Raw genomic sequence first — 67521 nt, 5'->3', positions numbered from 1 at the left:
ACACAGAGACAGAGAGACAGAGATGCAGAGAGACAGAGAGAGGGAGGCAGGGAGACAGAGACACAGAGAGATGGAGACGGGGAGACAGAGAGACAGAGATGAAGACAGATGAGGAGACAGAGGCACAGAGACAGGGACACAGAGATGGGGAGACAGAGATGCAGAGAGACAGAAGAGGGATGGAGGCAGGGAGACAGAGACACAGAGATGGAGACAGAGAAGGGGAGACAGAGACACAGAGAGACAAAGACAGGGAGACAGAGACACAGAGAGACAGAGACATGAAGGGGAGACAGAGACACAGAGATGAAGACAGAGATGAGGAGATAGAGATGCAGAGACAGGGACACAGAGACAGGGAGACAGAGATGGAGAGAGACAGAAGAGAGATGGAGGCGGGGAGACAGAGATGCAGAGATGGAGACAGAGACAGGGAGACAGAGACACAGAGAGACAGAGAGATGGAGACAGGGAGACAGAGGCACAGAGATGAAGACAGAGACGAGGAGACAGAGACGCAGAGACAGAGACACAGAGACAGGGAGACAGAGATGGCGAGACAGAGATGCAGAAATGGAGAAAGAGATGGAGATACAAAAACAGAATAAGAGAGAGACAGAGACACAGATAGAGACAGACAGAGATGGGGAGAGAGGCAGATAGAGACAGAGGCAGACAGAGAAACAGAGACTGATGAGGCCACACACCCATCCTTCCGTTCACCTCAAACCCCTACCCCTTTCCCTGCTACAGATGGAGACCCTCAGGACCTGTATGGTCCAGAACCCAGGTCTTCACCTGCACCCACTGTCCCGGGACCCACTGGCTTCTCGGGGATAATGGTGAGCATGGTGGTGGCTGGACCCCAGAGCCAGCTGGGCCACAGCACAGCCCAGGGACAGCCCACCCTCTACCAGGCCAGATTCAGCCCCCTGATGCCAAGAACCCAGATACAGCCCAGGCCCCAGCTGACCCCTGCCACATCTGCCCCTGTGAGTGGTGCCCACGAGATCTGATGCCCTGACTCACGGGCAGGGGTGGGCACCGCCCCTCCATCTTGGCAGGACGCCCTCCTCCCAAGATGTCTCTTCCTCAAGGTGGTGGAAGCAGCCTGGCGCCCCCGATCTGAAGGCCTGGGCCCCGCTGCCACTCACTGTCCGCAGGCTTCCGTTTTCCCACCTGTGGAATGGGGGTGATGGAAATAGAGCCCCAGGGGGTTGTGGCGCTGCACAAATTTGTGAGGCCACCAGTGCCCTGCGAAGCTGCTGGAGTGGGCTGTTGTTCCCACCCCGGGGGTGGGAAGCGGGGAGCAGCCTTGTTCAGGGCTGGGGTCTGAACTTGGAGCCGCATGGCCTCCCAAAACAAACCAGGCGCCTGACTGCATGGCTGGTTTGCTAAGGGTGGGCTGGGGCCAATTCAGAAGGGAGGAAAGAGCCCTCGGTGGGAGTCAGTGAGGCGCAGGGGTCCTCTCAGGCCTTCAGAGACCTTTCGAGAAGCCCCCTGCTCCTACCTGGGTGTCTGGGAGCTGTGTGGAAGCGTCCCTAGAAAATTCTACCCCTGACTGACCATGTCAGCGGCTTGGGGAGTCCAGAGGCATCTGGGAAATTGGGGCCCATGGGCACCCACCTTCAGTGCACCCGATGCCAGCTGGCCCAGGGGCCCTGAGGCGCCCACAAATGCCCCCACAGACTGTCCTGTCAGGTTTGCCTGCCAGGCCCCTCCCCGGGCAGGGAGGCGGCTTTGTGGACCCCCAGCCTCTTTCTGGCACAGGCGGCTGGGAGCGAGGTTATGCCACAGATGGCCACGAGGGGGTGCCAGCCTCAGGGAACACCAGGGAAGGGCTGGGCCTCAGTCTGCAAGGACAGAGATGGCCCAGCGTGCCTGTCACCCGCCACCCACCAGGAAGTGTGCACCCCAGGCAGCAAGAGAGAGGATGGCAGTTGCAAGGAAGAGGAGCACCAGCTGAGCTGGGACATGGGCCTGAGTGTGGCTGCGGCCATCCACGGAGCTAGAGGGCGTGGACAGGCGGGAGTGGGGCAGGCGCTGGAGACCCTGGAAGCAAGCATGCTGGGGGGTTCCTGGGGTGAGCTCAGGGTGCAGGGGACAGGGAAGCTGCAGGCCCCAGGACCCCACCCTATCCATATCCCAGAGCAACATGATCCAGGGAGAAACATACTTGCAACTTCTCAGCCCAGAGATGCACACAGTCACATACAAATGCACACACACACTCAGTCCATCTGCAGCAAACGCACATCCACACCCCACAGAAGCACCTGTGCACACCGTGGAGACCCTTGTGCCCAGGAAGGGCGTGCGGCCTGCTCAGGTTTCTCCCCATCCCTGTGGGTAGATCCCAGATCCAGCTGGGCGGCAGGACCAGGACCCAACGCCTCCCCATCTGCTGTCCCCTCCCTCTCTGTCCCCCTTGCAGCCACCATCACCGCTCTCAGCAGGCTAGGCTGGCCCTCACAGGTGGCCTGGTCTTCCATTGACCCTCGGCATGCACACACATGTGCACACAGGGCCAGGCTCACATGCTCTGACTCTCACGTGTGTGTGCATAGGGCCAGGCCCACATGCTCTGACTCTTACATGTGTGCACACAGGGCTGGGCTTACACGCTCTGACTCGTACATGTGTGCACACAGGGCCAGGCTCACACGCTCTGACTCTTACATGTGTGCACACAGGGCTGGGCTTACACGCTCTGACTCTCACATGTGTGTGCACAAATCACAGCTGTTTCAGCACCAGCACTGCTGTGACGAGTCACTGGCACAGACCCCAGCTCCCCACTCCCTGGGTTTGGAGTCTGGTGTCTTCGGGGAGAAGAACATGGGGCCAAGGGTCCAGATGGTTAGGCCTCGAGTATGGGGTTTCGGGTCTGCCCTCCATGGGGTTCCCAGTAGCACCCAGCTAGGGTGGACCAGACAGTAAACTGGACTTCCCTGTGGGCCTGTAGCTGAGGCCCTTCCAAGAACAGGGGCGGGGCTGGGCCTCTCCTGGGCACTCTGCCGAGCCCCCACCCCGCGCTGCACCCTGTCCTCCCTGCTCCAGGCCGGCCTGATGGCGCCTCCGTTCCTGCCCCTGCTTTTGCCCTCCCTGTGTCCACTTGGGCCCCCACCGCCCTCATGGATGGTCTCTCCTGAACTGACCCCCAGCCCGCATCCCTGTCCTGACAGACCTGTGCCTTCCTCGGTCTCCCGCTGCTGAGGACAGCACACGGCATACCCTGCCCCTGCCCGGAACCTCTGCCTACCTCCCAGTAGAACAGAGCAATGGTGTCACCTGTCACAGTGACACAGACCAGGGCCGCTGTGTTGAGGAGCAGAGCAGCTCAGCGGTGCCCGGAGGCAAGGTCAGGATGTGCACCCCGGGAGAGAACATCTTGTGCCACAGCCGGCAGGACCGTCTGGGGCTGGCACACACACCAGGCCCTGTGACGCCACTGCGGCCGCCTGAGCCATCACTGCACCCCATCACCCCTCTGATTCCCACCGTAGCCCACGGGGTTGGTATGAGGACACACGCCGCCCAGGTGGGGACACTGAGGCCCACCAGAGAGTGGACAAATGAGGCCTTGAGCCTGGGCCCCCTCTTTTTTTTTTTTTTTTTTGAGACAGAGTCTCACTCTGTTGTCCAGGCTGGAGTGCAGTGGTGTGATCTCTGCTCACTGCAAGCTCCAGCTCCCTGGTTCAAGCTATTCTCCTGCCTTAGCCTCCTGAGTGGCTGGGATTACAGGTGCCCACCACCAAGCTGGGCCTCCTCTTTTTACACAGCACCATCCCCAGGGCCAACCCTGTTCTGGCCTCTGAGCTGCCCCCAGACAGCCTCTCCCCTGTTTGCCTAGGCACTATCAGACCCCGCACCAGTGCCTGATGCGCAAGACAACCTTGGTCTCTCAGTGGGCAGGGCTGTAGCCAGCCTTACCCCTGGAAACAGGGAGGGAGGGGGCCCACCTTCAGCGATCGGCCACCATGCACCCCCCTGCAGAGTCAGCTTAGAGACATCAGGCTCTGCCTTCTGGGGTCCCCAAGTCTGCTCCCCTGAAGAAGACTGCTCAGTCCCAACTGCCCCAGACCAGGACCTTGGTGGGGGGGTCCCTGAGCCTCCACTGCCTCTGGGAATGGCTGATCCTTCCTGGAGCCAAGTTCTTGTCCTGTGGGGAGAGCACCCAGCCATGGGGGGCACCCTGGTATCTGACAACACGGACCCCTGCCCACGGGTGTGCCTTTGGCCTGGAGACAGCTGCTCTACTGACTGCCGGGCCAGGAGTGTCCCAGGTTAAGCCAACAAGCACCCCCTTTCTGAGATGAAACTCGCCTCTTTTGGGTGTGCAATATTGGGGGCTGGGGGGCTGGGAGGTCGGGAGCCCTGGCTGGACCACAGGGCCTATGGCTGGGGACTTCTCGCTGCCCAGGCCACCGTGAACGGGGTTGGGTCTCAGCCTGGAGGGGGTGACCCAGGAGGGTGCATTTCCGCTTCACCCTGAGAAGTCACACTACACCCAGCCAGGGCCCCTCCAGGGTACACCCCAGGGGTTAGGGGATGTTAATGATTGACCATCTCAATTCACAAAGACAGTCATCACCAGCGCCTTGGAGTGGCCACTGCCCAGCTCTGTCACACCCGGACTTAGCCTCACGTGCACCTTGATTTAAAGAATGAAAAACCAGCCCTGCCCGTACCCCTTGCTCACTGAGCTTCCCTCCCTTCTTCCCTCCTTCCCCAGACATAGCCACCACTTTAAATTTCATGTCCCATGGGATGTCCGCACAGGGCACCTGATTTATCCAGGCTCGGGGAGGGGTGCGGGGGGTCACAGATTATTCCTTAGGGGCCTTTACCTATTTTGTGTGTTTACTCTAGGAGTTCTAGAAGCTGCTCGGTTTCTTCTTTATGCATTTTTGTATGTTTTACATTTTTCTAGTGAGCATGGGGTTACTATTTTAATCATAAATATGCATACCTATTTTTTCAGTTAAAAAACTGTGGTTTCAGGCCAGGTGTGGTGGCTCAAGCCTGTAATCCCAACGCTTTGGGAGGTCAGGCAGGGGCATCGCTTAAGCCCAGGAGTTTGAGACCAGCCTGGGTGACATAGGGAGGCCCCGTCTCAACAAAAAATTGTTTTAAAATGAGCAGGGCATGGTGGCGTGTCCCTATAGTCCCAGCTACCCAGGAGGCTGAGGTCGGAGGATTGATTGAGGCCATGGAGGTTGCAGTGAGCCGTGATCCTGCAACTGTACTCCAGCCTGGGTGACAGAAAGAGACCCCATCTCAAAACAAAAACAAAAATCTGTGTTTCCTCAATAACGAATATAAAGCCACCAACACCCTCGTCCACTGAAAGGTTAGCATGTGCCTGGTGACAAAGTCAACACACAGAGGGAACCAGGGAACAGTTCTGTTCCTCCTTTGCAGAGTCATAGGCCCCAGGCCCTTCCCTGAGAGCCTCAGGGCCTCCTCCTTCCCCTGCTCATCCTCCCCTCCCTCCCTCTCCTTCCTCCCTCGCTTTCTCCCTCTGCAATCTCAGCCACCGCTTCCTCCACCCCAACCTTCCTGCCAGGCAGGTGCCCAGGGCTTGTTCAGCATGGGCAGCTCCGGCTCTGCCCCCTGCCCACTGGTAGGCTGCTCTACTCGCAAGGGTCTCTGGCTTTCCGTGTCCCTGCAATTAGCCTCCTCCTGCGTGCGAGAAGTCAGCACGCTTTGACTCCACGTGGCCCCAGTGCCGATTGTGGACAGATAAAAGACAAACTAATGTCCTGCCCTGAGGATTAAGATGCAGCTGTTTCCCTGGATACCAGATCAGGGTGTAATTAGACAAAGGAAGTGCTTTCCAAACCCACTCAGCCGAAGGCCCAGGGGCAGGCAGCCCTCACCCCCACGCAGCTGGCACGGGATCAGGCCCTTCCTTCCTCCTTGTTAAAAGCGGATTGATACAGACGCCACGGGAAAGGTTTCTGACACACTGCGGGATGATGGCAGCAAGGCCACCTGCGGTGACAGCAAAACAAGACGCTCAGAGCCCCATGTGCAGGGCGGCCACGTGCGCGTTCGCCTTCACCTCTGCTTCTGTTTCTCCAGTTTTGTTCACTTTGCTGTATCATGGACGATAACACATCTTAATAAGAAATCGATAAATGGTCCCGAGGCTTTCAATGGAGAAGAAATAAGTAGCAACGGCATTTGGCGGTCTGGAGGAACCAGCGCTTTCTGCCTAGGCCCTGAGCCTCAGGCTTCACCGCCAAGATGGCCCTCCCTGTGGGGCGGGAGTAGCCTGGAACGGGAGGGGTCCACCCTTTTTTCCCAGCTTCCTGCAGAGGGCAGGGAGAGGCTCTGTCACCGTGCCCCTCGGAAGCCGGCCTGGGCTGTGTAACTGGGGACTTGTGGACAACAGGCCAGAAGGGGTCCTGCCAGGCTCTAGATGCCCACTCTGCCCATGAGGAGGGCACAGGCAGCGTAGTGCCATGGTGGGTGGGCTGCCGACCTTATGCCCCAGAGGCAGCCTTAGTGCTGTGTAGACCCAGAGGGGACACTCCCCAGGGCTCCCTGAGGTGCTGCCTCAGTGGTTCTGCACTCCCAGTCCCCACGGGGTGTGCCCAGCAGCTGCCGGGGCCTGTGTCCGTCCCCCCTCTGGTCTCTCAGGAGGGGCTGCTTGCTCTGCCCCAGGGTTGCTGAGACAGTCTTGCCACTGACCCGGGCTGTCTCTGCCTCCAGCCCAGCCCTCCGTGCCCGCTGACCGCGGGTGGACACTCCAGGCTGGCAAAGAAAAACACGTGAGACAGCCCCTCATTCTGCAGAAGAGTTCATTCTGGGGTCTCTTTTTCAACGTTCTTTTCTCCCTTTATTTATATTATACTTTTTCCAGTGTTTTGTGGTCAAATACACGTATCATAAAACTTCTCACCTGAACCGCTTTAAGTGCACAGTTCAGCGGCATTAAGCACATTCAGGTTGCTGGGCAGCCATCACCACTGTCATCTCCAGAACTCTGTCATCTTCCCAAACTGAACTCTGTCCCCTGAAACACTCACGCCCCGTCCCCTCCGCCACCCGGACCCCGAACCCGCTGTCCCATTCTCCTCCCCATCCCGACGGATTTGACAGCTTTAGGGACCGCATGGGAGCAGAATCGGGCAGCGTTTGTCCTGTTGTGACTGGCTCCTCTCCCTGGTCGTAAGGTTCTTGAGGTTCATCCATGGCATAGTGGGTGTAAGAACGTCTTTCCTTTTTAAGGCTCAATCGTGCCCCGTTGTACGCGTGGACCACAAGATGTGATCATAGCTGGTGGATGTTGGGTTCACTCCACTTTTCGGCAACAGCAAATAACACTGTTTGAGCCGCCATACACATGTCCCTGTGTGGACATAGGTTCCATTTCTTTTAGGCATCGGCGTAGGAATAGGAGTGCGGCAGCCTCTAGCGCCCCTTTAACCTGCGGGGGAGCTGCCAGGGTGCCGTCCACAGCGGCTGCCCCGCGACACGTCCCCACCACAGGGGCTCTGATTTCTCCACATTCTCGTGAGAACTTGCTGTTTCCTGTCGTGCATTTTTTGGGTTTGCTGATGGTGGCCGCCCTAACAGGTGTGGGGTCCTGTCGCGCTGTGGTTTTCACTGGCATTGTCCTAACGATTCGTGGCGTTGAGCACCTTTCCCTGTGGTTGCTGCTCTTGATACGCCTTCCCTGGAGAGGCACCCGTTTATGTCCTTCGCCTACTTTTGAACCTGGTGTTTGGCGGTTGTGTTTTAGGGGTTCTCCGTGTGTTCTGGGTACTACTCCCCGAGCAGGTGTGTGAGTTGTGGCATTTTCTCCTGTTCTGGAAGTTGCCTTTGTACTGTTGATGATGTCCTCTGATGCACAAAGTTTTGTTTTTTTTTTTAATTTTTGAGTCCAATTTATCTCTTTGTTGCTTGCACCTTTAATGTCACGTCTCGGAAATCACTGCCAGGTCTGAGGCTGTGAAGCTTTTGCCCTGTGCATTCTCTCTACCGTCTCAGACCCTACGTCCAGGCCGTTGACCTGTTTGGGGTTAATTTTTGGATGGGAAGGGAGGGGTCCAGTGTCACACTTCCGCATTTGGGCATCCCGGTTTCCCAGCCCCCTCTGTGGAGGAGCCTGTCCTTTCCCCACTGAGTGGCCTTGGCACCTGTGCCAAAGATCACAGGACTGCATTCACCAGGGGGGCTGCCAGGCTGTCCTCTACGTATTTGTGAATAGGGATCCATACACATTCCACAGAACACACAACGGGGCCACGGGACAGCCCTGTGCCAGGTTCCTACCTCCCCCCCAGAGGCTGTGTGGATAGAGCACTCGCATGTGGCTGTAGCATGTGTAGTGTGTGGTGTGTTCATGTGTGTGACACGTAGAGTGTGTGTGGGGTGTGTGTGCTGTGTGTTTGTGGTGTGCGTGGTATATGGTGTGTGTGGCATGTGTGGAGTGCGTGTGTGGTGTGTGTGTGGTGTGTGGTTGTGTGCGTGGTGTATGTGATGTGTGTGTGGTGTGTAGCGTGTATGATGTGTGGTGTGTATGGGGTGTGTGAAGTGTGCGTGGTGGGTGTGGTATGTGTGGGGTGTGTGTGTGGTGTGTGTGATCTATGTGTGTTGTGTGTGTGGTGTGCATATGTGTGCCTGTATGTGTGTGTAGTGTGTAATATGTGTGTTGCACATGTGTGGTATGTGTATGTGGTGAGTGTGTGTGTGATGTGTATGATGTGTGTGTTATGTGTGCCTGTATCTGTGTGGTGTGTGTGTATGTATGGTATGTGATGTTTGTGTGTGTGGTGTGTATGTGTGTGTGGTGTGTGTATGTGCATCGTGTTTGTAAGTGTGTGTGGTGTGTATGTAGGTGTGTGTGGTATGTGGTGTGTATGTGTGTGTGGTGTGTGTGTAGGGTCTGGTGTGTGTGGTGTGTAGTTTATATGTGTTTTGTGTGGCATGTGGTTTGTGTCTTTGTGATATTTATGTAGGTGTGTGTGGTATGTGTGGTGTGTGTGTGGTTTGTGTGTGTTGTGTATGGCGTGTAGCTTGTGTGTATGTGGTGTGTGGTGTGTATGTGTGTGTGGTGTGTATGTGGTATGTGGCATGTGGTGTTTGTGTGTGGTGTGTGTGTGGTTTGTGTGTGTGGTGTGTTTGTATGTGATGTGGTGTGTGTGTGGTGTGCATGTGTATGGCGTTTATGTGTGTTGTGTGTGTGAGTTTGTGTGTGTTGCATGTGGCATGTGGTGTGTATATGGTGTGGTGTGCATGTGTGTGTGCATGGTGTGTGTGGTGTGTATATGTGTGGTTTGTGTGTGGTGTGTTTGTATGTGATGTGGTGTGGTGTGTGTGGTGTGCATGTGTGTGGTGTGTGTGTGGTTTGTGTGTGTTGTATGTGGCGTGTGGTGTGTATATGGTGTGGTGTGCATGTATGTGTATGGTGTCTGTGGTGTGTGTTTGTGTGTGTGTGTGTCTGTGTGTGTGCACACACTTAGATATCTTGTGTTTACAGCTTGTCGTGGAGAGCAGTCCCTGGCTGCCTGGCACCGCTTCCTTCTCGGGCTGCCGTCCTGGGAAGGGCCCCCTTCACCTGGCTGTGCCTCCTGCTCCTGCCTCTGCTGCCCTTCCAATGCAGCCGCCTGGTTCAGCAGCCTTTCCAGGGAGGCCTGGGTGGGCCGCCCTCATCTTTTGTCTCCTCAGTGGGCGCTGCAGGGGCTTCACCTGGAGGCTCTGAGGGAGTGCACCTGTGTCCTCTGGGTAAACGCTGCTTGCGTCTGGATGTCATCCTCTGGTGCCCACAGGGATATCAAGCTGAGAAGGCCTTTGTGCTGGGGTCCTTTATAAAATAAGTCACGGGGGCATCCAGGACAGGTCAGAGTCAATATTCAAATGTACTGTTGTCTAAAAATGTCTGGAAATTTTACTCCTGGGGTCAAAAGAAGCCCCTCCCGTGGGCTCTGAGACTGGAGGGTGGGGGTTGCGAGCAGAAGGACGCAGGGGAGGGGGGTTGCTAGAGAGTGGAGGGTGCAACCCACCAGAGGGCCTGCATTGGCAAAACCTGAGGTCATGCCATCATTTTCAGGCAGTGGGAGCCATTGAAAGTGCTTGAGTAAGAGAGTGGCTGAGGCAACGTGTGTTTGGTGAAACCACTGAAGTATCTGTGTTGGGAGATGTTTGCTGGGAAGAGAGAGAGTGGGGGTGGCTGGGAAGAACCATGAGACCCGTGTACACATTTCAGGGGTCCACTCAGCCTGGGCGTCTCATGGAGCTGTGGCAGGCTGCATGGACCATGGTGTGTGTTTGGACTCCCAGCTGTCGGTAGGGATGTGGAGAAGGAGAGAGACCCTGGGGCAGAGGGGGCAATAGCCTGGATAGGGGAAGGTGGCAAGCAGAGGTCAGATTGGGAGGGAGTGGAAGGCCCCAAACCACAGACATTTACACCTGGGTACCGGGTGGGAGCCAGGAAGAGGGGCCAGGAGGTTGGACGCCAGCACCACCCTCTGACTGCTCCCTGCCCAGGCCAACAGTGGGGAGGGGGCATACAGCATTCTGAGGACCATGAGGGTGGGGACCCCAGGAGCTGAATCTACAAGGAAAGGGCTCCTTCCGGAGGAGGTCATTTGGAGATCCTGCCATCCCTACCCCCTTCCAAACAGCCAAATCCACTCTGGCACCACCGCCTTGCCTGTGACCCCACCCCAGCTCCAGGTGAACCCCCTCCCCCAGCTTCCTTGGGAGACTGCCAATCTAGGCTGAGTTTCTGCAGCTCCTTCTCTGGAGCGTGAGCCAGGCACAGGCTCTGACACTGTCAGGGCAGCAGTAATGACACTGGCCTCAAGTCTAGGGCCAGCCCAGGCCTCCTGCTGTCCCCAGACGAACCCTCAGAGGATGCGAGCCTGAGGGTCCCCATTCTGGCCCGAATGAGAAGCCACTCTCCTGGAGGTGCACTGGCGCAGGGGGCGGGGATCCCGAGGCGGCCTGGACAGAGTAAGCCTCCTCACGTCGCCCAGCCCTGACACCCAGGCCCTCCCTAGGAAGGTGGGGTGCGTGGCCTGCCTGCTCCCTCCGCAGGGTTCCCTGGGGCAACTCAGTGCTTGTGGACCTGACAGCTCTCTCTGCCTTCCTAACCCTTGATCCCTTTGATAAACATCAAAACCCAGCATCAGCATTGCCTGGAGGCCGTGCCCTCCATGCTGCCTCCTCTGCACAGGCACTCACAGGTACGTTCACCCCAATCCGGAAGATCCTGCCCAGCCCACCATCTGCAGTTTGTAAAAGAGAAACAATAGACCATTGTTTGCTATTTTGTTATCTAAATGCAAAACTGCACTATGACATTACATATGCTTTTCTGGGAACACAGTCCCCTACCCCAGTGTGCACGAGGAGGGGGCTGGTGCTTCCTTTCTTTGGGGGAACATTGCTGTTTCTGGGGTGGGTTGTTGGACAAGATCCAGGCTGTAGAAACCACAAAGGAGAGGGTTGACAAGCCTGGCTCCCCGAGGCCACATCAATGCCAAGCCTTCTTGATGACCACAGTCTCCATAAACACGGTAAAGGGTGGACCAGGCTCTGGGAGAGGATATTTCCTGCCAAAAAGGATTCATGTTGGGAATGCATAAAGAATTCCCACGTCTCATCATGGAAAATGCAAGCCCCCAAAGGGAAGATGAGGGGAAGAAGCGAAAGGATTGTTCGAGAGAGGGAGAAGTAGAGATGCCTGGGAAGCAGGTGGACCTGAGATACCGCTGACGTGTCAGTCAAGCTTCCTAATGTCGGGCATGGGTGATGACCTGGAAGACAGACGCTGCTGGGTAGAGCTGGCGGAGTGTGACGGGAGAGGTGCTGGGGCTTTCCTAAGAACATGAATCTGGGCTCCCAGAGCTCACGATTCCCTCCTCCCCAGAGGGGCTCACCCTCCAGTATCCAGGCAGGGGGGCCAGGAGCACATGTATCTTTTTATATTTGTGTGTGTGCACGTGTGTGAGTATGTGTGTGTTCAAAGGAGAATCTGTTGTTCGTGTAACTAAAATTAAAAATAATATAGATGTAGAGGAATTGGAAGTCTTGTGCTCTGTTGGGGGGAGTGTGTAATGGTCCAGCCACTGTGCAAAACAGTAAACATTAAAACGGAAGCACCATGTGACCCACCAATGCCACCTCTAGGTCTAGCTCCAAAAGAATTGAAAGAAGGCTGAGTGCAGTGACTCACGCCTATAATTCCAACACTTTAGGAGGCCACGTCAGGAGGATCCCCCAGGCCAGGAGTTCAACACCAGCCCGGGCAACATATGGAGATCCCCCATCTCTACAGGAAATTAAAACATTAGCCGGGCGTGGTAGTGCATACCTGCATTCCCAGTTCCTTGGGAGGCTGAGGTGGGAGGATCGCTTGAGCCCAGGAGTTTGAGGCTGCAGTGAGCCATGATGGTGCCACTGCACTCCTGGGTAACAGAGTAAGGCCCCATCTCTTAAAAAAATATATATATGTGTGTGTGTGTGTATGTTTGTATAGAAAGGGGGTGGGGATCTCAGCTGGGCGTGGTGGCTCACGCCTGTAATCCCAGCACTTTGTGAGGCCGAGGCAGGTGGATCATGAGGTCAGAAGTTAGAGACCAGACTGGCCAGTATGGTGAAACCCTGTCTGTACTAAAAATATAAAAATTAGCCAGGCATGGTGGCGCATGCCTGTAATCCCAGCTACTTGGGAGGCTGAGGCAGGAGAATCGTTTGAACCCAGGAGACGGAGTGAGCCGAGATCATGCCACTGCACTCCAGCCTGGGTGACAGAGCAAGATTCTGTATCAAAAAAAAAAAAAAAGGAGGGTCTCAAGGAGATGCTTGTGTGCTCACGTTCATAGGTTCAGAACTTACAAGAGCCAAAAAGCGGGTGCAACCCAAGTGTGTGTTGACAGGTGAATGAATGAACAAAAGATGGCCCATCCACACAATGACGACCATTCCGTCCTAGAAAGGAAGGAAATTCTGACACTGCTGTGTAGGGATGACCCTGAGGGCGTCGTGCTGAGTGCAATAAGCCTCACAAGCGCAGGTCCTGCAGCATCCCACTTAGACACAGTCCCTAAGGCAGTCACTGGCGTGGAGACAGAGAGCCAACAACGGTACCCACTTAGACACAGTGCCTAAGGCAGTCACTGGCGTGGAGACAGAGAGCCAACGACGGTACCCACTTAGACACAGTCCCTAAGGCAGTCACTGGCGTGGAGACAGAGAGCCAACGACGGTACCCACTTAGACACAGTGCCTAAGGCAGTCACTGGCGTGGAGACAGAGAGCCAACGACGGTACCCACTTAGACACAGTCCCTAAGGCAGTCACTGGCGTGGAGACAGAGAGCCAACGACGGTACCCACTTAGACACAGTGCCTAAGGCAGTCACTGGCGTGGAGACAGAGAGCCAACGACGGTACCCACTTAGACGCAGTCCCTAAGGCAGTCACAGACATAGAGACAGAGAGCCAACGATGGTACCCACTTAGACGCGGTCCCTAAGGCAGTCACAGACATAGAGACAGAGAGCCAACGATGGTACCCACTTAGACGCGGTCCCTAAGGCAGTCACAGACATAGAGACAGAGAGCCAACGATGGTACCCACTTAGACGCAGTCCCTAAGGCAGTCACTGGCGTGGAGACAGAGAGCCAACGACGGTACCCACTTAGACGCAGTCCCTAAGGCAGTCACTGGCGTGGAGGCAGAGAGCCAACGACGGTACCCACTTAGACGCAGTGCCTAAGGCAGTCACTGGCGTGGAGACAGAGAGCCAACGACGGTACCCACTTAGACACAGTCCCTAAGGCAGTCACTGGCGTGGAGACAGAGAGCCAACGACGGTACCCACTTAGACACAGTGCCTAAGGCAGTCACTGGCGTGGAGACAGAGAGCCAACGACGGTACCCACTTAGACACAGTGCCTAAGGCAGTCACTGGCGTGGAGACAGAGAGCCAACGACGGTACCCACTTAGACACAGTGCCTAAGGCAGTCACTGGCGTGGAGACAGAGAGCCAACGATGGTACCCACTTAGACGCAGTCCCTAAGGCAGTCACAGACATAGAGACAGAGAGCCAACGATGGTACCCACTTAGACGCGGTCCCTAAGGCAGTCACAGACATAGAGACAGAGAGCCAACGATGGTACCCACTTAGACGTGGTCCCTAAGGCAGTCACAGACATAGAGACAGAGAGCCAACGATGGTACCCACTTAGACGTGGTCCCTAAGGCAGTCACAGACATAGAGACAGAGAGCCAACGATGGTACCCACTTAGACGCGGTCCCTAAGGCAGTCACAGACATAGAGACAGAGAGCCAACGATGGTACCCACTTAGACGCGGTCCCTAAGGCAGTCACAGACATAGAGACAGACAGCCAATGACGGTACCCACTTAGACACGGTCCCTAAGGCAGTCACAGACATAGAGACAGAGAGCCAACGACGGTACCCACTTAGACACAGTCCCTAAGGCAGTCACAGGTGTGGAGACAGAGAGCCAACGACGGTACCCACTTAGACACAGTCCCTAAGGCAGTCACAGACATAGAGACAGAGAGCCAACGACGGTACCCACTTAGATGCGGTCCCTAAGGCAGTCACAGACATAGAGACAGAGAGCCAACGATGGTACCCACTTAGATGCGGTCCCTAAGGCAGTCACAGACATAGAGACAGAGAGCCAATGACGGTACCCACTTAGACGCAGTCCCTAAGGCAGTCACAGGTGTGGAGACAGAGAGCCAACGATGGTACCCACTTAGACACAGTCCCTAAGGCAGTCACAGGTGTGGAGACAGAGAGCCAACGACGGTACCCACTTAGACACAGTCCCTAAGGCAGTCACAGGTGTGGAGACAGACAGCCAACATTGGTACCAGGAGCTGGGGAACAAGTGTTTAATGGGGAACAGAGTTCCAGCTTTAGAAGATGAAAAGAGTCCTGGAGATGATGGTTGTGACGGTCTCACAACCATGTGAATGTACTTAATGCCACTGAACTGGACAATGAACAATGGTTAAAACAGTAAATTTTAGCCAGGCGCAGCGGCTCACTACTGCAAGCATAGCACTCTAGGAGGACGAGGGGCTGGGAGGTGGGAGGATCACTTGAGCCCAGGGGTTCAAGACCAGCCTGGGCAACACAGAGAAACCTCATCTCTTCAAAAAAATAATAAAAAATAAACTGGCTGTGGTGCACCCGCTTATAGTCCCAGCTACTTGGGAGGCTGAGGTGGGAGGATCGCTTGAACTCAGGTGTTCGAGGCTGCGGGAAGCCAAAATTGTGCCACGGCACTCCAGCCTGGGAGACAGAGTGAAACCCTGTCAAAAAAAAAAAAGAAAAGAAAAAAAATCAAAAACGAAAACAAAACAAAAAAGGTAAATCTTATGTACAAACAGGTAAATCTTATGTACATCTTACCACAGCAAAACAATAATTATTTTACAAGCCCAGTAATAGAAAGCAGCCAGAACAGATGGGGGTGGCAACAGCCTCAGAGGTCCTCGGGGCTCCAAGTGCACCCCGGCCTGTGGGGAGTGGGCAGGGGTGGAGACGTGAGTGGGCTTCAGGGAAAGGGCCAGAGGGAAGCAGCCCCTGCTCTGAGCCACCTGGGGCACTTGCTGGAGAACCCGAATCCCAGGTCCACTGGCCGTGGCAGGGGGAGCTGGTCCGTGGCTTTGCCATGTGGCGGCCAATCCGCCCCCTCTTCTCATCTCTGAGCCTGGTGTTCCCAAACTTTTCTGCTTGCCTGTTCATCCAGCAGGCTCTGAGGGCCCGTCCTGCCCAGCAACAGGGGAACCAAGTGGCCAACTTCAGCTTTCCAGAAGCCTCCGTCCAGGGGAGGAGTTGACATGAACGAATTGGTCACACACACGCAGAAAGGTGCTGCTGCTGGGGACCTGCGGGGCGGGGCGGTGGGGGCAGAAGGAAGGTCCCCTGTTTGGGGGACCATTTATTAAAAACAGGTGGCAAGCTGAGGCATCCAATCGAGTTCATCCCGGGCCCCAAATAATCGCGAGGCCAATAAGTCCTGTCTAAGGTGAGGACGGGTGAGTCTGGACCCAGGCCCTGGCAGGACGGAGGGTCCTGGGTGTGCCACCAGCTCTCCGGTTGGAGGCTTCTGCATGGGCCGTGCCCTGCGCTGGGAGACCCCTGCCTGGGCAGCCTTGCTCCAAGGTCAGCTCCATAGAGGGTGCCCGCCCTCTCAGCCCTGGCCCACCATCTGCCCACAGCGCTTTCTTCCCTGGATGCAGGCTTTGCCCCGCTGTGTCCTCCGCTGCACGAGGAGGGGCTTTCTTGCGTTGGCTGCCTGCCTGGCCCAGACTGACCCGGACCAGCTGAGGCTGAGGCTGACAGCACAGGGAAGGAGCCGGACGTCACTGTGGCTGCTGTGCAGAGACCAGGGTGTCTCCCCACACCTGTGGCCCCCAGGCCCCCAGGGACACAGGGTCTGCACACTGCCCCACCTGCTCCGTCTCCAGGACGCCCTCGCTCCCCAGTCTGATTGCACGGGGTGGGGGGCCCAGCAGCCTTGCTGACAGTTCTTCACCCCAAGGGCCTGCCCAGTGTCTCCTGGCTCCTGGGTTTGGGAGTGGCCTGGCGTGGCCCCACTAGCTCTGTGACAGGGACCTGGATGCCTTCCCAGGCCCCAGTTTCCCTGAGACCTGCTGGCCAGGACCACAGGCCTCCTGGTTTCTGGTTACTTTACTGCCCCTCAGAAAGCAGCCTTGGCAGAAGAACAGTGGCCCAGAAGATCCCAGAAGGTTCTCCAGGCCCAGAATCTGGGGATCTTGCAAGGATTTGGAATCCTGGCCGGATGTGGTAGCCGAGCCTTAATCCAGAATTTTGGGAGGCTAAGGCGGGAGGATCACTTGAGGCCAGGAGTTTGAGACCAGCCTGGGCAACACAGTGAGACACCCTCTCTACAAAAAACTTTTAGAAAACAGCCAGGCGAGCTGTTGTGCCCCTACAGCCCCAGCTACTTGGGAGGCTGAAATGGGAGGATGGCTTGAGCCCAGGAGGTCAAGGCTTCAGTGAGCCATGATCAAGCCACTGCATTCCAGCCTGGGTGACAGAGTAAGACCTTGTCTCTCAAAATAAAAATTTAAAAAAAAAAGGAAGTTAAATCCTCTTTTGGAGACTGTGGGGTGAGGGGAGTGTGGCCATACCACAGCCCTTCCACCTCCCCATTCTGTGCCCCGCACTGTGCTGTGCTGGCCACTGGCCTCACACTCCCTGAAGGCCATGCTGGGGTGGGGACAGGGGCCATGTGCTTCCCACTTGGCGGGGGCTGTTCCAGACACCTCCCTGGCCCCCCCGGCGGGGTCTCAGCTGTATTGGATGTGAGGACCATGGGCCTCCCTCCCCTGAGATTACGAAAGCCTCCGAAGTGGGGACCGTGCTGTTTCCCAAAGGGCTCCCAGGACATGCTTGCTGGGTGAATCAGTGAATGAGTGAATTCATTCTCCCGGGGGCTGGACGGGGACGATAGAGCCTCCAGCCTCCTGGGACCTGCCCCCAGTGTGGAAAGTGAGGACCCATATGTCTTCCTGAGGAAAACCTGGGCTTAGTCCTCCCTCTGGCCCAGGCGGGGACTGGACCCCGCAGCTGGAGGGAGCCGGCTTAGCGGACGGCGAGCGTATTAAAAACAAGCTTCGGAGAAAAGCGGACAAGCTCAGGTGTTGGTAGAGTTCATCCCAGGCCCCAAAGTAATCACACGGCAAACAAGCCCTGTCTAAATATCACGGCGGCTAGGGCAGCGGCACGCAGCAGCCTGGAAATGTCAGCTGGGGGTGGGGGCTCCTCCGAGCCCCGGGATTAACGGAGGCACCTGAAGCGAATGTGCCCACCTCCTCCTTCCTGCTCCTGCTCAGGACCTGGGCTGGGCCAGCCCAGGGCACCTGGGGAGGGGCTCAGAGGGTCTCGCTGGGGCCGCGGCCTCTTCTTCCAGCTCCAGCCCGGGCTGGTTCCTGTGGGGTGGCAGGCTGAGGGGAGTAGGAGACTGAGCTTGACTGGAGTGGGGTGAACATAATTCCAGGCCCCAACCAGCAGCCCATGGGTGGGGGCGGAGAAAGCTGCCCCACTGCAGGCCCAGTGAGTCTTCAAGTGAGGCGGCCACCCGGTCACGGGGGTGTGGCGGTGTCGGTTCGGGGACCCGCCCCTGGGCGAGGCGGTCACAGCAGCCACTGCCTGAGCGGACCGTTCCTGAGCAGGCCACCTGCGGGCTTCCCTCCAGGTCTGCCCATCGGCTCAGGGCTTCCAGAGCCCAAGGGAGCAAAACGTTTCTCCTGAGCATGGGTGGAGGGAAAATGAGGATGTGCACGGTCGAGTTGCCCCCGGAAGCATTACCGAGCCCCCTGGAGACTGATCTCGCCGCGGCGGGACCTTTGCGTTCTCTCAGGTGGGTCTCTGCCGTATTGTCCGTAAAGGGTCAGCGTGGGGCCAACTGGGGACCTCAGTAGCCATGTCCGAGCCTCACCTGAAACAAGAACCGGAGGCCTGGGCTGCTCCTCCCTCCCCGCCCTCAGGAGCACGGGCAGCAGCAGGTGAGCTCCATGCAGGCCCCATGCAGGCCCCCAAAGCCAGGCAGGCGCAGGAGGGAAGGACAGGATTCAGGGACATGAGACACACAGGGGGTCCCCTCTGTTCCAGGACGCTCCTAAATCCAAGCCCAGCTGCCCCCAGGGTGGAGGGTGCAGGAGGCTGCGTGGACAGCCGGCCAAGAGGGAAGGCGCTGGCGAGGCCGTGGGGCCAAGCAGAGGAGCCTAGAGTGGCTGCCCAGATGGGTCCTAGGAGACGCAAGGCATCCTCCGCACCCATGTTCTGTTTCCCCGGCTTTGACCCGGTGTGCGGCCTCTCCTTCATGTCTGTATGTGGCTACCTCGAAGGCCCCTCCCCTCAGGCCCTGTATGTCCACGCTGGGCCTCCTTCCTCTGATCGCCCTTGGGAGAGGTGGCATTGAGGTCACCTGCTCCCCTCCCAGAGTCTGTATCTTGTGGGCAAATGCCCCGGTGCCTCCCACCATCCTCCATGCATGCAGCTGCCTGCCCAGGTCCCCTGCGAACGCAGCCCAGGGCCATGCAGGCCATAGCCAGGGCTGATCTCCCCAGGTGGGGCCTCCAAGTCTACACCTGTGGCTGGGAAGGGGCGTCACAGCACAGATGGGATGAAGCATACGAGCCCTGGGTGTGGACCTGCCTCAGCTCAGAGCAGCAGTAGGACCACATCTTCTCCCTGCCACAGGCCAGGTGACTAGCACCCAAGCCTGTGGCACTGGCACTGCTGGGGGACCAGGGCGGGCCGCGGCCTTGCAATTAGATGTGATTTGCTGTCAAAGCACAGCTGCTGCCTCTGTGAGTGACTAACGAGAACTGAATGCCGCTCTTACTGTCTTTCACTCCACTAATTTGTCAGAGGCTGTCAAGAACCAAGGGGAGGGGGCAGGGGGTGGGGACCAGAGGTCTGATTGAGTCACCAGCATGGGGGTGAGGCCGGGTGCTCAGGGGGCTCTGCAAGAAAGCAAGAGCCGTGGCAGGAACCCAGGGCCAGTAGAGGCCTTGGCCATGACGTTGTGTGAGAGTCCGGAGGGACACAGGAGCTGGGTCACCCTGTTTGTTCCATATCCATGGCTGGTCAGTCCTTCTAAGCCCCTACTACAGGCACACGTGCACATGCATGCGTAGGGCACACACACATACACAAGCGCACACATGCATGCGTGTGGACGTCAAATCATACACTCACATGAATAATTTTAGAAGCATGTACACACGTGTGCATGTACACACGGGGAAGCACTCCCACACATGCTCCCTGGCACAAGCATGCACACACACACACGCACACACACACACCCTTGAATGCACACTCTGTCTCCCACACAGACACAGACCAGCGAAAACTCCAGGCCAAGCTCCGGTGCACGGGCTCCCAAGCCTGGCTGCGCACACACCCGGTGTGCTCTCGGCAATCCCAGCATCGCCACAGCCCTGGAGCCTCTTGTCCGGGGGGTGGGGGGCTTCCACGTGATGTGGGCCAGCCAGGTGTGGGTGGAACCGTTCTACTCCCCCTCCAGCCCCAAGCCTGAGCCAACCTGAGTCTGGCAAGGAGCTCCTGGAGCCAGGTGAGCAGTGAGGGGCGCTGGGAGCTTGGCCTCTGGGGGTCCCACAGGCACAAGGGGCTCAAGGCTGACCCCTCCTCCCACAAGGGCCTGCAACCGCCAATCCCTGATGTCCGCACTGTGTGGATGGCAAAACTGAATACAGGGCCCCAGGGGCTGAGTCAGGACCCTCTTTTCGGCCCCCTACATGGTGGGTCTCAACACTGAGGCAGTCCCTACGGGCAACAAGGATGGAAGGACAGCACTGCCTGTCCAGGCTGGAGGGGCTCAGAGAGGAGGTCACTGGGGGACTGCCTGGAGGAGGAGGGCAGCCTGGGCCTGAGGGCCTGGCAGGATTTGGTGGGGAAGGGAAAGCGGAACCCCAGGCGGGCCGCAGCAGGAGCAAATAGGGGGCAGGGAGCCATCTGTGGGGGACAGGGAGGGCCTGGCTGACTGTCCAGGGTGTGGAGGAGGAGAGGCAGCCCACGGGCTCAGAGCCCGAAGGAGGCGCAGTGCCTGCTCTGCCGGCCTCGCTCTGGGCCTGACTTCCAAACGCCCAATTATCCCTAAGTGCATCCGATCGACTGGCAGGGCGGCTGCTCTGGGGCCCGCTTCGTCCATGCGCTCTGCCCGCCCTGCTGCGGGGCCCCATCCGATGGCCTCGTTAGGGCTAATTGCTCTGGCATTTGGGCCTGCCAGGGACGGCGGAGTCTGTCCTGTGTCGGGGCGTCTTGGTTCTTCCAGCTTGGGGGGTGGAGGGGAGCTGCTTCCTTACACGGCAGAGAAAGGCCAGGGCAAGATGCCATGAGGGGAGGATGCAGCCTCACTGTCCCCTGCCTTCTTGGGACAATGGGAACTGAGGGACAGCGCAGGGTGGCATGACACCCCAAATCCTCAGGAGGTCCTCCAATGTCTCCCAAATGTGAGTGGGGGTCTAGGAGGGTGCAGGCCTGTGTCCCTGGGACCCAGGCTCTAGAGGGGGCATCTCTAGGGACCCTGGACTGTAAAGAGAACTGTGGGGTAGACACGGGCAGGGGGACAGAGTGTGCTCCAGCATGTGTGTGCATGTACATGTGTGCACTTGTACCACCTGTGTATATGCATGTGATGTGTATGTGTCATGTATGGGTGCACATGCATAGTGTGTGGTGTGGACATGTGTCACATATGAGTGCACATGTGTAGTGTGTGTTGCATGTGTGGTGTGCCCGTGTCATGTATGAGTGCACTGTGTAGTGTGTGCTCGTGTGTGGTGTGTACATGTATCATGTGTGCACACACGTGTAGTGTGTGCTTGTATGTGATGTGTACGTGCATCATGAATGCACATGTGTGGTGTGTGCTTGTGTGGTGTGTGCATGTGTCATGTATGAGTGTGCTTCCCTGTGTAGTGCATGTGCATCTGTGTGTGTGCTTATGGTGTGTCTGTGGGTCATTATGAGTGCATTGTATGTTTATTGTGTACGTGAGTGCACTTGTATGTGTGGTGTGTACAGCTGTCTTGTGAGTGTGCTTGTACATATAGTGCATGCATGTGTCATATGCATCCATGTGTGTGCATGCATGTGGTGCATGCAGGTGTTATGTATGAGTGTGCTTGTATGTGTGGTATGTACATGTCATGTGTGAGTGTGCTTGCATGTATAGTGTGTGGATGGTGCTTGTACCTATAGTGTGTACATGTGTCATGGGTGCCCACACATGTATTGAGTGTTGTCTGTGTGCATGTGTGTGTGCCTCACACAGATGCCTGCATTTACCCAGGCACTCGCAAGTGGACACAATGCTGGCTCTCAAAGATCACAGGGCCACCTGAGCGCACCACAGCCAGGCCATGGCTGGATGCTGCAGAGCCACAGGGTGATGCCTGTCAGCTGGGGGCCCAGAACACCTCCTCGGCCCCTCCCCAGCACATACATGGCTGGGCTCCTCCAGCAGGCCTGGATTTGGGAAGGCCCCATGGTGGGCAAGGCTGGTGCTGGGGATCAGGCCTGGTGGCCTCAGAGACTCTCCCTGTGGGTGGAGCAGCCTCACAGCCGGGTTGAAGCCAACACTCTGCCCCTGCCCCACACGGGGAGTGGACACCTGTGTCAGGGCACAGACCTGCTGGGTGATTAATCTGGGTGATTAAGCCTCGGTGCTGAGAGGCTGTTGAGCGCCCTGGTGATGGAGCTGGCTCAGCGCTCCTTACAGCCATGGTGGCAGGGGCCATAACCACAGGGATGGCAGGAGGAAGTGGCAGAGGGTGGTGGGGTATGGAGGGGACCCCAGAGGGCTCCATGCAGGAAGGTGGAGCCTGTCGCAATGGAGGGGACAGCAAGGGCTGCTCAGACCCCCGGGGGCCCCCACTCCCCCAGTCACCTGTTTTGTCTCTGATCTGGCCTCGGTCGGCCCTCACTCCTGGCCTCTCCCTCACACCCCACCCTGGTGGGGCTCTGCCCCAGCCCCTCTCCTTCCCAGGGGCCACTATGCTGGCCCCAGGGGTCTCTTGGGGTGTGACCTCAGCCTCCAGAGAACCCTGTCCCAGCTCTGCCCTTCCCTCTGGGGTCTCTGTAGATGGGACGCTGGTCACAGCAGCCTGTCTGATTTGTCCCCTGTGGTCTGGGGTCCTGAGCCCTGCAACGCCAGGGGATAGTGCCACCGGATCTTTGAAAGACCAGTGTCAGGCCGGGCGCGGTGGCTCACACCTGTAATCCCAGCACTTTGGGAGGCTGAGGCGGGCAGATCACGAGGTCAGGAGATCGAGACCATCCTGGCTAACACGGTGAAACCCCGTCTCTACTAAAAACACAAAAAATTAGCTGGGTGAGGTGGTGGACGCCTGCAGTCCCAGCTACTCGGGAGGCTGAGGCAGGAGAATGGCGTGAACCAGGGAGGTGGAGCTTGCAGTGAGCCAAGATCGCACCACTGCACTCCAGCCTGGGCAACAGAACAAGACTCCGTCTCAAAAAAAAAAAAAAAAAGAAAAGACCAGTGTCTTGGGAGTTGGAAAATCTGGGCTGGAGACTCACTGTGTGACCCCTGAGAGGTCGCACCTCAGAACCTCAGTCCTCGCACCTGCGGAATGGATCTGTGGACACCTCAGCTGCCCGAAGGGGGATGCTGTAGGCTGACCCAGCACTGAGCTCCACCAAGGCTAGGGGCAGCCGTGTGCTCCCTCCAGACCTGTGCCTAGCGTGGAGGGGCCTCGTCCCGTGGGCGCTGGAGTGGAGCCTTCCTGGTCTTTGTGGACATCTCTGGAGAGGGTCAGAGGCAGGTGGGTGACGCAGGTCAAGGCTCAATCCCGGGTGGTCCAGACTGGAGAGGTACCCTCGAGCTGGGAGAGGGGAGGCTGGCCAGGGTGGACTTTCGGGGCCTCCATGGGTACCCTCACCATCTGGGATGGGGGAGGGGCATGGCACAAAGGAGGGCGGGACCAGGGCCAGGACTGGAATCAGGGGCACCTCCGTGCCCACAGGGGCCTTGGATCTGGGATACAGCATGGTTCCCTGGCCCTAAAGGGGCTGGCGTGTGGGACAGGCTTCCCAGGAATGGACAGGCAGGCCTGGATGCTGCCTGACTGGGGCGGGAGGCTGGAGGCAGGGCAATTGCAGGGGCCTGAGGGCAGCACTCACCTCCTCAGGGGTCCAGGGGCCTCCCTGGCCTGAGCTCCTGCCTCCAGAGAGCCTGGCCTCAAGGAAGAGTCTAGAAAGCTTGGTTCCCATCGGGCTTCCATGAAAGCACAACTGGCCCAGGCAGGAAACCGAATTAAAAAGCAATATTTGTATCAGTGGAAGACATTTGTTGAAAGGTTAAATCCACATCCGGCAGTGTTGGCCACGAGCCTCAGGCGTGGTGTTCGTCAGGCATGTCTCTCCTGGCCTGGGCACCTGAGCACTCAGGCCACGCTGGGCAGAGCTGGGGCGGGGCGCTCGGGGGCCTGGGGCTGCCTCACCGAGGGATCCCCAGCAGTCGACCCTGGGGCAGGCAAATGACCCTCTTCCATGGACCTTGAGGGGACTCGGGGGGAGCCATGAAGAGCCTCAGCAGTCCTGGACACTGGGCATGGAGGCTGGGCCACCCGGGGCCATCATCAGGGACTCAGGTGGGTGGGCCTCAGCCCCGGGTGAGAAGCTCACAGGCGGCAGGGTGAGGCCAGAGGTTGGGTCTTCAGGCAAATCCCTCCAACGCCCTTTTGAGCAGGCACCCAGACCTACTGTGGGCCAGGACCTAGAGGTGGAGGCCTTTGGGGAACGCCGTGGAGGGGCACAGCATCTCTGAGAGAGGACAGGGTCTGCACTGGGTGCTGGGAGAAAGCAGGGGCTGAGCGGTGGGCTTCCCTGCCCCCAGGGAGGTTCCAGAGGAGTGCAAGGGAGGGGGCATTAATATCATGGCAAGAAACGGCAGGCCTTGTAGAGTGAGCAGTGACCAAGGTGGGTTTTGTGGGATGCGCAGAAGCTCACCTGGATAAGAGGTGGCTGAGGAATGACACTGCGAACTGGGGATCACGGAGCCCCAAATCCTTCCGGGGCAGGAAGTGGGAAGGGTTGTGGTGTTCTCCCCTTTGCTTTGACTGAACACTCAGCCTGCCTGCAGAAGACAGCGAGGAGCCGCCGAGGGGTGTGGAACAGGGATGCCATGGCTGGAGCAGTTTCAGGAAAGGTCCCAGGGGCTATCACTGAAGAGAGAATGGGGACAGGGGGTGTCCCACAGCTGACAGGAGCAGAGTGAGCCCTGAGAGATGCCAGCTATGGGTGCCACAGTGACCAGCCGGGGAACGCCTTCAAGAAGTCAGGGAGCGTCCAGGGCTTCTGGTTCCTGCTGGGCCCAGTGTGCCACCTTGGGCTGCCAACACCAGAAAGCCCAGCAGACACAGGAAGCCCCATGACAGTCAGAAACGGTTCCTCTCCAGGAGGGACAGCGGTGGCAGCGTTCAGCCTCAGGCCATGCACTCTGGGGCCACGTCCTTCCCTCTCTACAGTCCACCATTGTCAAGGTGGGCTCTGGCCGTCTCTGCTGACCCCAGAGGGATGAGGAGGCCTCCCCTTCCATCAGAAGCCACCCTGGGCAGGGGCATCACTCCCTGGATCGGGGCAGCGGCTGGGAGCAGGAGGTGCCAGTGGGCGTGGGCTGGGTGCCGGTGCCTGCGGGCCGTGGGGTGGACACGGACCTTGGGGGAGGCTCTAGGCTGGGGTTGTCCTCAAGGGAGTTCTCAGGTCACCCCAGGATCACCCTCGCCCTCAGGCCCGGTGGGGTAGAGGAGAAACTGCAAAAGTCTCTCCAAGGGGAAGGGCATCAGGGCCCTCAGCACCGAGGGACGCGCGTGCTCTTCAAAGAAAGGGCCACAGGACCTCCGAGGGAAGCCAGGAGGCTGGCAGTGGGCCACACAGGGGCTGGGTGGGGTGGGTGGAAGCCGTCCCTGGCATGCTCTCCTGGCCCTGGTTGCCCTGGCTACCCTGGTGGGGGCTGCCATGCAGGAGGTGGGAGTCATTTGGAAACGCATGGCATCTCCTTAGAGATGTCTTCTGCAGCCTCCCAGGGTCCTCCACAATGGACGGGTGGGCCCTCCTGGGGCATTCTGGACCCCCCGGGGCGAGCCTGGGGAGCCTCTGCAATGACCACACCTGCAGGGCCTGGGGGCTGCGGGCGGATGGCACTCCTAGGAAACCCATCGAGGAGACACACGGCCTGGAGTCTTCCGGAGAAGCAAACAAATTGCCTCCTGACATCCAAGGCTGGAGGCTGGATTCCCCGTCTTGGGGCTTTCTGGGTCCGTATGCCACAAGGGTCTGGTGTTCATTAAAAGTATGCCCCTGGGTTGCCAGAGAGCCCCTCCCTGTGTGCTCCCTTGAGGGGTGTGAGGCCAAGGGGACCCTGGCTGTCTCAGCCCCCTGCAGAGCACGAGTCCCTGGTCCCCACAAGCCTGCAGGCTGAGGATGATTCAGACAGGGCTGGGGAGTGAAGGCAATTAGATTCCACGGACGAGCCCTTTCTCCTGCGCCTCCTTCCCTCCCTCCTCACCCACCCCCGCCTCCATCAGGCACAGCAGGCAGGGGTGGGGGACGTAAGGAGGGGAAGGTGGGGGACCCAGAGGGGCTTTGACGTCAGCTCAGCTTATAAGAGGCTGCTGGGCCAGGGCTGTGGAGACAGAGCCCGGACCTCCACACTGAGCCATGCCCACCCCCGACGCCACCACACCACAGGCCAAGGGCTTCCGCAGGGCTGTGTCTGAGCTGGATGCCAAGCAGGCAGAGGCCATCATGGTAAGAGGGCAGGTAGGTGCCCGGCGGCTGCAGTGGACTGGAGCCCAGGGCTGGTGCCAGTTGCCTCTGCTACTCCCCAGTCTGGCTGGCAACCCCAGGCTCAGGCTCCATGCAGACCCCTGGGACCTGGTGTGGGTGTGGAGTCCTGGGCACGGCGGCATCCCCTGTGCCTGGTGTTTGAGTCCCTGCTGGGGGAGGGTAAGGTGATGCCTGTCACTGTGTGTGCCCCTCTTAGGCCGACCTCCCTCGGGAGTTGTGTGGGTCCCCGTGTCTTCCTTCGTCTTGAATCTTAATGATGGGAACGTGGAAACAAATCCATCCAAAAACTCCCACATGGCCAGAGGTCCCCGGCTGCTGCACACAGCCCCCACCCTACTCCCACCTGCCCCTGCCTCCCTCTGCCCCAGCTGCCCTGGTCAGCACCGCAACCAGCCTGCCTGCTCCAGGAGGCAGCCACAAGGCCTTTCCCGGGCTCTAGCAGCAGCTCATAGTGGAGGGTCCTGGGCAAATATGGGGGCAAGTCCAGAGTCAAAGAGCATCTGGGCTCTGGGGCGATTCCCGTTGGCCTGTTCCTCCCTTATTTCTCTCATTCATTCATTCATTCGCATGGAGTCTGTGTTCCCTGTGACCCGTACTTGGAAGCCCTGTGTACAGGGAGCTTCCCAGCCTGCAGGAAGTGTTTTCAGTGCCTCCGTGGGCACACAGAACCATGGTGTCCCTGGCACATTTGAAATGGATTTTTATTTATGGACCTCGATTGAAATGTGGTGTGAGTTGTAGCAGTGTCATTTCCAGGTACCTTCTCAGGGACGCGGGGCGCCCTCTCCCACCCTCCCCCACCAGGCTCCCCACCAGGCCCTCCCCAGGGGGACCCGGGCCCAGCCTCACGGGCTCTCCGTGGCCTAGAACTGCAGCGCTAGCTGCATCCTACACCCCCGCCCCGAGGGTAAGAGGCGACTCCAAGAGGGGCTTCTGTTGCTCCCCTTCATGTTCCACGACCCTGGAAGACCAGGGTGAAGCTGATTCTTCTCTTACAAGGGCCCAGAGCCTTCTTGGGAGTCCAGCTCCAAGAGATGAGCCCCCGGTGTCTGCCAAGTCCCCCTCTGTCCAGGCCTGGGACGGCTCTGGGATCGAGGGGTCGGAGGTGCTGAGCCAGGGAGAGGCACCTGCACCCAGAGCTATGACAAAGGGCAGAGGGATGACAAGGCAGCCAGAAGCGGGTGCCTGGGGGGGCGCAGAGGGGCAGGGCCCAAGGACAGGCGTCCTGATGGGCTGTGAGAAAGGGCCCCTGTGCGGGAGCCAGGAGGGTAGGGGGTTTGTTCACTGGGGTCCTGTGGGGGCAGCTCCTTTCTGAGCTGCCGTTCCCTCCCCGGCAGCCAATGCCACTGTCCAAGACATCGCCCTCTTCCCACCACTAATCCAGTTAGCGCCTGGCCTGGGGACGGGTGACACAGCGTCTCTGTCTGTCTGTTCCCCACAGAGCGAGGAGCAGGCGAGCACCCTCCCAGCCCCCACTCCTCCCCCTCCACCATCGCTTCTGGCTGGGCTGCCCCCATCGGGAAGGGTGCGCAGTGCCTGCAGGCACCTCGGCTAGCATCTGCCCCAGCAGGCACACAGTAGGCGCTCACCAATGTGCTCTCATGCCCGGCCTGTGTGCCATCAGCGCCGCCCAACTGTGGGATCAGCTCTGGGTGGGGGTCCCCGGGTCTCAGCAGGTGGAGGAGGCATGGGCGCCCCCTGTCCCCACAGTCCCCGCGGTTCATTGGGCGACGGCAGAGCCTCATCGAGGATGCCCGCAAGGAGCGGGAGGCAGCGGTGGCAGCAGCAGCTGCTGCAGCCCCCTCGGAGCCCGGGGACCCCCTGGAGGCCGTGGCCTTTGAGGAAAAGGAGGGGAAGGCCGTGCTAAACCTGCTCTTCTCCCCGAGGGCCACCAAGCCCTCAGCGCTGTCCCGAGCTGTGAAGGTGTTTGAGGTGAGCTAGTGCCCTTCGTGTAACTGGGGCAAGTTCACCTCTGGGTGGGGCCGTGTGGGGTGAGTTCCTGGCCCCTCTATAGCAGAGGTGCAGCTGCCCAGGCCACTGAGGCCGGCACAGGATGCAGCGGGGGAGTCTCAGGCCTCGGCTCAGCCCCCATGGCATCTAGCCACACCCCTGTGTTTTTGAGGGATCCTGAGCCCAGCCCTAGGGCTGAAGCCACCGAGCCTCCACTGTGCCTCCTGCCTTGCCCATCCCCTGGATCCCCCTCATCCACCATTTCACACATGGGGGGCTCCCAGCAGGGCAGCATGGGAGGCAGGGGTAGGACGGTGTGCCCTCTCCCTCCTGCCTAGCACAGCGACTGAGGTGATCACTGATTGCATTAGTCACTCCGGCCCCACTGTGTCCGGGGGGCAGGTGACCCGGCTCCCAGAACAAGCTCCCAAATGACATTAAAGCCAGACTCCCCCAGCCCAGCTCCCAGAGCCAGCTTCGTGGCCCGAGGGCCACTGCGACCCACTGCCCTTGTTGCTGGGCAACGGAGGTGGGGGTGGGGCGGACCGTTCTGGCCAATGTCCTGGATGCTCAGGGGCCAGTGAGACTCAGGGCCCATCCTACAAACCTGGATGAGGTCACCAGGGTTGGGGGCACCTTCTCACCAGTGGCTGAAGAGCTGGACAGTGTGACACGGCCTTGGGACACACAGAGCTGCCCAGAAGCAGGTCAAGCCTCAAGCGGTGACAAATCCTCGTTAGGTGCATGACACAAAACCCAGTTTGCCAGTGGCAAACCCTGGTCTGGTGGCCGACAGCTGACCTGAGCCTGGAAGAATGGGATCTGTGTGCTGCTAGAACAAAAGTCAAGGGCAGGGCCTGGCCAGCCGGTCAGATGTGCCTCCTCCCCTCCTCCTCACCCTCTCTCCATCTCTGTCTCTTTCTCCTTCTCTCTCTCTTCCTGCTTTTGCTCCCTAAGACGTTTGAAGCCAAAATCCACCACCTAGAGACCCGGCCCGCCCAGAGACTGCGAGCCGGGGGCCCCCACCTGGAGTACTTTGTGCGCCTCGAGGTGCCCCGAGGGGACCTGGCCGCCCTGCTCAGTGGCGTGCGCCAGGTGTCAGAGGACGTGCGCAGCCCCGCGGAGCCCAAGGGTGAGGCGGTTTTCTGTCCTTGAGTGCCGCCAAATGACCTTGAGACGCTGGGGTGCAGGGGCTCCTGCAGGGGGACCCTACAGTGACCACGTGGTGATGGACTGTTTCCCTCTCTGTGGGCTCCACTCTGCCCCCCGTTTTGCTACACATCCGTGTCTGGGCCTGGGGCCACCTCCAGAATCCCCCCGCAGCTATCACAGCCCCTGCTGCCTCTGCCCCGTGGAAGTCTGGTAGGGGAGGCTGCTTCGAGGTGGGTGACGCGGCCCCATGGCTCCGAGCTCACCAAGACCTCTTCCTCCATCCCCCATAAAGTCCCCTGGTTCCCAAGAAAAGTGTCAGAGCTGGACAAGTGTCATCACCTGGTCACCAAGTTTGACCCTGACCTGGACTTGGACCACCCGGTGAGTGGTGTGCCCCCCACTCAGGCCTCTTGCCCCTGATCACATCCCCTACCCTTATCCCAACCCTGGACAGGAGTCTGTTGGTTTCAGGAGCCCCCGTGGCCTATGCCCCCAACCTGAGCATGGCCTCCTGACCTGTGCACCCCTCTGCCCTCAGGGCTTCTCGGACCAAGTGTACCGCCAGCGCAGGAAGCTGATTGCTGAGATTGCCTTCCAGTACAGGCAGTGAGGGGCCCCTGCGCTCGGGACCCAGACTCCATCCTGCAGGCTTACCCTGGACCTGGGGGGCGGGAGGGAAGGACAAAGGGGGGGACCCATCTTGTCACAGCATCAGTGCCTCCTGCCAGGCAGCTCTGCTCCAGGGCTTTCCATGTCCCCAAATCCCAGTGGGGAAACTGAGGCCCGGCGGGGGGCTAGAGCAACCCACTGAGGCTGCACAGCAGGCACAGTCAGCCGGGGTGCACCCTCCTGCCCATCCTCCAACCCAAAGGCCTCACTGCACAAGGCAGATGTGGACCTGTGCCCACAGAGGCTCCCTCCCTCCCTCTTGCCCTTCCCACTCCCCGAGGGGACCTGCTGACCACTGGCCCCCTCCCCAGCGGCGACCCGATTCCCCGTGTGGAGTACACCGCCGAGGAGATTGCCACCTGGTGAGACCCCGTGCAGCTAGCTGGCGAGGGACTGGGGAGGAGCCCGGGGGATGCCTCCTGGAATCCTGGTGTGTGAGGGCCGCCTCCAGGGACCTCGGCACAGCAGGAGAGACTAAGGCCAGGAAGAAGAGGGACCTCCAGGGCTCAGAATGTTGGGTTGGGAGGAAGAGGCTACCCATCCTGTGGGGCCATCCCCAGTATGCTGAGGGACCACCCCTCACCTCCCCCTACCCCCTGGGATTCCCCAAAGCCACCAGCAAAAGCCCTTCCCAGGGGCCTGGGTCTTCACGGGTCCCCAAGAGGCCTGCGTTGGGAGGGGTTCAGGCAGGCAGAAGCACCCACAGCTCAGGAGGGGCTTCAGGGAGGGGGGTTCGGGGACTGGGGTGCGGCATTGGCGGGCCCTGAGCCCCGCTGCCCGCAGGAAGGAGGTCTACACCACTCTGAAAGGCCTCTACGCCACGCACGCCTGCGGGGAGCACCTGGAGGCCTTTGCCCTGCTGGAACGCTTCAGCGGCTACCGGGAAGACAACATCCCCCAGCTGGAGGATGTCTCCCGCTTCCTGAAGGGTGGGCCCAGACGGGAGGGGCGCGGAGCGGGGTGGGGCCGGGGACGGTCAGCCACGCGCCCCAGCCCAGCGCGGTTCCAGCCCGTCCTGGCTTAGCGGTGACCAGAGCGGCCCCTTGCAGAGCGCACGGGCTTCCAGCTGCGGCCTGTGGCTGGCCTGCTGTCCGCCCGGGACTTCCTGGCCAGCCTGGCCTTCCGCGTGTTCCAGTGCACCCAGTACATCCGGCACGCGTCCTCGCCCATGCACTCCCCCGAGCCGTGAGTGCGCGCCCTGGCCCCAGCCCGAGGGTGGGGGTGCGACGGGCGGCCGCTCAGCCCCTCCCTCCCACGCGCAGGGACTGCTGCCACGAGCTGCTGGGGCACGTGCCCATGCTGGCCGACCGCACCTTCGCGCAGTTCTCGCAGGTACGCCGCGGCCTCCAGCGAGTCGGGTCGCCCCGGGGCTGGCCAGGCGCCGGGGGCGGGGGTCGGTGTGCGGGTGGGTGGGGTGTGCGGCCTGCGCCTGGGCCCCGCCATGGGGGCTCAGCGCCCCAGGGTCGCGCGGCAGAGGGCGGGGCTGGAGCGGAGCCTCCCACGGCCTGTGCTGCCACCTGCCGGCTCTCTGGGAATGGCGCCCACGGGCTTAGGGATATGGTCAAGGAGGGCTGCCTGGAGGAGGAGGCCCGGTGGAGGGGCGGATCCAGTGGAGGTCGCCAGGGAAGGTCTCTGCCGCCCGGGAAGTGTCCCAGAGACCCCTGGAGGGGCTGCGGACACCCCCGGCGCCCCCACCTCGAGCACCACCCAGGGCTGCCTCTCCCCACCCTTCATCCTCCTCCCTGCTCCACAGGACATCGGCCTGGCATCCCTGGGGGCCTCGGATGAGGAAATTGAGAAGCTGTCCACGGTGGGTTGACCCCTCCATGCAGGGCCCGGGATGTGGACTTGGGGGTCCGAATCCAGGCTTTGCCCTCCTGCCGTCCAGGCTGAGTCCTCTGCTTCCACCCAGGAATCGTGACCCTCACCCTGACTCGCCTGCGGCCTGGCCTGGCCTCCCTGGGGGTGGTGTCCTGGTCACAGGTGACCAGGGGCTGCCAGGTGATGGCAGCTGTCTCAGGGCTGATGCTGCCTGCCTTCCCCACAGCTGTACTGGTTCACCGTGGAGTTTGGGCTGTGCAAACAGAACGGGGAGGTGAAGGCCTATGGTGCCGGGCTGCTGTCCTCCTATGGGGAGCTCCTGGTAAGACCCTCTCCTTGCTGCAGTCCCCAGCAGAGGGACAGGGCTGGGGGACAGTGCAGGGAGAGGACAGGCTCCCAGCGGGAGGAGACTGAGGCCTGGGCCTCCAGGACTCAGGCTCTGTTTGGGAGAAGGCTTGTCTCTGCCCAGTCCTCACCCCACCCTATCCCAGGCCTCAGAAGGCCCGGCGGGAGAGGTGGGGGCGACTCTGCCCCAGGAACCCCCCCAGCGTCAGGCTGTGGTACCCCGGTTCCCTCAGGGACCTGGGTGCAGTAGAGTCAGTGATGCCATTGGCCTCCTGCCAGCACTGCCTGTCTGAGGAGCCCGAGATTCGAGCCTTCGACCCTGAAGCAGCGGCCGTGCAGCCCTACCAAGACCAGACGTACCAGTCAGTCTACTTTGTGTCTGAGAGCTTCAGCGACGCCAAGGATAAGCTCAGGTGGGCTAAGCTCCCAGGGCAAGCCCCCTACGGTGCCCCACACTGGGCCAGCCAGGCCTTCCTTCTGGCCTTGAGCAGGGCTGGGCCTGTGAGCCCAGGTCACAGATAAGAAAACCGATCCCCGGTTGCCGCAGCCCCCACACAGCAGGGACCCCGTCCGTGAGAAGGACCCCAGCGTCTGGGGGGTGGCAGACCTATAGGACTGGGGGCTGCTGGGTGGCCGGGTCAAGGCTGGTCTTGGAGGTGCTGGCAGAGCCTGAGTTTTGTGAGGAGGTCCTGTGGAACCTGTCCCAACCCCCTGCCCTGGGATGGGGAGAAGTCAGAGGTGATAGACAGAGTCAGGGTGGGGGGCATGGCGGGAGTGGGGTCCCCAGGGCTGGGGGCCTTTGGTGCAATGACCAGAGTGTCAGGAGAGGAGAGCAAAGCCCACTAGCCTCATCCTCATAAAAGGTCTCATCATTTTCCCTCCAGCCTCCTGTAGTGCACTGGGGAAACTGAGATCAGGGACTATGTTTCCAATGGATGGGGGTGCTGAATTCCACCCACAGGCTTAGGGATATGGTCAAGGAAGACTTCCTGGAGGAGGAGGCCCAGTGGAGATGCAGAGAGGGATGGGACGCCCGGCAGAGTCTCTAGTGGAAAAGGCGCCTAGTGTATCTCCCCCATGAACCCCCTCACCCAGTCCTGGAAGAGGCCTCAGTGTCCCGCCTATGACCAGGTGGCTCAGAAAAGCCCTAGGAGCTCTGAGCCACCGTGAAGGTGGAAGCGTGGCCCCGGCTTTCCCTCTCCTGGAGGCTGCAGACTCTGCCCACCAGTTGACGAGGGCTCTGCCACTCTCCTCCCCAGGAGCTATGCCTCACGCATCCAGCGCCCCTTCTCCGTGAAGTTCGACCCGTACACCCTGGCCATCGACGTGCTGGACAGCCCCCAGGCCGTGCGGCGCTCCTTGGAGGGTGTGCAGGATGAGCTGGACACCCTGGCCCATGCGCTGAGTGCCATTGGCTAGGTGCAGGGCACCCCCGAGGGCCCTTCCCAACCTCCCCTGGTCCTGCACTGTCCTGGAGCTCAGGTCCTGGTGAGGGGCTGGGTCCTGGGTGCCCCCCATGCCCTCCCTGCTGCCAGGCTCCCGCTGCCCCTGCATCTGCTTCTCAGCGCAACAGCTGTGTGTGCCCGTGGTGAGGTTGTGCTGCCTGTGGTAAGGTCCTGTCCTGGCTCCCAGGGTCCTGGGGGCTGCCGCGCTGCCCTCCGCCCTTCCCTGGCACTGTCTGCTGCCCCAATCACCGTCACAATAAAAGAAAGTCTCTACACCTGCCTGGCCTCACGTCTGTGTCACAGAGACAGACCCTGGGATCCCCAGACTCCCACACCCCAACCCCAGCCTCACTCAGGGGTTTTGCCCTGGCCTCCTTCCTCCTCTGGGAGATGGCTGGCCACCCTGGCCAGGCAACTGGCCCCTCCGGGCCTGGTTTCCCTGCCTACCCTGAGGCCCCACCCAGCGCTGAGCCCTCAGCAGCTCCAGAGGCTCGGGCACCCTGGCTGAACTGCCCCATCTCTGTGGGGTGCCCTCCCAGGGTGGGGAGCCAGGTGACAGTAGGAGGGCCTCTCTCAAGCCTGGCAGGGAGCAGGGTCACAACCGTGCTGGCTGGGGGTGGTCTCAGAGGTGGGCCTGCAGGCCTAACCCTCCCTGCCAACAGGCCTCCCAGCCCTTGGGAGGAACGGGGATGGAGGAACAGCTGCCCCAAAGCCGTCGCCTACCCGCAGCAGGCTCTGCAAACCAAGGGGGAGCCTCAGCGTGGCCCCCAGCACATGTGCTGATGGGGAGGGTCCGGCTGAGCTGGTGCCAGGCAGATGGTCTGGGCCTGTCTCCCCAGCGAGGCAGGCGGGGGACTGGATTTCAGACTCTGTAAGATGCCCCTGGCTTACCTGAGGGGCCTGGACGTTGCCCTCCAGAGAGAGCACCCAACACCCTCCAGCCTTGGCCGGCCAGGGCGCCCCCTTCCTATCTTGGAGAGAGCAGCCCCAGGGCATCCTGCAGAGTGGCTGGGACACCCGCTGGCCTTCAAGGCCTCTCCCTCCCTCCAGCTGCCCCACCACAGTCTGCTGGGATCCTGGCTCTCAGCCCCCAGGCCGACAACCCGGGCAAACTCCTACTCATCCGTGAAGGCCCTCCCGGGCACGGCAGTCCTTCCCAGCCCGGCAGTCTGTTCCTCACACACCTTTTCGGTGCCCAGCCGCTGAAGTTGCACCTAGGGGTGTCTTTGAAGGGCTGTGAGCCTCAAGGAAGCCCTGGGAAATGCCTGCCTTGCCTCCCCCAGCCCTGCCAACCCCTGGCTCTGCCCTCCCACCTGGGTCCCCCCGATCCAGCCTCCCTCCTTACACACCCCTCTTAAGGAGGCACCCACGTCTTCTCCGGCTGCTGGGCCTCAGAGCACGGTGGCGTCCTGGGGCAGCCCCTGCATGTCCTGCTGTGGCATGGCTCGGGGTGGAAAGGGCGGAAGGGAGAGGCCCTACAGACAGCTGGTGCCCACTACCAAACCTGCTCGGGGCAGGAGAGCCTAAGGCTGGGTGTGTGCGGGGCGGCCTGGAGAGGTTCCGAAGCTGAGGCCAGGGTGGGACATAGGGATAGGAGGGGCCAGCGCACAGGATGCTCCAACCTGCCTGTCCCCATGGTCTCGCTCTCCTGCTGCTGGGACCTCCTGATCCTGCCCGTGGTGCTAAGAGGCAAGTAGGGGCTGCGGGCAGCAAGGCTCGGAGCCCATGCCCCCTCACCATGGGTCAGGCTGGGCCTCCAGGTGCCTGTCCTGGGGGGCTGGGAGGGCCGGAGGGGTGCACCCCAGGGGCTCAGCCCAGATGACACTATGAGAGTGATGGGGTCATGGGGCCTGGCTAGGAGAGGGGAGATGGGCGGAGGCTCCCAGAAGAGGAGTGGGGGCTGAGAGGGTGCCTGGGGAGCCTGGACGGAGCTGGGCCAGCGCACAGCCTCCCATACCTGCGCATGGAGTCCTGCCGCCACCCCCAGATCACATGGAAGATGAGGTGCAGGTGGCCTGCTGGGGACTCGCTGTTCATCCCCAGGTCCCTGGGTCATGCCCTCCTTCTGCCACCCTGGGGAGCTGAGGGCCTCACCTGGGGCTGCTGTCCTGAGGCGGGTGGGAACTGGGCAGCCAGCAGGGAGGGGACCCTCCCTCACTCCCCCACCCCCGCCACCTTGGCCCATCCATGGGTGCATCTTGGGCAACCAGGGACTGAGAACAGGGTTCCCGAGGACAGGGGGTCTGGGGACAGTGGCGCAAAGAGCCCCGCCCTGCAGCCCCCAGCTCTCCTGGTATAATGTGGAAAGGGGGCCAGGGGAGCGCTTTGCTCTCCTGGAGACATTCGCCCCCAGCTGCGAGCAGGGACAGGCCTGGCCACCAGGCCCCTGGTTAAGACTCTAATGACCCGCTGGCCCTGAGGAAGAGGTGCTGACGACCAAGGAGATCTTCCCACAGACCCAGCACCAGGGAAATGATCCGGAAATTGCAGCCTCAGCCCCCAGCCATCTGCCAACCCCCCCACCCCAGGCCCTAATGGGCCAGGCAGCAGGGGTTGGCAGGTAGGGGAGATGGGCTCTGAGACTATAAAGCCAGTGGGGGCCCAGCAGCCCTCAACCCTCCGGGACAGGCTGCATCAGAAGAGGCCAGCAAGCAGGTCTGTTCCAAGGGCCTCGCGTCAGGTGGGCTCAGGGCTGCCCCACTTGGGGCAGCTCTGCAACAGGAAGAACATGGCTGGGCTCTTGAAGCGTTTGGGGGTGAACCCAGGGACCCCAGGGCAGGGCACCTGGCCTTCAGCCAGCCTCAGGCCTGCCTGTCTCCCAGGTCACTGTCCTTCCGCCATGGCCCTGTGGATGCGCCTCCTGCCCCTGCTGGCGCTGCTGGCCCTCTGGGGACCTGACCCGGTCCCGGCCTTCGTGAACCAGCACCTGTGCGGCTCCCACCTGGTGGAAGCCCTCTACTTGGTATGCGGGGAGCGAGGCTTCTTCTACACACCCAAGACCCGCCGGGAGGCAGAGGACCCGCAGGGTGAGCCCCACCGCCCAGCGCTGCCCCTGGCCTCCCCCAGCCAGCCCCTGCTCCTGGCGCTCCCGCCCAGCGTGGACAGAAGGGGGCAGGAGGCTGCCACCCAGCAGGGGGTCAGCTGTACTTTTTTAAAACGAAATGAAGTTCTCTTGGTCACCTCCTAAAAGTGACCAGCTCCCTGTGGCCCAGTCAGAATCTCAGCTTGAGGACGGTGTTGGCTTCTGCAGCTGAGCCCCGAGATACATCAGAGGGAGGGCACGCTCCTCCCTCCACTCGCCCCTCAAACAAATGCCCCGCAGCCCATTTCTCCACCCTCATTTGATGACCACAGATTCAAGTGTTTTGTTGAGTACAAGTCCTGGGTGACCTGGGGTCACAGGGTGCCCCACGCTGCCTGCCTGAGTGGGCCAGACCCCTGTTGCCAGGCCTCACGGCAGCTCCGTAGTCAGGAGATGGGGAAGATGCTGGGGACAGGCCCTGGGGAGAAGTACCGGGGACACCTGTTCAGGCTCCCACTGTGGCACCGCCCTGGGGCGGGGGAAGGAGGTAGGACATGTGGGCATTGGGGCCTGTGGGTCTACACCCAGTGTGGGTGACCCTCCCTCTAACCTGGGCCCAGCTTGGCTGGAGACGGGTGGGAGTGCGACCTGGGGCTGGTGGGTAGGTGGGCACTGTCTCTCCCTGACTGTGTCCTCCTGTGTCCCTCTGCCTCGCCGCTGCTCCGGGACCCGCTCTGCACGGCCCGCCCTGGCAGTGGGGCAGGTGGAGCTGGGCGGGGGCCCTGGCGCGGGCAGCCTGCAGCCCTTGGCGCTGGAGGGGTCCCTGCAAAAGCGCGGCATTGTGGAGCAGTGCTGCACCAGCATCTGCTCCCTCTACCAGCTGGAGAACTACTGCAACTAGATGCGGCCCGCAGGCGCCACGCACCCTCCGCCTCCTGCACCAAGAGAGATAGAATAAAGCCCTTGAACCAGCCCTGCTGTGCCGTCTGTGTGTCTTGGGGGCCCTGGGACAGGCCCCGCTTCCAGGCACTGTTGTGAGCCCCTCCCAGCTCTCTCCACGCTCTCTGGGTGCCCACCGGTGCCAATGCTAACCAGACCCAGCATCCGGTGGCTCTCCCCAAAGCGGCGATGCCTGTCGGCTGCCCGCTACCCCCACCCTGTGGCTCGGGGTCCAGCATCAGAGCTGGGGGGTCTCTGAGAGGCCACTGAGAAATGACTTCTTGTTCAGTAGCTCTGGACTCTTGGAGTCCCCGGAGACCTTGTTCAGGAAAGGGAATGAGAACATTCCAGCAATTTTCCCCCACCTAGCCCTCCCAGGTTCTATTTTTAGAGCTATTTCTGATGGAGTCCCTGTGGAGGGAGGAGGCTGGGCTGAGGGAGGGGGTCCTGCAGGGCAGGGGGCTGGGAAGGTGGGGAGAGGCTGCCGAGTGCCACCCGCTATCCCCAGCTCTGGGCAGCCCCGGGACAGTCACATACCCTGGCCTCGAGGCCCAAACTGGCAGCTGTCTGCAGCCACAGCCTATGCCAGCCCAGGCCCAGCCAGACACCTGAAGGACCCACTGGTGCCTTGGAGGAAGCAGGAGAGGTCACATGGCACCATGAGCTGGGGCAGGTGCAGGGACCATGGCAGCACTGGGCAGGGTCTCAGAACCCAAGCCTTGGGCACCCTGGCCATAGGGCCCTGAGGATTGCAGCCCAAGAGGACCAGGGAACCGCCAGGGCCACAGAGGCAGAGACAAGGGCCAGGGTCCCCCTGTGGACCCTTAGCCCTCCCTCTCCCAGAAAGCAGGTCCTTGGGGGTCCTGACACGGAGCCTCTTCTTCAGCACCCCTGAGCACAGGGTGGCTCTACCGGGCATTCAGCCTAGTGGGCAGACGAGAACCCGGGGGCTGCCTGGACCTACTGTGGCCTGGGAGGCCAGCGGGTGACCCTAGCTACCCTGTGGCTGGGCCAACCTGCCTGCTGCCGACGCCAAACCAATCTGCACCTTTCCTGAGAGCTCCACCCAGGGCTGGGCTGGGGATGGCTGGGCCTGGGACTGGCATGGGCTGTGGCTGCAGACCACTGCCAGCTTGGGCCTCGAGGCCAGGAGCTCACCCTCCAGCTAGGGACCTGGCCATTGGGGCAGCCCTGTCCCTGAAGCTCTGAGCTCCCCCCTTCCCCTGACCACATGAGCCCCCTCCACCCAGAGATGTCACAGCCCCCAGCTAGCCCCGCCTCCAGAGTGGGGGCCAAGGCTGGGCAGGCGGGTGGACGACCGGACACTGGCCCCGGAAGAGGAGGGAGGCGGTGGCTGGGATCGGCAGCAGCCGTCCATGGGAACACCCGGCCAGCCCCTCTCGCACGGGTAGAGACAGGGGCGCCCTGCTGGAGCTGAGGTATGTGAGCTCGCGTGGGGCTGGGCCAGAGCAGAACCTGGTGGCCCAGCTGGGAGGCTGCCCACCAGTTGGCCATTGGCCAAGCTGTTGCCCTGGCCGAACCTGATGGCCAAAAAGGTCGTAGGGAGTGATGGGCAGAGGCCCGTTCTGGGAAGGGAGGGTCAGTGCTCTGTGGGGGACCATGTGCTGGAGTGGAGGGCAGCAGGAGGAGCCCTTTGGTGTCCAAGGACTCCTGGAGCCACCCCAGCCTTCCGGGACTTGCAGGGCAGCTGGCACTGGCTGATGCTAGGGGCTGAGGAGTGTCCTTTGAGAGGCCAAATTTTCTGTGACTTCTGTCCTGGGGGACTTCTGGCCTGAGGCCTCAGGAGAGGGCAAGGCTGCCCACCCGAAAGAGACGCAGCCATGGTTCACGGTACCCTCAGCTGCCCTGGGCCAGAGCTGGGGCCAGTTTTCACCTTGTTGAGACCTAGGACTCTGTCCCCCAAGCCTGTCTTCTCCAGCACCTTGACCCCACCCCCCACACACTGTGTCCTAGAAAAGGTAGACACGGGAGACCAGAGCCAGGGCAAGGGATCACCCCTCCATCCCCCCAGGCCCAGTGAGAAGCAGCTGGCCAAGGTGACCCAGGTGGCAGAGAGAGCATCAGACCCAGGTTCCTGTCAGGCACCACCTTGGGCACCGGTCCCCAGATGCCCTGGCTGGGGAGTGTGGATGCTCCCGGAGCCCCCAGGTCACCCCATGTGAGCCAGGCCCACAGAGCTTGGCTCTGCAATGCCTGCTGGGCCGCTGCCTATACTCCGCCCCTTCTGGGAAGCTAAAAGACAGCCCTTCAGTCTGCAGAGACCTGCCTGGCCTTGGAGCCTGGGCTCCACACGCCCACCGGGCTGGCAGGGCCACTCAGTCCCGGTGGTCACCCTGGCGTTGGGTGCATCTAACTGCTCTCCAGTCACAAGGCAACTGCTCCCCAAGGCTCCCCAAACCTGCCGGCCCCCCTAGAAGCCTCTGCCCCTTCCTGGAGGACTGAGGACAGCCTGCAGCCATCCCGCACACAGCCTTCTGTCTGGGCATCCTGCCTTCACATGTGCTGAGCAGGGAGGAAACTCTTATACCACGTTCCTTAAGCGGAGACTGAAACCTGGAGCCAGGCACATGGCACGTGCCCCCACCCACCCAGGACACACTGCGGTGTGGCTGCCTCCAGGCTGGCTCCCTGGATTATGTCTGCTCTTGGCATGGATAACTGGCACCTTTGCCTGGCCGTTGGGGCAGTGTTTGCCTTCCCCTGTCGGCAGCAAATATTTACTGTCCTCCCTGTCTCCAAGCCTGGGCAGACCCTGGGGGGATGAGAGTGGACTCAGGGGTGCTGAGGGTACCCTCCTGCCCTTCAGGTCCTGGTGCCCAGCAGGGGTCCAGCCCAGGGAAGAGAGTGAGGCCAAGACAGGTGGTATTTAAGCCTGAGCTGCTGGGAAAGGTAGCCCTGGGCAGAACTTGGGCCGAACATTGGCCAGTGTCTGTCTCCAGCCAGGCTATGAGGTAGCTGGTTCCAGGATGGGCGCCCTTCCACTCCCAGCAATGTGGCCAGGAGCCGCCATTCACAGGTGCGACCAGCAGATGGCATCAGAGCCTCACTTTGATGCACTCCAGTCACCAGCCACGGGTCCAGGCTCCGGCCGCCACCCAGGGTCTGAGCAGCTGCATCCTGCCCCTGCTGGGCACTCCCAGGGGCTCTGGGGCCTGTGGGACCTGTGGGGGCCCTGCCGGACACTCTTCGGAGCTGTGGGGGGCCCGGCTGGGCACTCTGAAGAGCGTGGGGCTTAGGAATGAGAGGAGGCATCTGATGATGATGAGGGGGCCCACCGAGGCCCCCGCAGGTCCAGTCTCGGCCCCCAAGTCAAGCCTCAGACCAGCCTCTCAGCGGCCTGGGTTTCTCAGAGGGCCGGGACAAACATCCTGGGTCTCTAATATTCCGAGAAAGCCTCTGGTTAGACTCTGAGCCCCACCTGCAGGCCCTAGAATCACAGAGAGCCAGGGTGAGAAGACCAGGGGGACTCCGTCCCAAACTCGTCATGGCCGAGCCCACCGTGGCCGGAGGTGGACCAGGCTGTGGGTTTCGCTGAGGGTCCCCAGGGCCCCTGGGGGCTACTGAGGCTGGAGGCCAGCGGTGGCCAGGTGGCTCCGTCCCTCAGCCACTCCAGTCGGAAGGTCGAGTCCTGGTTCCCATGTGAGGAGGGGGCTTCAGGGACTGGGACCTGGGGGCACGGAAGGCCTGGAGCTGGGGTCCGGGCGGTTCAGGGTTAGTGTGTTCCCACGCTTCCCTCCGCCAGCGCCGCGAGGAGAGGGAGGTCCACTCTGGAAAGAATGTTTGGGGGCAGGGGTAGACAAGGTCTGGGAACGCGGAGATGACACACTGGGTTGCCGCCTCCGCACCCTCCGCGCTTCCTCCCACTATTGTTTCTGGCCTCGGCCGCAGGAACAGCAAGGCAGATTCCTTCGAAAGTGGGGCCGGCCGGAGGCGGTACCCCATCGTCCCTCTCGCGGCCCAGCCGTGCTGTGCTGGCGCCAAGCTCCCTGCTGGCCTCCCACCCGCTCCTCCGCGTCCTCAGCTCACTCCCCTGCTCCCAGGTGGCCCCAGTCCCCACCCCACCTCGCTTGGACTCCCCACTTCCTGCCCATCTGCTGCTGTCGGGAGACATCCTCCTTGACCCCAGGGACTGCTGAGGCAGCCTCCAAGCCTCCCAGTGTCCCTGAGGCTGCCCCTAGTAGCTGGCTTGGGGCTGTACCAAAAGGTCACCCCACAGTCCCCACTTTCCAAGGCAGGGAGATAGCAGGGATCTCAGGGTGCCCGTGGACCGAGGACTAAGTCAGCGTCGGGGTCCCTCAGGCCGAGGGAAAGATAGGTGGTGCCTGCCGGGCTCTCCTCACCCAGGGAGGCTGAGAATGTCTAGACCCAGGTGGCTGTGACCCCTGGGCAGTGTCACAGGGCTGCTGAGGCCTTGCCAGGGATGGAGACTGGCCTCGAGGAGGCCCGGCCCTGGGGGTCCGCAGGCCTGTAGGCTTCGGGGAGGCTCTGCCCCTGCAGCCCAGGCTGCTGAGTCATCAGAACCTCAGGGGCGCCGCGGGCCCCACATTCCGCCCAGGCCTCTCTCTGACCCCCTTCCCAGCCCATCTGTGTTTTTGGAAAACAGAGCCAGAGCCCCCCACAGCCCTGCCAACTTGCGGCTGCTCACGCTGGGACTCACATCGCACCCTTCTGTCTTCAAAGTCCACCTTCACTTCAAAGCTCAGTCCCACCCCAGCCCAGCCTCCACAGGGCCACCACCTGCCCACATCCAGGCCTGCTGCCCAGCTTCGGAGGGACCTTGGGCATCCCCTGATCCTCTCTAGAGCACAGGATCCCTGGCATGGGCCCATTACACACGGGTGGCTGGGCGGGTGGTGAGGACGGGGCTGGGAGGAGATCCTGGGGACCCCATGGTGGAGGCAATGAGGCTCCCAAACCCTGACTCCGGGGATGGCTGCTTGGTCTTCCATTGGGCCCTCCGAGCCCTGACCTCCGAGGTCCAAGGAAAGCTTTCCGGGGCAGGGGTGAGTGGAAGGTGAGCTTCCTCCCTTGCCACCCAGGGGGTGGGCCCAGGGCAGACGCTCCATGGGCATTTCTCAACCTAGGCCCAGCTGTGGGGAAGGAGGGAGCAGGCGGCCAGGTTCCAGGTAGGGGGAGGGGTTGCCTGAGAACTAGAGGAGAGAGGGAGGGCTGGGGCACACCATGCCAGCTCCAGCTGCACCACCAGAGCTCAGAACAGAGCAGGCAGGAGGCAGCAAGCTGAGAGGCTTCCTGAAGGAGGTGTCCCAGACCCTGCCAGCACTGCAGCCTTAAGCATGAGTCCACACTGGGCTCCCACTGCCAGGGGCGCAGACCCAGCCCAGCACTGCCCATGCTGCCCTCGCCAGAGACCCATACGGAGTTAGCACCTGGGTCCTTCCCCCTGGCTGGGCATGGGCTGGCCCTGACAATGAGGAAGGGGTAGCTGCGGCCTCAAGGTCTACAACGGGTTGTGATCTGTGGGTTGCAGGAAGCCACAGGCCCTCGGCGTCCACAGGGCCAGTGAGTGTCCACCCGGAAGCCACAGGCCCTCGGCGTCCACAGGGCCAGTGAGTGTCCACCCGGGCCAGTGTGGGGTTGAAGGGTGAGAGCTGGCAGGCGGGGTTGATGTCCTGGCTCTGCTGCTGGTGGCTGTGTGGCTTTGGGAAAGTCACTTAGCATCTCTGGGCCTTGGTTTCCTCATCTATCAGAAGGGAATCAAAGGAGCCCCTGCCTGCCTCGGCTGCCGGGTGGTGTAGCTCAGTGGTGTCTGTGAGCGGCAGGCCCTCGGGCAGCTGCGCCTCTGGCTTTAGCACACCCATGAGCTGATTTCTGTGCCTGGGCCTTCAAATTACAGGGACAGCCCCGCGGGTGTTTCACGTCTGGGCACCACAGGCAAGGGGAAGCTGGCACGTCCTCCGTGGGAAGTGGCAGTCCCCATGGCTACCTGGCATGAACAGGATGTGTGGGACGGACCTTTCAGGGAGGAGCAGCTCCCCGAGGGAGGAGCCTGGGGCTGGGGTACGGAGGCCTCTGCACATCTTGGAGTAAAACAAGCAGGAGGGGCTGGATGTGGTGGCTCATGCCTATAATCCCAGCAATTTGGGAGGCTGAGGCGGGCAGATCACCTGAGGTCGGGAGTTTGAGACCAGCCTGACCAACAGGGAGAAACCCCATTTCTACTGAAACTATAAAATTAGCCGGGTGCGGTGGCACGTGCCTGTAATCACAGATACTCAGGAGGCTGGGGCAGGAGATTCGCTTGAACTTGGGAAGCAGAGGTTACGGTGAGCCGAGATGGCGCCGTTGCACTCCAACCTGGGCAACGGGAGCAAAACTCCGGCCCAAGAAAAAACACAAACAAAGGAAATCAAAACAAACGAAAAACCCAGCAGGGGGGCTCTGAGGTGCCTGCGACACCCAGGTGCAATCCGTGGTCCTGAGGCCCGTCATAGGGAAGGGGTTTTTGCAGCTCTTTCAACCCCCAGCCCAGCTTCCAAGGAAGCCCAGGGCAGGGAGAAACCTCAGCGGCACCATCAGAGCTCAGAACAGAGGAGGCAGAAATGAGCAGGGAGTGGGGCCGGGGAGGCTTCCGGGAAGCAGTGTCTCCTGCCTTGCTGGCACTGAGGTCTTGAAGATGGGTCCATACTGGGCCCCTGCTGCCAGGGATGCAGATCCGGCCCAGTGCTGAAATATGTGCTCCTGGAGCCTCCCTCCTCTTCATGAGCCACAGGCTGTGAAAACCCCAGAGTCCTCCCAGGCAAGTTTGTTTTGGTTTTGTTGTTGTTGCTGTTGTTGCTGTTGTTGCTGTTGTTGTTGTTGCTGTTGTTGCTGTTGTTGCTGTTGTTGCTGTTGTTGCTGTTGTTGCTGTTGTTGCTGTTGTTGTTGTTTTGAGAGTCTTGCTCTGTCGTCCAGTCCAATGGCGCGATCTCGGTTCACTGCAACCTCTGCCAGCCAGCCAGATTTACTGGAGTAGGTGGAGGAGTCTTTGCAGAGAGATCTCCCAGGCTGCCTAGGCCTGCCGCAGAGTTGCTGTGCAACTAGGCAGTGTTTCTATACGGCCGCCAAAAAAGGTTTCGGCAGCCGTGGGTAGGGGAGGCAGGGGCAAGTATCACTCGATGTCAGGGGGAGGATAAAACTGAACGTTTGTTAACATTGATTTTGTGCGAGAGGTGGCTACCCAGACCCATCCACTGAAGCGGTGAGGTTGGAAGGGAGAGGGGAGGCATGAACAGGTCTGTCCAAGGTCGTTGGCAGAGCGGGGCTGTGAACTGGGTTAACCCCCAGGCCCCTCCTGCCCATCCGTCCTCCAAGCACTGATGTGTGAGTGGCACAGTGGGCCCCTCGGCCCTGCCAACCCCTCGGGCTGTGGCCCTATCGCCTTTGAGGGACGGTCTCACTTCCCCGGCAGAGGCAGCCTGGCCTTCCAGTACCTCGACGGCGTAGGGCTCTGGGGCCACAATCTGGTGTTTTCAGGACTAGGTTGTGAGTTACTTCCTCCTTTTCTCTCAATTCCCAAGATTTGGTAAAGCGGCCCTGTAGCCATGGTCATCATGGCAATATCGATTTATTGGAAAGCAAGGTGCTCTCTGAAGTTGTGGATGTAATTCTCACACGTGGCCACAAGGTGTCAGGCTGGGGCCAGATTTGGAAATCTGCGCTTTACAGGTGGAGCAGGGTGGGGCTGGGAAGCGAGTTAAGAACCAAATTCAGCCTATCTGGGCTCATCCTAGGGACGCTGCCTCTGAAAGGGGATCCCAGCGTTCTACCCCGGGCTTCTCAGTAATAGATCTGATTTTATTTTCATGCTAATGTAGTAGTTTCCTCTCTTAGAACAAAACGGATGTTTCAGAAAGGTTTTTCCAGACCTATCCTGTGGCTTAGGCCTTAAGCTTTAGGCTGCTCACCAGGCCACAGCCCCCTGGCGTAGGAGACACCCAAAGGGAGGAATTCCCTCAGCGCGCCCTCCCAGTCCTGTAATGCCAGGACAGAAGCAGATAAGAGCCCCGGATCCAAACACAAAGGCGCAGAACCCATGGCACCCCGACACTGTAGGGAGGTGTCCTAACTTTGCCCCCAGAGTCCCCCTCTAGAGTGCCCCAAATTGCGGTGCCCAAGACCTTTGGGTTATGCCACTGTAATTCTAGAAATGGCCGCCAGGTGTCAGCATAAGGCCACTTAAGACACTACATGGCGACGGCTTGGTGTAGATTTCTGGGGGTTCCCAAGACTCTCAGGCATGAATGAACAAGGGTGGGCTGAGCCTCTCCGAGGCCTAAGAGGCAGTGGAGCAAGGAGGATTTTCTATGTCGCGTCCCTCACTCCTGCACCACAGTTTCTGTCCGTTCTGCGGTCCCTCTCACCTGTCTCCATAAAGCGTGTGTACCCCTGACCTCTGCGTGGAAAATCTATGGAAGGTAGTGCTGTGGGATCACAGCTCTCGCACCCCAACTCACTGATCCCCAATGCCTCTAGTCCTGCCTCGGTGGCACCATGGCTTAGCTGCTCCCCGGGGGCCCTTTCTATCCTGACCCCTTCTCCCTGCTCTCCTTCTGTTCACACACCCTGTGTTACAAGATCCTGATGGGATAAAATAGCCCCGGACTAGAGTGAGCTCCTCCTGGGCCCATCCAGAGACGGAATTTCAATCCAGGGCAGAGTCTGGATTCAAGACACCATTGTGGGACTGGGAGGCTCCAGGTTTCAAGGAGTTTGACCCGTGGGCGGCTTCCCTTTCAAAGGGTCCCCAGATTGGGGAGGTGCTTTCCCCTTAGCTGCCCACCTCCTCAACCTGGGGACCTTCATTGGGGGGCATCCCATGAAATCACTTCATCTGGCTTGGCGTCAGTCCTTCACTCTCTCTAGGTCCATCTGCAGCTTGGAAAGTCCCAGCCAAGTGTCTCCAGAGGGCTCTGGCTGTCACTCTTTGCAACATTTGGGCATCTTGCAGCAGACGCTGGGGCCCGCACATGCTGCAGGGCCTCTAAGCTGTAGGGCTCCACAGCAGAGCTAGAGCCAGCAGCAGCAAGGGCTGCTTCACGCTGACTTCCTTGTATTTCGTTTGGTTTCTTTCCCTGAGTCTTTGTTTTGTGTCTTCTCTTCTTGCAGACTTGAGGAAGAGGTGTCAGATTCCCAGTGAGACTTGGTCTAATCCAGTGGGTGATTCTTTCTGAACCCTCCCTGAGCTGCTGCCGGCTCCGAGTCTGTGCTTTGGCTGGAAAGACTGTGAACCCATTCAGTGCTCTGGACCTGACAGGGCCATTAGCATCCCTCCCCACCCAAAAGCCAAGTGAAAAATCCAATTTTCCCTCCTCCCATGGGAGGACATGGCTCTGGGGCATCTGCATCTTATTGGAGACATCCCCCAACACACACCAGATTTTAATCCCCTTCAAGTCTAACTCTCTTCCCTGTTGAAATCCTTGTTATCCCCACTAGATGTCCTATTCCTCCAGCTAATGGAAGGATTTAAGCTGAGGGCTTGAAAGAAAAAGGGAGAGGGGACAATTAAATCCCAACCCAGGCTAGTAAGCTAAATACCCTGAAGGTGGTTGGGGTGCATGGGTGTTGGGAGGGTGGGGACTGGTGGCTCTCTGGAAAGTACACGTCTTTGCCTCTTCCTGTGTCTCTGCTTTGTGCCTGGTCTTCCTGTAGGCTTGGGGAAGAGGTTCGAAATTTCCAGTGTGATTTAGTCCAATCTGGTGGGTGCTTCTATATGAACCCTCACCCAGCTGCTGTCAGCTTTGAGTCTGTGCTTTGATTAGAAAGGCTGCAAACCTGTCCAATCACCCCACCCAGGAATGCCTGCGAGTGCCACTTGCAGCAGCAGCATTAGAACTTAGCACCACACGTGGAGTGTGCGAGGTCAGATCAGACATGAAGAGTGAGGCGGAAACCCCCCAGCTAGGTCCCTTGCCCATGGAACATGGAAGGACATAACTGCACGGTACATAACTGTACTAGGAACACCTAAAATCCAATTTTTCTGCTCATTCTTGAACCCTGCTTTTTCCCCCTTATTCCCCCCCCCCCCCCATTTTACCAGTGCCACGCCCATCAACATTCCAGGGTGTCAAGTAACTGCCAAGTGTCACTCTAAGTAGAGCTACACCCACTCCCCACTACCTCCACATAGCCCCCACCTCCTGGCTGGCAGGGGGCTTCTGGCTTATGCCCACGCCCACAGGGGCCTTTCTGCCAGGTCAGGGGGGGCCAACCCTCCGCCCCCTGATGCACCATGCCCTGGTGCTGGAAAGTGCCTGAGCCAGCTGCCCCAGCGGCCTCAGCACTACCAAGTTGGCACAAAGCTCCCCAAATTTGGAGGGGCTCAGGGAAAGGAGTGGAGGGGATGAGGAGGTGAGGGGGAAAACCCATCATTTCGGTTGGCATTTGAGCAGGTGCCACGCTCAGCGGAGATGAGGCTATCCCATCTGTAGGGGGCTGCATTAACATGCACACTCTAAAAGTGCCCTTCGTTCCTCCAGCCTCGGCCTTGTCCCCCTCCTCCTCCTCCACGTCAACCTGGCCAGAGGGTCTGGACGCCACAGCCAGAACACCACCTGCTTTGGTGGCGACTGCTGATATTGGCCAGGCTGGCAGATCATCATCCAGGCAGTTTCGGCAGAGAGCCTTGGGCACCAGTGACTCCCCAGTCCTCTTTATCCACTGTCCAGGAGCTGCGGGGATTGCGCAGAGACTAGAGTACAGGTAACTGGGCTCCCATCCCTTGAGTGTGGGAGAAGAGCTGCATTTTGAGTGTTCAGGCGTGGGTGGGCCCAGAGCTTGGGGCAGCTGCCAGGATCCTGGTTTCTGAAGGAGGGAAGAATTTCTGCTGCTGGAGGGTCCAGGGAAGCCTCCTGAGAGCAGCCTCAGCTTCCGCTTCGGGGCTGGGGGGTGGCGGGGAAGCCTGAGAGCAGCCTCCACTTGGCGGGGGTGGCAGGAAAGGCCATTGTGAAGAGGGTTCTTCTAGAGGGCCGCACAAAGCCACTGAGGCTTTTGCAAGGAAAATAGGTTTTCCTTTACTAATTCACCAGGCAAAATGGGAGGGGTAGGGGAGGAGGGCCAGGCAGCTCTTCCCAGCGGGAACACACAGCTGTCTTCACAAGTGTAAAGGATAGAGTCTTTCTGTGTGAAAAATTTCCCCGTTGCATCCCCCACCCCATTCCCAGAGACAAACAGGAGACTTTGCAGAGGAGCCAGGGGCCCGAGATTCTGGTGCAGATATTTTATTTATATATATATATATATATATATATACACACACACACACACACACACACACATATATACACCATTTTAAAAGTAAAGCTTCCCTCTCTCCCACCTCCCTATGCCTCCTGACCACCAGCAAGAAATTGGACAGGAGACTGAGGAGAAAGGCTGGGAGCGGGCAACAATGCCCCTCCATGTCCCCCCCAGGTTTAGCTTCTCTCCTTCTGATGGTGCACCTGGTCCCCCTTGCCACCCTCTCAGCCTCCCTGGTACACAGAGGGGCCTTGGGGCCAAGGCAGTTTCCCTGGGAATTCTCATTGATGCATGAAGTTTTTCTTTCTTGCGCCCTGGACCCAGACTCCTCAATCCACCCACGGTGGTGTCTGTGGGGAGGGGATTCATTTCCCCAGGAAGCAGAGCCACCCCTCCCTCACTGGCCTTGTCAAGGCAGAGCTGTGCATCCAGTGGCTTTTGCCGGGCCCCCCTCCTTGTCTCCTTCCAAGGTGGGAGTGTTTGGAGGTGGAGGAGGCATTCTGTGCTGTGACCCCTCAAGGCAGGCCATTTGTGTGCAGCCCTCCACCCCCAGTGCCAGGCAGAAGCCCACCTTCACCCAGGAACTGGGCAGCCTGTCTAACAGGATTTCAGCCTCTCCATCAGCACCAGAACGCCCTTTCTAGGCAAACTTCTCACCACTTCTATCTTCCCTTGTACTTTGAAAAAGGGAGCTCTAGGCAGGGGAGGAGCTAGAGGGGGAGCTACTGCTCAAATCCTGACAAGGTGATCCGAAGGCAGCCAGGGGAGGGGGATGGGACGGGCTCAGGCTTGGTGTGTATGAGGGGGCTTTGCTTTTAAAAGAGATCGGCCGGGCACAGTGGCTCAAGCCTGTAATCCCAGCACTTTGGGAGGCCAAGGCGGGTGGATCACAAGGTCAGGAGATAGAGACCATCCTGGCCAACACAGTGAAACCCCGACTCTACTAAAAATACAAAAAATTAGCTGGGCATGGTGGCGGGCGCCTGTAGTCCCAGCTGCTCGGGAGGCTGAGGCAGGAGAATGGCATGAACCCGGGAGGTGGAGGTTGCAGTGAGCCAAGATTGCACCACTGCACTCCAACCTGGTGACAGAGTGAGATTCCGTCTCTAAATAAATAAACAAATAAATAAATGAGGTAATCTCAGCAACATCTTTTTGCTTTTCCCCAGGGACCGAAGAGTCACCACCGAGCTTGTGTGGGCGGAGGTGAATTCCAACCCCCAGCTCCAGGGCTCCGAATCGCTGCCGGCTCTGCCCCCTGCCCAGCCTGCCCCACAGCCTGAGCCCCAGCAGGCCAGAGTGGCCAGAGAGCCCAGTCCTGAGGTGAGCTGCTGTGGCCTGTGGCCCAGGCGACCCCAGCGCTCCCAGAACTGAGGCTGGCAGCCAGCCCCAGCCCCAGCCCCAACTGCAGAGGCAGAGAGGTGAGTGTATCAGGCACCCTGAGGCCTGGCAGAGAGGGCCACAGGCTCTGTGCAGGAGTCTTCGGACTGGGATCGTCCGTTTCTGCAAGCAGCTGTGGCTCAGAGAGGCTGGTGTGGATTCTGAGTCACACAGCTGGGATCTGGAGCTCTGTGGTTGGCTCCAGGTGTTTCCTTCTAGGGGCCAGAGCAGGTGTGGGCAGAGCAGGCTTCCTGCAGTCTCCACAGCACTGAGGTCCTGGCGGGGGAGCTCCTGGGAGAGGAAAAAGGGCAGAGAAGGGGAGAGGGGCAAGGAGAGAGCGGGCAGCCAAGAGGGAGAAGATAGGCAGAAAGTGGATAGAGGGGGGAAAAAGGGAAAATCTATCAGTTAGGAATGATCTGGAAACCCAAGGAAAGCTGGGCTCTGCTGGGGACTGTGAGGGGTTCTCCCTGCTCCAGGCTGCTGGCCGTGGGGTCTTGCACCAACAGCCTAACCTTTCTGTCTGTCCCTATTTGTCAAAGTGGGTGACAGTCTCAGGCCGCCTGGCTGTTCAGAATTGAGACAATAACCAGAGGCCTTCTGAGCAAAGGGCCTGAGGGGCTCCGGTGTCAGGATCCCATTGTGGTCAGGAGCCTGCGGGGCTTCCTTTGTGTGAGGAGGGTGGAAGGTGGCTAGAAAGGCCCAGCCAGTGGCCTCTGCCTCAGCCGGAGGGAGCTCTGTGGTGGTGGCATTACCCATTCACTGGTCAGGCACTGGGGTGATGGGGGAGGCTCCAGGACTTGGGGAGCATTGGAGGTGGGGGGACATGGATTGGAGTCCCTGCACCTGCCCCATGACAGGGGCCTCCCTCAGGGTCTGCAGGGAGGGACCCAGCAGTGGACTCTTCAGGCTGGTTTGCCCGTCCCAGACAGAAGCCAGGAGTGTTCTTTCAAAGCTGTCTTTAGCTTAGACACTCAATAAAACAGTAACACAGTGGCGCCATCTCAGTGCTTCGTTCGGAGCATGTACCGTCTGAATCCCTCTCCCAGGGCCCTCTCCCAAGCACCCCAACCTGGACGCATATCCCCCACGTACTTTTGGCTTTGGGTGGATTGAGCAGCCTTTGGGTGGTCTGTGCTGTCTGGCGTGGAGGCTTCCAGTTTGGTCCTCCGTCCGACTTCCCAGGCCAGCCGGGCTGACGCCAGCGAGCGTGTCCTTCGCCAGAGAGGGGAGCGAGCACAAGGTCAGCGCCCTGCAGGGGGTGACGGAGGGGCGCTCTGAGGACCCTTGGAGAAAGGAACTGCGTTTGTAAACTGCTGGGCTTGGTCCCGTGGACGGGTGAGCGGTTAGCTCAGAGCCAGAGCCTGGGAGGAAACGGGAATGGGAAAGGCCCACTGCAGGGCGGGTGAGCGAGGGGATGTCCAGCGGCCACAGGCTGAGGCTGGGGTATGGGCCAGGCTCCGTGGGGTGAGTCTGAGTCCTTGAGGGGATGTTCATTCTCTGTGGAATTTGGGTTTGCCAGTGGAGAGGAGACCAGCACTGCCCTGGTGAGGTGCTGGGTCAGGGCTGGGGGAGGGCGCTGCTTGGGGCTAAAGTTCCTGCCAGCCAAGCTCTGGGCGGGAGGAGACCCCAGCCCCCTCCTAACATCCTTGGACTGCTGGTGGGACCCTTCCTACCTCCGGGGGCTGGAAGTCATAGGGAAGGAGCCGGTCTTGGGGAAGAACCCGGATGCTGGTCTTGGCTAGCGGGGAGCCGGTGTGCTTTTAGAGTCCCAGGGTGACCCGGGTCTGCCCCAGCCCCAGCCTCCAGCCTGCCCTGGTCACTTTTGACTAAATAAGGAGAGCACTCAGCAGGCAGCCCGGTGAGGGACGGGGAACGTGTGTGTCCCCCTACTCCCCCACCTGCTCCTCCCTCCCTACAGGGCCACTACACCCTGCTGTGGACACCCCAAGGTGACCTCAGCCTTCTTCCTACCTCAAAAAGTCCAGGCCTGTGTCTCCAAGCATGAGTGGTGGCTCCTTGGGGGAAGGCACCTCTGCAGGGTAGAACAAGGGGAAGAGACCCCCAAACAGGTCACTGGTGTCATTGTCCCCAGCACCCCCAAAGAGGAGGAGAGCCCACAACTCGGAACTGGGGCTCTCCCCCAGTGCCCATCCTGTCCCCAGCCTGGGAAGCAGGCGTGGAGGAAAAGGAGCGGGGAGCCCAGAGCTGGCCCTGGGGGCCCTGGTTTTGTCAATGACAGGAGCCTCAGCAACCTAGTCTGCGCTCCCAGGATCCAGGTTTGCAGACAGGCACTTTTCAAATGCTCCTCACCTCCAAATCTACAAGTCACCTTGCAGAGGAAGACATCAACACAGTTGGGGACTCTCTGCTGGAGGCTCCCTGTTCTATAGACACGGGCCGGAGCGGCCAGAGAGCTAGGGACACGGGGAGCCTGCAGAAGGCTGGTGGGAAGGGGGGCAGTGATGGGTGGGGGGAGACGGACCAGATGTTCTTGGAATGGGACTTGGGGGTGATTGATGCAGACAGAAATTTGAAGGGAACATTCCCATGTGTCTTGTGCTCTGGGTGGAAAATGGACTGTTTTTCATGGCGGGGGGGGGGGGGGGTTCTCTCCGTCTTGCCAAGCTAATGTGGAAGAGATGCCTCACCCTGCCCAGCTCCCCACACCTGTCCAAGGCTGTGAACTTCTGCCTCCCCAGTGCCAGGCTTTGAGATGCCCCCCTTCTAGCGGGGGTCCTCCATTGGGGCGGCAATGGGGACAAGCAGTGCCCACTGTACTTGCCCCAAGATCCCACACCATTCTGCTGGTCCCCAGCGGTGCCCCCTCTCTGGCAGTCCCCCCACCCACCCCACAGGTCCCCTTAAGGCCACTGCCCCATCGGCCGACATTGCCCAACGCCAAGGGGTGACCTTGTTCCTGCTGACAGTGCGGTTGGGCGCCTGCACGCGGGTTTAATATTTGCCTTTAAGGAACTGGGCTTTCCCCAGCCTGAGTGGACAGGCTTTCCCTGAAAATTCGCTTGGAGAGAACTAAAAGAGACGCCTGGCACCCCAGCGGCGTGCAGTCCTGCACCCCCCTCCCCACCGGCCCGTGTTTCTCATTTTCCTCCCCACTTCCTCTCCTCTTCAGTGTTACCCAAACAAAACTGGCTTCACCCTTGTTTGGTGCTGGCGAAGGCCCGAATGGCGCGCGCAAAGCTCCGAGGCGGGCAGGGGGTGGCCGCCGGGGGTGCTCCGGGCCCCCAAGCCAAGCCGGGGACTAGCCTGCCCCCGGTGGCGGCTCGGCCGCGGCTTCGCCTAGGCTCGCAGCGCAGAGGCGAGTGGGGCGCAGTGGCGAGGGGAAGCCTGCGGACCTCCCACGCGGGGACCGAGCAGGTAGCTGGGAGTCCCGGGAGCTCCCGGGAAGCAGCGTCCTGGTCGCTCCCTCGCGGCCTTTGGGTTTCTTCCTTCCACCCAGACGCCCGCTAAGCTCGGGCTGCCGCCACAAACGCGCTCTCCGTGTGGAGAAGGCAAAGAAAAAGAAAAGAAAAAGAAAGAAAGAAAGAAAAAACCCAAAGAACGAAAAGCAGCATTTCAGCCGGCCGTGCGCGCCAGGGCGCTCCGCGCTACCTGCCCGCGCCGCCCGCGCTCGCGTTCCCCGGGGAGGGCGCCAGTGCTCCGCGCGCCCCAGTCAAGGTGAATCCCGGGCAGCGCCTTCCTTCCGCGGCCCGGGAAGCTTGAGCTCAGCAATTAGCCCTTGATCCTCGGGGAATCCCAATCCACGGAACAACTTCCCTGCTTTCCCCAAACCCGGACATTTTACTTGTTCTGGGATCCTCTAAATTTAGGCATGGCTTCCCAAGTCTTCCAAATATATTCAGCATTTCGACGGGTCACAAGAATTTTCTTGGACATTAATTTCCGGGGACGTCAAAACACACCAGCCCGGGCTGGCTTTTCCAGACTGACACTATGCCGCCTGGGTCCCCAGATTTGCTTTCTTCCAGGCTCTGGACAGTTTTATACACCCCTCCCCAGGTCCCACAGATTTACAGACTACTAACCCGGGTTCCCTAATTTTAAAGATGAAGCCCTTGGTCCGTGGTGGTCGCGCTGACCGATTTGCCTGGCTCCCCAGGATATGGACAGTGCCCATTTCACCCTTAGACATTGTTCCCCAAACAAGTGGAACTTCCCCCCATAATTTTGAAAATTAACTCCAGGGTCTCCTAAACTTACTGTTTCCCCCACATTTCCGCCCCATTCCGCGCCCCCACCCCACCCTTCCCGTTCACCTCAGCATGGGACATTTGCTACTTAGTTCCGCAAATCTGTTTGCACTAACCTGGGTTCCCTAAATTTTACACGTTGAATCCCAAGTCCCTCATGACACTGAGCAGGGCTGGAAGGTTGGAACCCTCAGAGTATGAAAATTGCTTCCCATACCTTCCCCCAAATTTAGGCATTACACCCAGAGCACATTCAATCCTTTTCCGAATCATAAAGGACCTGCCCTCTGATTGCCTGAGTTTCATAAAATGGAGAGATTTCCCCAATGATTCCCAAAACCTATTGAGAATGTTGTGGGTGTGTGAGTCACAAAGCTTTGCGGCATTAATGTCTATGGCTCTATAGGCTGCTTGGCCATGAATCAAGTCCGTTAAGTGTAGACACTGCCACCCAGGTCCCTGGAACACACTGAGCAGTTACCAGGAGGTGCTCAAGTGTGACCCAGGATTCTCCAGGTCCCCAAATCACACAGGGTCTCACGGGTCCCTCTGGGCTAAAGGAAGCACAAAATAACCCCTTGGACAGAGGCTATTTTTATTTCTGTTATGCCAGGTGTTGCTAACGGCCCCAGTTCCCGAACGTTCTGAGCATTTTCTCTGCATCACAACGTTGACTATTAAACAATTCTCTAGGTCCCAGGAGCTTCGTCACAAGAATCTTGCTTTTCCAAAATTCAGGCATTGGTCTGAAACCCCAATGGCCAGGATCACACTGGACCCTTTTCCTGGTCCCCCATACTTGGATGTTCTGGACGCTGCTCTCCAGGCCCTCTAGAAACATTCAGCATTGCCCTCGGGTCAGAGGAAGGCACTGATTTCTTGGGCTCCAAACAACCCACTGAGTCATCTGAAAGTTAAGCAATATTTCCTTCAAACACACTGTACACTCCCTATCACAAAATCTGAAAATTCCTGCGTCCTAAGACCTAGGAACTCTGAATCCTCTTTCTCGAAACATACCTGTCTAAAACGCACACGTCCTCCAGGGACTATGAGGGACTTCCCTAGATCTTTAGATTCAAAAATGATTTTCCTGGAGCCCCCAAATTTAGGTATCGTCTCCCAGCCTTCCAAGCAAATTGGGATTTTTCTCCCTTCACAAAAACGATTGAGGTATTTTTTTAAATACTGATTTATGAGTCTCCTGACTTTATGATCCCTGCCCTGGGTCCTCCTACATTTAGAAAATGTTCCATAGACCCCCAAAGCACACTAAAAAATGTCCCTGGGTCCCAGAAATCCCAGGCATGAAAAAACCTGTGACCTGTAAGTTTCCTAGCTACTAACCAGGTTCCCAGACATTTAGATATCAAATCTCCATTGGGTAATTTCCATGTGTCCCAAAAACCTGAAACGTGTTTCACTGGGGCTTCCCCAAATGCAGACACTGTCCAGGAAAATATATAGTATTTTTCTTATTTACCGAAAATAAACTAATGGAAATCATTTAAAATTTGACATAGAAAAAGAATCCTGATTTTTTTGATTTGTTTTCCCCAAATGTACTGATCACACTCCAGGCTTCCCCAAAATTTAGACAGTGCTTTCTTCCATCTCTGAAGGGCATTAAAACGTTTCCCTGAAGCCACAGTAATTATGAAAGTTATTTTTCTCCGTATGCTGCCAGCGTCCAGGCCACTAACTTGTATTCTTAAGATGTGAAAATTAATCTCAGCTTCCCCCTAACACACCAAGAATGTGTTTGGATCCCCTTGCTTTCATCTGCCAATTTTAGGCAATGTGCCTCTTAGGCAAAACTCCCAATTTCATATGGAGAATTTCCTTTAACTATCCCTTCTCAAAAATTGGTCTGGGATTTCCTGGGTCCCCCAAGCTAGCTGGCCCCTATTTGAGACCTCTTTCTCCATGTTCCCAATTGCATGGAGCAAGTTCCCTCATCCCCCAAACCTGTAATCTATTTTTCTGGAGTCTCAGGTTTAGTCATTAATCACGGTTCCCACATTAACGGAGTCCCCGGGGTCTCCTCCTCCAGGACACCCATTCGCTAAGCCCGCAAGGCAGAAAGAACTCTGCCTTGCGTTCCCCAAAATTTGGGCATTGTTCCCGGATCGACGGCCGCCCACTGCAGCTTCCCCAACCCTGCGCACAGCGGGCACTGGTTTCGGGCCTTTCTGTCTCCTACGAAGTCCCCAGAGCAACTAGGATTTGGGAAATTTCTCTAGCGTTGCCCAAACACACTTGGGTCGGCCGCGCGCCCTCAGGACGTGGACAGGGCTTCCCTGCGTCCAGGAAAGCGACCGGGCATTGCCCCCAGTCTCCCCCAAATTTGGGCATTGTCCTCGGGTCTTCCAACGGACTGGGCGTTGCTCCCGGACGCTGAGGACTGGCCTCGGGGTCTCGCTCACCTTCAGCAGCGTCCACCGCCCGCCACAGAGCGTTCGATCGCCCGCCGCCTGAGCTCCTGGTGCGCCCGCGATCGCAGCCTCCAGCCTCGCGGTGAGCTCCCCGCCGCGCCGGTCCCCGCCGCCTCTGCGCCCCTGCCCGGCTCCCGGCCCTCATCTGCTGCTGTCCCGCCGGTGCTGGCGCTCGTATTCGGCTGCCGCCGGAGAGGCCGGCGTGGGGCACGGGACCCGGCTGCGGACTTGAGGCTTGGCGGCTGTGCTCCCTCCGGCTGGGCGCCCCGAAATCCGCGGCACTTTGGTTTGCTCATTGCAAAGATCTCATTTGTGGGGAAAGAGGCTGGAGGGCCCCAAAGTGGGGCGGGCAGGGGGCTGCGGAAAGGGACGCGGAGGAGAGGCGCTCCCGCCGGGCGGTAAAGCGTCTCTAGCCCGCGGGCCTAGGACTCCGCCGGGAGGCGCGCGCGGAGCGCGGGCTAAGTGATTGATGGCGGAGCGAGGGGGGCGAGGGGGGCCCGGGGGGCGCGAGTTTCCGCCGGCGGCCCCTTCCCCTTGACCAGGCTTTGGCGGCGGGGGGCTGGCGGGGTGCGGGATTTTGTGCGTGGTTTTGACTTGATAAAAATCACAGTGCTTTCTTACATCGTTCAAACTCTCCAGGAGATGGTTTCCCCAGACCCCCAAATTATCGTGGTGACCCCCGAGACTGAACTCGCGTCTATGCAAGTCCAACGCACTGAGGACGGGGTAACCATTATCCGGATATTTTGGGTGGGCCGCAAAGGCGAGCTACTTAGACGCACCCCGGTGAGCTCGGCCATGCAGGTAGGATTTGAGCTGTGTTTCCCGCCCTGATTCTCTCTCCTTTGGCGGCCGGGCAGGCTCTAGGCCTGGCCCAGATTCGGCCTGGCCCAGCCGGCCTTCCGTGCGTCCCGCACCTGGCGGGGGCTCCGGGGCTCCGGCGCGGCACCGGGGGGCGCTCGGGATCTGGCTGAGGCTCCAAGCGCCGCGTGGCCGGCTCCTCCTGCTGGGGCAGGTGGCGGCTGCGCGCCCCGCCCGAGGCCAGGGGCCCCCTCCGCCGCAGCAACCAGCAAGGATCCCCGGATCCAGCCTCGAGCCACCTGCATCTGCACTCAGACGGGGCGCACCCGCAGTGCAGCCTCCTGGCAGGGCTCTGGGAGCCCGCCTGCCCCTGCCTGCCCGGAGACCCCAGCTCACGAGCACAGGCCGCCCTGGCACCCCAGAAACCCTAGATGGGGCCCCGAATTCTCTAGAACGGGCATTCAGCATGGCCTTGGCGCTCTGCGGCTCCCTGCCCCCCACTCAGCCTCGTCCCCGCGCACCCCCCAGCCCCCGCGACCGCCGCCCCCCACCCCCCGGGGCCCCAGGGCCCCCAGCCCGCACCCCCCGCCCCGCGCTTGGCTCGGGTTGCGGGGGCGGGCCAGGGGCGGGGCGAGGGCTCGGAGGGCGCCCATTGGCGCGGGCGCGAGGCCAGCGAGGCCCGCGCGGGCCCTGGGCCGCGGGCTGGCGCGACTATAAGAGCCGGGCGTGGGCGCCCGCAGTTCGCCTGCTCTCCGGCGGAGCTGCGTGAGGCCCGGCCGGCCCCGGCCCCCCCCTTCCGGCCGCCCCCGCCTCCCGGCCCACGCCTGCCCGCGCTCTGCCCACCAGCGCCTCCATCGGGCAAGGCGGCCCCGCGTCGACGCCGCCCGCTGCCTCGCTGCTGACTCCCGTCCCGGGCGTCGTCCGCGGGGTCGCGCTCCGCCGGGCCTGCGGATTCCCCGCCGCCTCCTCTTCATCTACCTCAACTCCCCCATCCCCGCTTCGCCCGAGGAGGCGGTTCCCCCCGCAGGCAGTCCGGCTCGCAGGCCGCCGGCGTTGTCACCCCCCCGCGCTCCCCCTCCAGCCCTCCCCCCGGCGCGCAGCCTCGGGCCGCTCCCCTTTCCACGCTGCGTCCCGGAGCGGCCCCGGTCCCGCCACTGCCTGTCTCCCTCCCGAGGCCCGGGCTCGCGACGGCCGAGGGCTCCGTCGGCCCAAACCGAGCTGGGCGCCCGCGGTCCGGGTGCAGCCTCCACTCCGCCCCCCAGTCACCGCCTCCCCCGGCCCCTCGACGTGGCGCCCTTTCCTTCGCTTCTCTGTGCTCCCCGCGCCCCTCTTGGCGTCTGGCCCCGGCCCCCGCTCTTTCTCCCGCAACCTTCCCTGCGCTCCCTCCCGTCCCCCCCAGTTCCCAGCCTCAGACTCCCTCCCCCCCTCACGCCCGCCCTCTCGCCTTCGCCGAACCAAAGTGGATTAATTACACGCTTTCTGTTTCTCTCCGTGCTGTTCTCTCCCGCTGTGAGCCTGCCCGCCTCTCGCTGTCCTCTCTCCCTCTCGCCCTCTCTTCGGCCCCCCCCTTTCACGTTCACTCTGTCTCTCCCACTATCTCTGCCCCCCTCTATCCTTGATACAACAGCTGACCTCATTTCCCGATACCTTTTCCCCCCCGAAAAGTACAACATCTGGCCCGCCCCAGCCCGAAGACAGCCCGTCCTCCCTGGACAATCAGACGAATCCCCCCCCCCAAAAAAAGCCATCCCCCCGCTCTGCCCCGTCGCACATTCGGCCCCCGCGACTCGGCCAGAGCGGCGCTGGCAGAGGAGTGTCCGGCAGGAGGGCCAACGCCCGCTGTTCGGTTTGCGACACGCAGCAGGGAGGTGGGCGGCAGCGTCGCCGGCTTCCAGGTAAGCGGCGTGTGCGGGCTGGGCCGGAGCCGGGGCTGGGGCGGCGCGGGCTTGCGCCGGACGCCCGGCCCTTCCTCCGACTGCTCCCGGCGCGGGCCTGCGGGGCTCGGCGGGGCGGCTGAGCCCGGGGAGGAGGAGGAAGACGGGCGGCTGCGGGTCCCGTTCCCTGCGCGGAGCCCCGCGCTCACCCTGGCGGTGGAGCTGGGGGTGGGGTGGGGTGGGGGCGTCGGGAAGGGCCGAGGGCGGTGTGAGCTGTCTGCAGGGGCGACTTCCTGGTCGGTCTGTGGGTGCAGGGGGTGCTGCCGAACATGTGTGATTCGTGCCTTGCGGGCCCTCGCCCCCGGGGTGCTGGGTAACGAGGAGGGGCGCGGAGCCGCAGAAGCCCACCCTGGTATGTTGACGCGGTGCCAGCGAGACCGCGAGAGGAAGACGGGGTGGGCGGGGCCAGGATGGAGAGGGGCCGAGTTGGCAGGAGTCATGGCAGACGCCACATTCGCGATATCTCCCCCACACCCCCTCTGGCTCAGTCCGCAACATTTCCAAACAGGAGTCCCGGGAGAGGGGGGAGAGGGGCTGCTGGTCTGAGGCTAAGAAGGGCAGAGCCTTCAACCCAGAGAGAGGCCGGGGCCCCTGCCCAGTGGGCAGCGTGGAAGTTTCCATACAAGGAGGTGGGAAGGAGAGCCCCCCTTCACTGCCCTGTGCAGAGATGAGCTGGGGGTGCAGGATGGGAGCCCATGGCACTTTGCTACGGGATGGTCCAGGGCTCGCGGTTGGGGGTGCAGGAGAGAAGAGACTGGCTGGGAGGAGGGAGAGGGCGGGAGCAAAGGCGCGGGGGAGTGGTCAGCAGGGAGAGGGGTGGGGGGTAGGGTGGAGCCGGGGCTGGGAGGAGTCGGCTCACACATAAAAGCTGAGGCACTGACCAGCCTGCAAACTGGACATTAGCTTCTCCTGTGAAAGAGACTTCCAGCTTCTTCCTCCTCTTCTTCCTCCTCCTCCTCCTGCCCCAGCGAGCCTCCTGCTGAGCTGTAGGTAACCAGGACTGTGGAGTGAAGACCCCGCTGCCATCCCACTCCAGCCTGAGGCAGGGCAGCAGGGGGCACGGCCCACGCCTGGGCCTCGGGCCCTGCAGCCGCCAGCCTGCTGCCTCTCGGACAGCACCCCCCTTCCTCTCTCTTCCTCTGCCCCTACCCCCACCTGGTCTCTGCTTCCTCACCTGCTCCTTCCCTTTCTGTTCCTTCCCTTCGGCTCCCTCCTTGCCCAGCTCAGGGCTTTTCCTGGGCCCTCACCTGCTCCGCACCGCGGCATGCTTCCTACCCTGCTTTCTGCCGGTCCCCTGACCCGGACCTCCAAGTTCAGAGTGGTGGGGCTTATTGCGGAACCGCGGCGAGGGCTTGAGTGGCCAGCTGGCCGAGTGTGCTCTTAGAATTTGGAAGCGGGTGGCAGAGGGGGCGGTGAGGGGACTGGCTAGGGTCCAGTCAAGGAGATGACCACCTGGCTTTCGGATCGTCGGTGCGGCTGCCCACTGCTCTTTAGAGAGGGCATGCAAACTTGTGCTTCTGTCCCATTGCCTGCTCAGTCGCTCACATAATTTATCGCATCAAAAACTCCCCTGGGTCTGTGGAGGGAAGGCTGGGGCTGCCCGCCTGGAGGGCTCCACCTTCTGCAGGGGCAGGGCCAACTTGCTGTGGTGGCCCCCGGCCTCCCACCCCCGAGTTGGTTAGCGGCCCTGTGGCCCTGCAGCCTGTGGAGGGGGTGTGTCCTAAGACTGGCCTCCCTTTCCAGATTGCACTCAGGGGAACCTGTTGTCTGACTTCCCAGGTGGCCTGAGCTGGTCTCTCCAACTCTCACGGGGAGAGTTTGGTAGCGCAAATGGGGAGATATTCTGGAGGCCCCGGCCTTACTGGTTTGATTTGAGGCCTGGAAAGGAGGCTCTGGGCTTGTGTGTGTGTGTGTGTGTTTGGAGGTAGCCAAAGCAGACTAGAGTTGGAGAACTGGGTGACTGGGAAAACAAGGTTTTTAGAAGCATGGGTGATGTGGTTGTGCTAACCACTGGAGTCCTGAGCCAGGCCTGGCTCAGCGGCAGACTGGAAAGGTGGAAAAGCCAGGGGAGGGGGTGGGACTGGCCCAGCAGGACCGGCCTGCTGCTTTGAGGGGGATGGTCCTCCTGGACCCCCCCTGCTCAGCTGGGGGTTGTGGGGAGGAAGGGACTGGTCCTCTTGGATGCACATGGTCTGTGGGGTGGGGCTGTCTGCCATCTTGGCTGGCGCTGGAGGCCTGAGAAGTGGTGATGGGCCCCTGGGCTGGCCCTGCCCCCATGGTGTCATAGGACGGAGGCCAGGTCGGGTGTCCAGCCTGGGCCCCTGCAGCTGTGGGTGCTGCCGAGCTCCTGCAATAATGACCACGGAGATGGTCACTCCTCGTGTAAAATTACTAGTGCTTCTTGCACATCGAAGGAACCGGGCTCTTTCTGTGTGCTTCCAGACGCTTCAGTCTCCAGGCGGCCCTGCGCCCTCAACTCGGCATTGTGACCCGTGTGTTACTTTTGTAATGAAAATGATGTTTATGGGAAAGCTATGCTCTAAATTTTCAATTGAATTTGTAGGTTGGCCGACGGCCTCTGGTTTGGGCTGGGGCTTGGCCTGTCTGCCACGCTCACGCCACTTCTCTCCCGCCCCCAGATACCAATGGGAATCCCAATGGGGAAGTCGATGCTGGTGCTTCTCACCTTCTTGGCCTTCGCCTCGTGCTGCATTGCTGCTTACCGCCCCAGTGAGACCCTGTGTGGCGGGGAGCTCGTGGACACCCTCCAGTTCGTCTGTGGGGACCGCGGCTTCTACTTCAGTAAGTAGCTGGGAGGGACTTCCTCAGACCTGGTCAGGCCCCTAAAGTGACAGGTGAGGACGCTCAACCTCAAGCCAGGGGAGCACACCCCTAGGTCAGCGGCCCAGCCCCCTGCTCGGAGACTCTGACCTTCGGGCCGTGTTTCTGAGAACCTACAGGGTCCCAGGGCATCCACACCAGCTGACTTTCCCTTCACACGCTTCCTTTGAAGGGTGGGCCAGAGGTGCCCCCTAGACGTTGGGGGCACTCACGGGGGTCTCCCTTGGCGTCAGAATTTCTGTTGGGGGCCGTGAGCTCCCGCTGCTGAGGCGCCACACCCCTAGGGCAGGGCTTCAGGCTCTGGAGGAAGAGCCTGCCTTTCTTCCCGCACCTTTTGGACATTTTGACAAGGGATGTGCATTCAGTGAATGATCAGAATTAAAATCAGTAAAGTGATTTATAGAATTAAAATCAATAAAACAAGTGCAGTTGGTGGGTGGCAGGGGTGAGCGGTGCATGCGCCTCCTTGGGCCCCAAGGCCGCCATGGAGGGTGCCCACCTGCTGACCTCAAGGACGCTTCAGCCTTTCCTCATGTTTCTCTCTTGGTTTTCCGGCCTGGGGGTTGGCAGGTGGGTGCACAGCTCATTGTGCTTGAGACCCCGCCCCCAGATGGGGGGCTGGGTGGATGCAGAGGCAGGCATGGTGCCTGGGCTTGCCTGACGGGGCAAGGGAGGGGCCACTTCTCGCTGGCCGGGACCACACGGCTTATTCCACCTGTCACTCACCACGTGACATCTTTACCACCACTACTTACTCACGCTGTGAAATGGGCTCACAGGATGCAAATGCACTTCAAAGCTTCTCTCTTAAAAGTTCCTGCTGCTTGACTCTGGAAGCCCCTGCCCGCCCTGGCCTCTCCTGTGCCCTCTCTCGCCTGTCCCATTTGAGGATAGGAAGTGGCACTGCAGGGCCTGGTGCCAGCCAGTCCTTGCCCAGGGAGAAGCTTCCCTGCACCAGGCTTTCCTGAGAGGAGGGGAGGGCCAAGCCCCCACTTGGGGGACCCTGTGATGGGGCTCCTGCTCCCTCCTCCGGCTGATGGCACCTGCCCTTTGGCACCCCAAGGTGGAGCCCCCAGTGACCTTCCCCTTCCAGCTGAGCGTTGCTGTGGGGGAGAGGGGGAAGACGGGAGGAAAGAAGGGAGTGGTTCCATTGCGCCTCCTCACTCCTCTCCTCCCGTCTTCTCCTCTCCTGCCCTTGTCTCCCTGTCTCAGCAGCTCCAGGGGTGTTGTGGGCCCCTCCAGCCTCCTAGGTGGTGCCAGGCCGGAGTCCAAGCTCAGGGACAGCAGTCCCTCCTGTGGGTCCCCTGAACCGGGCTCACATCCCACACATTTTCCAAATCACCCCAGTGTGGGCCTTTGGTCCTGGTGGTGTCTGTCTGGCCATGGGACCAAGAGCTTGTGCGCATTTTTCATCTGAGGAAGGAGGCAGCAGAGGCCACGGGCTGGTGTGGGTCCCACTCTCTTCCCCTCTCACCTCTCTTCTTCCTGGGATGCCTCTGCCTGCCGGCTCTCACTTCCCTCTCCTGACCTGCAGGGTGGCCTCCTCTTTCCAGAGCCTGGCCTGAGGGCAGGGGTGGTTTGCTCCTTCTTCAGCCTCCTGGGGCAGGGGGCAGCGCGGTGCTAACACAGCTCTCTCTGTGCTGTGGGACTTCCAGGCAGGCCCGCAAGCCGTGTGAGCCGTCGCAGCCGTGGCATCGTTGAGGAGTGCTGTTTCCGCAGCTGTGACCTGGCCCTCCTGGAGACGTACTGTGCTACCCCCGCCAAGTCCGAGAGGGACGTGTCGACCCCTCCGACCGTGCTTCCGGTGAGGATCCTGGGCCCCTTCCCCGCTCTCTAGAGGTAGAGACATAGGGCTTCGGGCGCCCAGCATTTCCTGTGGCCTCTGGGACCTCTTGGCCAGGGACAAGGACCCGTGACTTCCTTGCTTGTTGTGTGGCTGGGGAGCAGCTCAGACGCTGGCTCCTTCTGTCCCCCTGCCTGTGGACGTTAGCTCGAGTCACTGATCAGTCCCAGGGGTGACCTGTCAGGTCAGGCGGGTGGCTCAGGCGGAAGAGCGTGGAGAGCAGGCACCTGCTGACCAGCCCCTTCCCCTCTCAGGACAACTTCCCCAGATACCCCGTGGGCAAGTTCTTCCAATATGACACCTGGAAGCAGTCCACCCAGCGTCTGCGCAGGGGCCTGCCTGCCCTCCTGCGTGCCCGCCGGGGTCGCGTGCTCGCCAAGGAGCTCGAGGCATTCAGGGAGGCCAAGCGTCACCGTCCCCTGATTGCTCTGCCCACCCAAGACCCCACCCACGGGGGCGCGTCCCCAGAGATGTCCAGCAATCGGAAGTGAGCAAAACCGCCGCAAGTCTGCAGCCCGGCACCACCACCCTCCAGCCTCCTCCTGACCACGGACGTTTCCATCAGGTTCCATCGCGAAAATCTCTCGGTTCCACTTCCCCCCGGGGCTTCTCCTGACCCCAGTCCCCGTGCCCCGCCTCCCCGAAGCAGGCTACTCTCCTCGGCCCCCTCCATCGGGCTGAGGTCCACAGCAACATCTTCAAACATGTACAAAATCGATTGGCTTTAAACACCCTCTACACACCCTGCCTCCAAATTATCCCCAATTATCCCCACACATAAAAAAATCAAAACTTTAACCCCCTCTCCCCCCACCACAACAACCCTCTTAAAAATAATTGGCTTTTTAGAAGCACCAGAAAAGCTCAGAAATTGGCTTTAAAAAAACAACAACCAAAAAAAAAAAAAAAATCAATTGGCTAAAAAAAAGTATTAAAATGAATTGGCTGAGAAACAATTGGCAAAATAAAGGAATTTGGCACTCCCCACCCCCCTCTTTCTCTTTTCTCTTGGACTTTGAGTCAAATTGGCCTGGACTTGAGTCCCTGAACCAGCAAAGAGAAAAGAAGGGCCCCAGAAATCACAGGTGGGCATGTCGCTGCTACCGCCATCTCCCTTCTCATGGGAATTTTCAGGGTAAACTGGCCATCCCAAAATAGCAACAACCCAGACTGGCTCCTCACTCCCTTTTCCATCACTAAAAATCACAGAGCAGTCAGAGGGACCCGGTGAGACCAAAGGAGGGGAGGACAGAGCATGAAAACCGAAATCCATGCAAATAAAATGTAATTGGCACAACCCCACCCCCAAATCTTATATCTCAATTCCCATCCTAAAAAGCACTCATACCTTACGCATCCCCGCAGCCACACGCACGCAACACACAGCACACACACAAACACACAGCACACACACAGCAAACACAGCATACACGCATACACAGCACACACATGCACACACAGCACACACACACACAGCACACATGCACACACAGCAGACACACAGCATACACGCACACACAGCACACACACACAGCACAGATGCACACACAGCAAACAGCATACACGCACACACAGCACACACACATGCACACACAGCACAGGCACACAGCGCACACACAGCACACGCACACAGCACACACAAACACAGCGCGCACACAGCACACATGCATACACAGCACATGCACACACAGCACATACAGCACACACAAACACAGTGCGCACACAGCACACATGCATACACAGCACGTGCACACACAGCACATACACGCAGCACACACATGCACACACAGCACACAAACACACAGCACACATGCACACACAAGCACCCACCTGCACACACACACGTGGGCACACACGCACACCCCCACACAATTGGATGGAAACAATAAGCATATCTAAGCAACTACGATATCGCTACAGATCAGGCCAAAGTCCCTCAGATTCTCCCAACTGTTTTCATGGTCTGAGCCCCGCTCCTGTTCCCCTCTCCACTGCCCCTCAGCCCGTCTGTGCCCCGCCTCTCAGAGGAGGGGGCTCAGGTGGTGCCTGAGTGTGCGGCCACGGCGTTTGGGATGCGCCCATAGGGTGGGCGGGGTGTGTCTCAAGCGTGATTCCATCTTTCCACCATGAGAGAGGTGCCCTCGCGAGCCTGGCCTCCTTGGCGCCTGTCCCTGCGGCCCCCAGTGTGAGCCACGATGCTCCCCGTGCCCCACCATCCCGATACACCTTCCTGTGTGTCGGCCCAGCCAGGGTGAGGAAGGAGGTTGGCCACAATGGAGATGACGGTAACCAAGCAGACATGCCCCCACGAGTAGCCTGCCTCCCTGGTGTGCTCCTGCAAGGAAGATCTTGGGAAACCCCCACCGGAGCACACCTAGGGATCATCTTTGCCCATCTCCTGGGGACCCCCCAAGACATGTGGGGTCCTCAGGGGCCGTGCACTGATGCGGGGAGTGTGGGAAGTCTGGCGGTTGGAGGGGTGGGTGGGGGGCAGTGGGGGCTGGGTGGGGGGAGCTTTGGGGTAGAAAGTGGTCCCTGGAGATTTGGATGGAAGCGTCGGGAGGAGTGACAGCAGACTTGCACAGAGAAATTAGGAACCCCCAAATTTCACGTCAATTGATCTATTTCCCCTCTTTGTTTCTTGGGGCATTTTTTCCTTTTTTTTTTTTTCTTTTTTTTTTTTGATCCCTCCTTAGCTTTATGCGCTCAGAAACCAAATTAAACCCCCTCCCTATGTAACAGGGGGGCAGTGACAAAAGCAAGAATGCACGAAGCCAGCCTGAGACCACCACGTCCTGCCCTCCGCCATTTATCGCCCTGATTGGATTTTGTTTTTTATCTGTCCCTGTTGCTTGTGTTGGGTTGAGGGTGGAGCCTCCTGGGGGGCACTGGCCACTGAGCCCCCTTGGAGAAGTCAGAGGGGAGTGGAGAAGGTCACTGTCCGACCTGGCTTCTGGGGACAGTGGCTGGTCCCCAGAGGTCCTGAGGGCGGAGGGGGGAGTGGGCAGGGTTCTCCTCAGGTGTCAGGAGGGTGCTCGGAGGCCACAGGAGGGGGCTTCCGGCTGGCCCAAGGCCGGCCGGAGGGGAAGGGGCTG

The 67521-nt window shown here is 60.1% G+C and overlaps 4 protein-coding genes across 13 annotated transcripts; 3 read left to right on the top strand and 1 right to left on the bottom strand.

The window, feature by feature from the left end:
- The first annotated feature begins 26160 nt into the window (after positions 1-26160).
- Positions 26161-34034, top strand: TH (tyrosine hydroxylase). 5 transcript variants are annotated; one of them, XM_010382055.2, is made up of 14 exons: positions 26238-26356; positions 27207-27286; positions 28090-28311; positions 29287-29461; positions 29774-29862; positions 30020-30087; positions 30462-30512; positions 30934-31079; positions 31200-31335; positions 31413-31482; positions 31904-31960; positions 32198-32293; positions 32596-32729; positions 33576-34021. In XM_010382055.2, exons 1-14 carry the CDS (start codon positions 26251-26253, stop codon positions 33733-33735), a joined length of 1590 nt encoding a protein of 529 aa, XP_010380357.1. In that variant the 5' UTR covers positions 26238-26250; the 3' UTR covers positions 33736-34021. The 5 variants fall into 5 exon arrangements, with proteins under 5 accessions (XP_010380360.1, XP_010380358.1, XP_010380357.1 ...); XM_010382058.2 differs by lacking the exon at positions 27207-27286 and having other exon boundaries at positions 26161-26340; positions 33576-34034; XM_010382056.2 differs by lacking the exon at positions 27207-27286 and having other exon boundaries at positions 26161-26352.
- A 2315-nt stretch (positions 34035-36349) lies between these two features.
- INS (insulin) lies at positions 36350-37756 on the top strand. Its single transcript, XM_010382053.2, has 3 exons — positions 36350-36416; positions 36584-36787; positions 37539-37756. The coding sequence occupies exons 2-3, from the start codon at positions 36601-36603 to the stop codon at positions 37682-37684; spliced, it is 333 nt and encodes a 110-aa protein (XP_010380355.2). The 5' UTR covers positions 36350-36416; positions 36584-36600; the 3' UTR covers positions 37685-37756.
- A 1288-nt stretch (positions 37757-39044) lies between these two features.
- IGF2 (insulin like growth factor 2) lies at positions 39045-65354 on the top strand. 6 transcript variants are annotated; one of them, XM_030917929.1, is made up of 7 exons: positions 39045-39161; positions 48225-48447; positions 50154-50405; positions 57647-57811; positions 62382-62544; positions 64239-64387; positions 64681-65354. In XM_030917929.1, exons 4-7 carry the CDS (start codon positions 57650-57652, stop codon positions 64915-64917), a joined length of 711 nt encoding a protein of 236 aa, XP_030773789.1. In that variant the 5' UTR covers positions 39045-39161; positions 48225-48447; positions 50154-50405; positions 57647-57649; the 3' UTR covers positions 64918-65354. The 6 variants fall into 6 exon arrangements, with proteins under 6 accessions (XP_030773789.1, XP_030773785.1, XP_030773787.1 ...); XM_030917925.1 differs by lacking the exon at positions 57647-57811; XM_030917927.1 differs by lacking the exons at positions 39045-39161; positions 48225-48447; positions 50154-50405; positions 57647-57811 and adding an exon at positions 56960-57089.
- LOC104677144 (putative insulin-like growth factor 2 antisense gene protein) lies at positions 50530-57303 on the bottom strand. Its single transcript, XM_030917923.1, is given in 5 exon segments — positions 50530-50655; positions 51457-51576; positions 52336-52396; positions 56999-57242; positions 57244-57303. Coding segments are annotated over 5 exon segments (561 nt in total). The 3' UTR covers positions 50530-50579.
- Positions 65355-67521: the final 2167 nt, after the last annotated feature.

Source organism: Rhinopithecus roxellana, chromosome 15, assembly GCF_007565055.1.
Source record: "Rhinopithecus roxellana isolate Shanxi Qingling chromosome 15, ASM756505v1, whole genome shotgun sequence".
NCBI lineage: Eukaryota > Metazoa > Chordata > Mammalia > Primates > Cercopithecidae > Rhinopithecus > Rhinopithecus roxellana.
This window is presented reverse-complemented; position numbering and strand designations above follow the sequence as displayed.

Bases quoted from the DNA above. Each gene is read 5' to 3' on its own strand.
- TH (XM_010382055.2), top strand. From the start codon at position 26,251: ATGCCCACCCCCGACGCCACCACACCACAGGCCAAGGGCTTCCGCAGG. The intron at 31,483-31,903 runs GTACGCCGCGGC...CCTGCTCCACAG, and splicing joins CCTTCGCGCAGTTCTCGCAG to GACATCGGCCTGGCATCCCT. The intron at 32,294-32,595 runs GTAAGACCCTCT...GCCTCCTGCCAG, and splicing joins CCTCCTATGGGGAGCTCCTG to CACTGCCTGTCTGAGGAGCC.
- INS (XM_010382053.2), top strand. From the start codon at position 36,601: ATGGCCCTGTGGATGCGCCTCCTGCCCCTGCTGGCGCTGCTGGCCCTC. The intron at 36,788-37,538 runs GTGAGCCCCACC...CCGCCCTGGCAG, and splicing joins GGAGGCAGAGGACCCGCAGG to TGGGGCAGGTGGAGCTGGGC.
- IGF2 (XM_030917929.1), top strand. From the start codon at position 57,650: ATGGTTTCCCCAGACCCCCAAATTATCGTGGTGACCCCCGAGACTGAA. The intron at 57,812-62,381 runs GTAGGATTTGAG...TCCCGCCCCCAG, and splicing joins CGGTGAGCTCGGCCATGCAG to ATACCAATGGGAATCCCAAT. The intron at 62,545-64,238 runs GTAAGTAGCTGG...TGGGACTTCCAG, and splicing joins GGACCGCGGCTTCTACTTCA to GCAGGCCCGCAAGCCGTGTG.